This window comes from Nuphar pumila, chromosome 5, assembly GCF_984573655.1.
Source record: "Nuphar pumila chromosome 5, dmNupPumi1.hap1.1, whole genome shotgun sequence".
In the NCBI taxonomy this organism is placed as follows: Eukaryota; Viridiplantae; Streptophyta; class Magnoliopsida; order Nymphaeales; family Nymphaeaceae; genus Nuphar; species Nuphar pumila.
Genome location: NC_143253.1, coordinates 5519933 through 5592021, shown reverse-complemented (window position 1 = coordinate 5592021; position 72089 = coordinate 5519933). Strand labels below are relative to the sequence as shown.

At 37.1% G+C, this 72089-nt stretch overlaps 1 protein-coding gene and 1 pseudogene across 3 annotated transcripts; both read left to right on the top strand.

Moving 5' to 3' along the window:
* Positions 1 to 27003: 27003 nt before the first annotated feature.
* On the top strand, positions 27004 to 53428 carry LOC149836576 (uncharacterized). Of its 2 annotated transcripts, none has more exons than XM_090005443.1 (8): positions 27004 to 27595; positions 29526 to 29595; positions 30708 to 30973; positions 44653 to 44854; positions 45014 to 45139; positions 45340 to 45458; positions 45554 to 45672; positions 53125 to 53428. In XM_090005443.1, exons 1-8 carry the CDS (start codon positions 27197 to 27199, stop codon positions 53192 to 53194), a joined length of 1371 nt encoding a protein of 456 aa, XP_089861569.1. In that variant the 5' UTR covers positions 27004 to 27196; the 3' UTR covers positions 53195 to 53428. The 2 variants fall into 2 exon arrangements, with proteins under 2 accessions (XP_089861569.1, XP_089861570.1); XM_090005444.1 differs by having other exon boundaries at positions 45554 to 45704; positions 53125 to 53382.
* Positions 53429 to 63511: 10083 nt separating this feature from the next.
* On the top strand, positions 63512 to 71750 carry LOC149836575 (nucleobase-ascorbate transporter 2-like; annotated as a pseudogene). Its single transcript, XR_016431807.1, has 14 exons — positions 63512 to 63698; positions 64141 to 64238; positions 65326 to 65502; positions 65604 to 65704; positions 66032 to 66107; positions 66947 to 67006; positions 67311 to 67488; positions 67681 to 67777; positions 68876 to 68962; positions 69530 to 69588; positions 69701 to 69792; positions 69906 to 69983; positions 70124 to 70284; positions 71450 to 71750. The product of XR_016431807.1 is annotated as a nucleobase-ascorbate transporter 2-like (transcript).
* Positions 71751 to 72089: the final 339 nt, after the last annotated feature.

The following is a 72089-nucleotide window of genomic DNA, read 5'->3' as shown; positions in this document are numbered from 1 at the left end:
CAATTTCAAACCCTGTGTTTCCAAAATTGACATTTTTACCCCCAGGAGTCTAAATTTGGAAATATTTTCTCAAGAAAAATAATCTGGATTTCTTTCAAAATCAAATTTTCAAGTTTTACACTGGATTTGCTTCGCAATGAGCTATTGAACTTCAAAATCTGAGCTCGTTTCAAAAACTGCCAAAAATAGCTCGTTTTGTTGGAAGCATTTTCTCGAGAAAAACAATTTGGATTTCTTTCAAAATTACATTTTCAAATTCTACATTGGATTTGCTTTGCAACGGGGTATTGAACTTCAAAATCCGAGCTCGTTTCAAAAACTGCCAAAAATAGCTCGTTTCGTCTAAAAATTTTCTAAAAAGACTATTTTGCCCCTCTAATCGTCAAAATGAATTTCAAAATCAAAATTTGGACCCGCTCTGAGATGGCCCATTCATTTGCATTTCTATTTTATTTTAAAAAAAAAATGCTTCTTTTTATTTGTTTTTATTGATTTTTATTTATTAATTATTATTATTATTATTATTATTTTTAGAGAGGTGGGACCCACAAGGTGGTTGCCCAAACCTCCAGCCCCATTTCTTTCTTTCTTTCCTTTTCCTTTTTCCCTTTCTTTTTCCCTCCTTTTCTTTCTTTCCTTTCTTTTTCCCTTTTCTTTCTTTTTCTTTCTTTTCTTCTTCCTTCTTTCTTTCCTTCTTCCCTTCCTTCCTCCCTTCCTTTCCCTAGCCTCCAGCCATTCACGTATGGCTTTTCATAGAGGTCATTTGATATTATTAGAAACTTAGGTCTTAGTTGATTAAGACCTAAGTTAGCAAATACCAAAAAAAAGAAGAACGGTGGCCTCTCTCCCATCTCACGCCTCTCTCTCTCTCTCTCTCTCTCTCTCTCTCTTTTGGCTGCAGCTATCCTTGGCTGCAACTCCCAGCCATTGAAGCCACTTTGAAGCACCATCCTCACCACCTGCAGCAGCCTTCTAGCAGCCCACCTTGCTGCACCTTCAACTGCACCAAGGCAGCCACCACCTTCAACCACCACAGCTACTTTGAAGCAGTCTTCAGCATCATTGGCAGCTCCCTTCCAGCCTTCCTTCAGCCCATCTCAAGGACCTCCATCACAGCAACTTCTTCCAGCCAAGGCAGCAGCCACCGGAGTGGAGAACCAACCAGCAGCCACTCCTCTCACTCAGCACCTCCCTTGGCTGCTACAGCCACAACAACCTTCAACCCCTTGTAGCAGCTGCAGCCGCCACACAAGAGATCAACTACAGCCCTCCTTGAAGGCGCTGCCATCTCCTCCATCGGTTCCAAGGTCCTTGCTCCAGCCAACAGCCACCATCTTGAAGCTGCTGCCACCTCTTCAACCTTCTTCTCCATTAGCAATCAACACCATCCAAGGTAAAACCCTTGTCTTCAATCTTGGTTTTTGTTAAACTCAAAAGATGATCATGATATGATAAGGTCTTTCGTATGATATTTTCATGAATGTAATCTGAAAACATTTCAAAAAATTGGACTTAGGTGATTGAATATTTCATTTGTGGATCTATGAAGACGTAAGACAGATTATTCATGTTCATGATATGTGAGTCAAGGGACCCATTCAATGAATGGATCGGGATCCCACTCACCAATATCCAACATCAAAACTGATCATACCCCTGTCATTTATCATTTTATTTCCGTTATCATAGAGTTTTTATGTTGTATTTAAAAAAAAAAAATCACTTTCATAAGCATTTAATGTAGTTTTATTGATATTTAATTTAGGTTTGATTTATGCATTGAGTCCAATTATGATCTTATGTGTAATTTCCTATTAAAAAAATCAAAAAAATGCATATTAGTCTTAGTCATATGTCTTTGGTCTACTGCCGAAAATTTGATTCAATTCGGGTTTCGGAACCTATCTAAACTGATCAAACCCTACATCGGGTTTTCTGTCTTTTTGAACTTCCAGTTTCTTCTTTAGCAGACAAGAACCTCCGGCATCACCCTCATGGGAAATCCAAATCGTCTTCCAAAAATCACAGTAGATTCATGATTGAATCTACTAATGATCTGGAAATTTTGAGGTTTTTCCAGTCAGTTTTGATTTCTGTAAAAAAACGGATTTCTCAGACCCCTGGGAAAATATCGATTTTCTTTCGTCAGGGTATAGACAGACTTTAATGCACCAAGTCCATCCAATCTATAACCCTTATGCAAAAACTTTCAACACAAAAGTTGTTCATAACATAATTTCCTGTCATTTCTCAAAATTTGGGAATTTTTAAATCTGTTCCAGTATTTTTCCCGGATTTTCTATTTCTGTCTAACAGATTCCAATGTCCAGAAATCTCAGAGATTTAGGTCTCTGATAACAGTATGGCCTTTTCCAAACCGTAACCCGAATCCTAATAGTGTCAAAATATCAAATCTTCCTCTGTTTGTCAGGGACATTTTCCCACAATTTCAGCCATTTTTCCATCTGTCTGCCATTTTTACCACATTTTCTACCGAAACCTGTCTGTTTCCTTCATTTCCTAGAGTCGTCGGATTCCGATCCGACTTGCCGGAGTGGCACAGCTCCGACCATAGGTCAAAAACAGAAAGTGTAAAAGGAAAAAATCCTTGCCTTACTGTCATCTGTCATCCCATAAAATTTGGGAAATTTTTATGGAAGTTTGATATCCTAAATCCCCTTTAGAATCAATATTTTAGGCAAAAATCATGAAATTTAGGGTTTTTATTTGAATTTCCATATTTAAAAATAAAAAAAAATTAGATTTTAGAGCTCCATTCTATTTTTAGGGTTATTTTAGGTGTCCATGCCAAATTTGGTTTAATTCCAAGTTCATTTGCTCCATGTGTTAGTTTATCTTTAAATTCAGAAGCGAAAATCAAGCGAAAATCAGGTTAAATTCGATATTTTATGATATTTTCGCCATTTTAGGGTTTGTATCATGTACATAAGCATGTAGAATCATATTAGGGTTAATTTTAATCTCCTTTGCATTTCATATTTTTCAATTTTGCAAAATTTATTTCAGAAAACCCTGGTTTCAAGGCCATAGTCTTGTTATTGGGGGTATTTTGGTCATTTTGACCTAAATTTCGAAATTTAAATTTCTAATTCTCCAAAATTTCATGCATATCATCATACTTCATCATATTATGTTTGATTTATTTCATTTGATTTTCAAATTTCCAAAATTTACAAAAATTCTTTCAGAAAACCCTGATTTCAAGGTCATCAAGGGTATTTTGGTCATTTTGACCCCAATTTCGAATTTTCAAGTTTATTTTCGAAATTTATTCATTATTCATCATGTTTATATCAAAGGGGGTATGATTTTGGGTTTATATCTGAATAATATCTGATAATTTCCCATATTTTCGGATAAATTCAGAAAAACCTACATTTTTGTGCTAACCTTGTTTTCTAGTTTTGCAGGAACATTCAAGAAGAAGACTTAGATTTTATTTTTTATTTCAATTCAATGTAACATCAAATGTAATAATTTGGAATAAGAGTTACATTTCTGCTTAGAATAGGGTTGCATTGCATATAGTTAAATTTCTGCAAAATTTTAATATGTGATGTATGATTCATGCACATTATTTCAAATTCACTATGGTTTACACGAATGGCACGTGCACAAGCTCTTATGGAGTTTATAAACTCGGTGGGATTTGTATTTATGGCCATAGTCAGAATACGAAGAAAACCAAGATTTATGATCTTCGTATTAGCCACATTCAGCCTACACACTTAGGCTAACTTCAAAATGCACTGCATTTTTCAAAGTTTTAAAAGGATTTCCCAATTCCTCAATGAAATTCCCTTTTCAAATTCATATTCATTCATTCATATCATTCAAATTGCATTATTTCAAACTCATTTTCCAATTTCAATTTCAGAAAATTCAATTTTCTCAAGAATTTCCAAGTCTTTCTCAAGATCTGATTTTCTCAAAATCCTAAGTTTTCAAATGACATTTCAAAGCATTTCCCAAGTTCAAATCAAGATTTTCCTATGTTTTCAAATTCTCAAATTTCAAAATCCCAAGTTTTTAGAAATTTATTTTCTCATATTTTCCAGTTTTCTTGAGAATTCATTTTCCATTTCAAAAGTCATTTTCCAATGAATTTCTTGATTTTCTCAGAATTCTCAAATCTATTTTCTCAGAAAAGCAATTCCAAATTTCAAAATCGATTTTCTAAAGTTCAAATTTTCCTGAGAAATCACTTTCCAATGCAAATTTCTGATTTCCAATAAAATTCAATGATTTTCCTAGGAATTCCATTTTCAAGCATTTTCCAGTCCTTTTCTAAATGCATTTCAATTTTCCAAAGCAAACATCATATTTTCTCAAACTTGCATTATTTTCAAAATTCCATAGCACAAGCCTGATTCTCTGTGCATTCTAGGAAAAATAGAGCATAATTTAGATATTTGAGTCAAGTTAAAGCACGTAATTGATCCTTGGTTCAATTACCCCTGGTAAAGGCGCCAGGAACGGTTGAACCTCGTACCGACAGGCGGATCCCATTCCATGGAATTTTCCCGCAAATTTTCAAAACGGAGGCGAGTAAATTTTCAAAACAATTTTCAAAACTTTGGTCGAGTTTGACTCGCGCAAATTCGTTTCTCTCTCGCAAGGGAGGGGAACAATTTTGCGATGATAACAGTGAGATATTGTTTTGTTTGTTAATATCGATTTGTAATATATTATACTGAATTGTCGTATATCAATTTGTAAGATATTACATATTTTCTAGTGTCGATTTGTGAGATATTATTTTGTTTATTACTATCGATTTATAATATATTATTTTGAATTGTCGTATATTGATTTGTAAGATATTATGTGTTTTCTATTGTCCATTTGTGAGATATTATTTTGTTTGTTAATATCGATTTGTAATATATTATGTTGAACTGCCGTATATCGATTTGTAAGATATTATGTATTTTCTAGTGTCGATTTGTGAGATATTATTTTGTTTGTTAATATCGATTTGTAATATATTATGTTGAACTGCCGTATATCGATTTGTAAGATATTATGTATTTTCTAGTGTCGATTTGTGAGATATTATTTTGTTTGTTTCTATCGACTTATAATATATTTTGCTGAATTGCCGTATATTGATTTGTAAGATATTATGCTGAATTGTCGTATACCGATTTGTAATATATTATGCTGAATTATCGTATATCGATTTATAAGATATTATGTGTTTTCTAGTGTCAAATTGTGAGATATGGTTTTGTTTGTTGATATCGATTTGTAAGCTATTATGTTGAATCTTTGATATTGTGATTCATTCAATCGTTTCTTTGACTTGCTTAACTAATCGGTAGCCATTGTTATATGCATCTTGAATAAATCATAGTAAACGTATGCGCTAGCTAACACAAATTGATATTTTGCTCATGACATTGTTGAGCATATCAACTAGTTGCAGTGAAGATGATGTATCTTAATCAATGGGAAGTCATGAAGCAACGGACATTCGTACTATCGATGCACCTGAAAAATAGAATATGTGCACTAATGATGCACATGATAAGAAGGGTGCAAGCATTGGATTCACTCTTGACTTAAATATTCCAGTCGACGAAATGCAATTCGATAATGAGGTAGACAATCATGACAGTGCACTTGACAAAGGTGCAAGCACCTCAAGTCTACATGACAATACACTTGACTTTGTTCCCGTAGAGAGAATGTAGTTTAATAATGAAGAAGCTACATATAAATTTTACAATGATTATGCCTTAAAACTTGACTTCAGTGTTAGAAGGTATTCTTGGAAAAAAAATGCACAGGGTGTTGTGGTGAGAAAGGCATATGTTTGTTTTAAGCAAGGTTGAAAGAAGTCAAGTGGAAATCCAACAATGAGAAAGCCAGATTCAAGATGCGGCTGTCCAGCGAGAATGGTGTTAAGAAGACTTCCGGATAAAAAATATGCAGTTCGTACTTTAATCAATGATCATAACCATGAATTAGCCGCTCCATTTATGACTCCTATGTTAAGGTCACATCGTAAAGTAACTGAAGTGCGTGCTGCAATTGTTGAAATAGCTGATAGCGTTGGCATTGCACCAAGGAAGACATACAATTTATGCGCGCACGTAGATGGTAGTGGCGAGAATGTACCATCCATACCTATGGATCTAAGAAACCACTTAAGAAAGAAGAGGTCAGAAAACATGAAGAATGGAGGGATATGTTCTTTGGTTGATTACCTACAGAAAAAATCAAATATTGACACTGGTTTCTTTAGTACAATGCAACTGGATGAAGATGAGTATGCTGTGAATATGTTTTGGGCAGATTCAAAGTCAAGAGTGAATTATGAATGCTTCAATGATGTGCTTATTTTTTATACGACAGTGAAGATTAATACGGAATAGTGGTCATTTGCGTAGTTTGTCGGAGTGAACCATCACTCACGGAGTTGCATATTAGGCGGCGCTTTTTTGTATGACCAGACCGAAGAAACCTTTGAGTGGTTGTTCAGAGTATTTACACAGGCAATGAATGAGAAGCACCCTGGAGCTGTACTTACAGATGGTTATCATGCAATTGCGGCTGCATTGTCTTATGTATGGTCATATGCACATCATCACGTATGTTTGTGACATATCTTTCAAAATACAGGAAAGAACATATGATACATTTTTAATTAGAAGACAGGGTTTGATAAAAAGTTAAGACAGCGTGTGCTTCAGAGCATAGACGAGGTCACTTTTATGTCTGATTGAGAGCAAATGATTCAGATGTACAACCTTGAAGACTGTGTGTGGTTACAACATTTATATGCAGATAAAGAGAAGTAGGCATTGGCATATGGAAGACAATACTTTTGTGCAGGTATGAAAAACACACAAAGAGCTAAATCTATGCATGCCACGCTGAAAAAAAACTTGTATTCATGTTTAACAATATTTCACTTCATGAAACAATATGAATTATTCGTAGACGATCTTAGACAGAATAAGTTTGAACAAGATGTGAAATGCTTCAACACCCGTTTTGTAACTTTGAGCATCAAAATATAGACGCGACCTGCAGATCTGTATACACTAACTGTATTTGAATGGACTAAGAAGGAGGTTATACAGGTCATGAATTACAATATAGAAGGGCGTATGCAATATGAAAATATGCACAAATATCATGTTGTATGGGAGGGCGAAGAGCATCTAAAAAGGTAAGAAGTACATGTTATGTACAATGTTGACAACAAAACAATTGAATACACATGCAAAATATTTTAATTCAAAGGTATTTTATGTCGTCATGCATTAAAGACACTTAATCAAGAGAAGATATAAGAAATACCTGAGTCATATATAATGTGAAGATGGACGAGACAAGCAAAGATTGAACCGATGAATACAAATAATGTCAGTCCATCTAGTGTTGATGAGAAGTGCCACATAGCCTCCCGTTACCAACAACTATGTAGGTCACTTATGCATGTTGCAAATTTGACATCGAAAAGCGAAGAAGCCTATGTATGTATGAGAAAAGTGTTAAGAGAATTATTTGAAAAAGTGCAGTTAATTCACCATGAGTCTGTTGCAGCTTGTGAAGACCAATCAAAGAAAAGGGGATCGAACAACGTAGGTAAAAATCATGTTACGCCTGACCCTTGTGAGAAGTTGCACCGAAGCGTAAACATCGTCTTCGACAAGTAAGGAGTAAACGTTGTAGATTATGATAGAAGTATTCACCTAGCGAAGGGTATCAAAATAAAACTTGTCTCTGATCGCAGTCATCGGAGGACAAAAGGTGCACTGAAATTGGTTGGCAAGAAAATGTCTAAAAAACAACTAAGCCCTTTGCATGAACAAATATGTAATACAATATATTCCTTCCCATGTAAATTGTATTACGTGCAACCTATCAATATCTAACTTGTGTAATTTCCAACATGCAGAAATACCATATAAACGTGCACTACAATGTTGGAACCTGCAATCCACCCGATCTGTTTGAGTGAAACGATGACATGAGTTTGACAAGTCTTTTGATATGTAACAATTTTGGGAGAATGTTTGCATTTCTTGTTGAACTTACTGTAGTGTCTGATATTGTTTTGTTTCATGACAGGCTTAGTTCAATTAAAAAATGAGCAACGTAACACAGAAATTCTGTGTGGATTCTTTAGCTACAAAATAGTTGTAGCATTTAACTTTTATATCTTACAAATCGTTGTAATGTTTAGCATTCTATAATTCTTTGTTGTAGTTCTATAATTTTTTGTTGTAAATCGATAATTCTTTGTTGTAATTTTATAATTATTTATTGTAAATCGATAATTTTTTGTTGTAATTCTATAATTCTTTGTTGTAAATTGATAATTCTTTATTGTAATGTTATAATTCTTTGTTATAATTCTTTTTTGTAATTCTTCAATAGAAATCATACTACAAATATCATAAAAATCGACACTAAAAAATACATAATATCTTACAAATCGATATACAACAATTGAGCATAATATATTACAAATCGATACAAAAATTCAACATAATAGCTTACAAATCGATATTAATAAATGAAACCATATCTCACAAATTGATACTCGAAAACACATAATATCATACAATTCGATATACGACAATTCAACAAGATATATTATAAATCGATATACGGCAATTTAGCATAATATCCTACAAATCGATATACAGGTGCATTAGAATTGGTTTGCAAGAAAATATCTAAGAAACAATCAATCCCTAAGCAACCAAGCCCTTCGTATGAACAAGTATGTAATATAGTATATTGCTTCCCATGTAAATTATTTTATGTGCAACTTATCAATAACTAACTTGTGAGGTAAAAAAAAAGACGACAATGACAATGCATGTGAGGTATAGTAAAGTAGAACATGGTCTGCTCAATGCATTTGTTCATCTGTGTGTTTTTTAGTTTGTAGTGTATTGTCAACCTTTTCTATCTTTTGCTTTAGCTAATGTTCAGTTTGAGACAGAGGGAAGATGATGATTTTGAATACAAAGTGTCATTGACGCGATCACGGGTAAGAATTGAGGAACCTCCATCTTCTCCACCCCCTGTTTCACTGTTGTTTTATCGCGACACACCAACATCGTCGAAGAAACCCATGTTGAAGGAGCCAACCCCACCAAGAAGGTGGTTGCAATTGAAATTGGAGCCACCATCTTCCCCACTTCAGTCTTCTCCTCCAAGATTGTCGTACCATGAAGCCTCATTGTCGAAAAGACCCATGTTGGAGGAGCCTCCAAGAAGGCGGTCTGTGAGATTGCAATAGCCCCCACGTTCACCATCAATATCTCTTCTGTGCTTGCCATATCGATAATTCTTTGTTGCAAATCGATTATTACTTGTTGTAATTTTATAATTCTTTGTTGTAAATCGATAATTATTTGTTGTAATGTTACAATTCTTTGTTGTAATTCTACAACAGAAATCATACTACAAATATCATAAAAATCGACATTAGAAAACACATAATATCTTACAAATCGATATACAACAATTGAGCATAATATATTACAAATCGATACAGAAATTCAACATAATAGCTTACAAATCAATATCAACAAACAAAACCATATCTTATAAATCGATATTAGAAAACACATATTATCTTACAAATCGATATACAATAATTCAGTATAATATATTAAAAATCGATATTAAGCAATTCAACATAATGTCTTACAAATCGATATACGACAATTCAACATAATATATTACAAATTGATATTAACAACCAAAATAATATCTCACAAATCGATACTAGAAAACACATATTATCTTACAAATCGATATACGACAATTCAGCATAATATATTACAAATCGATATACATCAATTCAGCATAATATCCTACAAATTGATATACGACAATTCAGCAAAATATATTACAAATCAATATTAACAAACAAAACAATATCTCACAAAACAATACTAGAAAACACATAATATCTTATAATTCGTTATACAATAATTCACCATAATATTTTACAAATCGATATTAAGCAATTCAGCATAATATCTTACAAATTGATGTACGGAAATTCAACATAATATATTACAAATCGATATTAACAACCAAAACAATATCTCACAAATTGATACTGGAAAACACATATTATCTTACAAATCGATATACAATAATTGAGCATAATATATTACAAGTCAGTATACATTAATTCGACATAATATCCTACAAATCGATATACGACAATTCAACATAATATATTACAAATCGATATTAACAACAAAACAATATCTCACAAAATGACACTAGAAAACACATAATATCTTACAAATCGATATACGACAATTCAGCATAATATGTTACAAATCGATAATAACAAATAAAACAATATCTCACAAATCGACACAAGCAATTCAGCATAATATCCTATAAATCGATATACAACAATTCAACATAATATATTATAAATCGATATTAACAAACAAAACAATATCTCACAAAAATCAATATAATATCCTATAAATTATAAGATATATCGATTTGCAAGATATTTGTATTGTGATTTTGAAACATGTGCCTGCGGAACTTATGCATGTTGTGATTTGGGCACTTGAGGTGGCGATTTGTGTATTCAACACATGTGTGTCAGGTTCATAATTTTGGTTTATGGGTCAATGTAAATTTTGTACACAGTATTGCAAAATTTGTATACACAACCTACAAAATTTGTTACAAATGTCTATACACAAAAAAAATAGAAATTAAAAGTTGAACCGAAAATTGCTATCTCTCTCTCTCAGCAGTAGAACGTAACGCTCTTCATGTTATCCTTGAGAACAGGTAGATGTTTAAAAGGACTTTTTCTTACTCCTGGGGTCCTCACGTCCTTCGTAGCTTTCTAGGTAATCTTGCAGTATGGGTTTTTATATCTTCCTCAACTAGAAAATCTTTTAATTTTTCGCACAATTCTATGTGGAATCTAGGTATATCATTCAGAAAAAAAAAACTGAAAGTCAGACCAATATAAAAATGTAGTCACCAATAATATAGGATAATAAAACATGTTTAAGTGTACAACACACAATGGTGAATTCTGGTACTCGTCCATAGTATATTGCTTCAATATACTTCATTACAAAGATGTCACAATCAACGGCATTATTTTGTAAAGGAGCATCATCTGCGATGTCAAGCCTCCACGGGCCAATGTTGACACCCAACATGTCTCTAAAAAATCCAATCTATGGTTTATGCAAAAGCAAGTAAATTCTGGGTCACGGTACAAGATACAATAATCTTAAAGATAGAAACTTACCAAATGCACAATGTCATTGTCTACACCAATGTTATAGTCCAAGGAGTTGTATAACCATATTTTTTGTTTTTGTACATCCAACACGTATAAGACCTAATGCTTTTCTGATTGCCACAATGTAAGAATTAATATCTGCAAATCGATTATAAAATATATTAAAAATGGATATGAAAATGCGTACTGATACCATAAAAATTGATGTTAAGAATCAACATATAAATTGATATTAAGAATCAAACCATTATCTTAAATCAATATCAGGAATTGGCATAGAAATCAATATTAAGAATCAGAACAACATCTTAAATCGATATAAAAATTCCTATTGATAGCTTAAAAATATATATCAAGAATCAACATAGAAATCGATATTAAGAATCAAAACAATATCTTAAATCAATATTAAGAATCAACATAGAAATCGATACTAAGATTCAGAGCAATATCTTAAATCGATTTAGAATTTCGTATTGATATCTTAAAAATCGATATTAAGAATCAAAACAATATCCTAAATTGATATTAAGAATCAAAACATCTTAAATTGATATAGAAATTCGTATTGATATCCTAAAAATCGATATTTAGAATCAAAACAATATCTTAAGTTGATATTAAGAATCAAAACAATATCTTAAATCAATATTAAGAATCAACATAGAAATCAATATTAAGAATCAGAACATTATCTTAAATCGATATATTGATAACTTAAAAATAGATATTAAGAATCAGCATAGAAATTGATATTAAGAATCAAAACAATATCTTAAATAGATATTAACAATCTAAACAATATCTTAAAAATCGATATTTAGAATCAACATAGAAATTGATATTAAGAATCAAAACAATATCTTAAATCGATATGCAAATTCCTATTGATAGCTTAAAAATCGATATTAAGAATCAAAAAAAGATCTTAAATAAATTTAACATCTTACAAATCGATATGGTCACAAACCTTTTCACTTGAACAAAAGTCTGTCATTTGGTCATCATTACCCCAATATTGTAGCCTGTCTAGAAATCCAGCCGCGTATGGCATTCGACGGACAATACTCTGTTGAACGGAACAGTAATAATAGTAAGTTTAAAACATGAAGGTACATTAGTAAATCAAAAAAGAAAATAAACATATAAGATAACCTATATACCATAAAATAAGGGGTGACGATGCGAACCGACATGTTTGTTCTGTTGCTTTGAATATACATGACGAAATCGTGTATAGTCTGTTTATAATAAATATGCACTTGTTAATATACATACCCATGGCATACATAAATGTATAACCGATAGTGGTTTCATACGTACAAAATTATTGATAGTGTGTCCTTCTGCAAATTCATCTCGCATCCTGTCGATGTTCTCTTCAAGCACTTTGCTGAGTTTTCTGGCACCTTGTTTTGTAGATGTTGCACTGAAATTAGCTGAATATTCAATAAACGAACTGTAACATTATATTCAGTAAACGAACTGTAAACGACGTAAAAAATATCAAGCAGGTTATAGGAATCGAAGGTACCTTTTTTGTGGACGTTTGGAGATTAAAGAGAACGTCAATTTTTCTGTTCGTTGCTCACGAGCAGGTTATAGGAAAGACTCCTTTTCTTCTTTAAATGAAATGTCGCGTGTTCCATGGTCTTAAAGGAAACGTATTGTGTTCCTTGCAGAACACACTACTGAAGTTATGCGACACTTCATTCATTTATTCTTTACGTCGTTTCACCTTCCGCCAGTTTTTAAAAATCATGCAAAAAGAATATTAACAAATAAATAAATTATATTGTGCATTAATTAAAAGACGTCATTTTATTTGCTAGTATCATCGAAACGTCGTTAGTGCGTGTAAATGAATGACATGTCGCATAACATCAGTAGCGTGTCATATGACGTTTTCCTAAACTCTAAACTCTAAACCCTGAACCCTAAACTAATGTTATGCGACGTTCCTTGCACCTAAAAGAAACGATATAAATAATAAAACCTAAACCAGTGATCGCTTAACGATTGAACAAACCTAAGTACAAATCATGGTAACTTCATAATCGCTATACCTAGTAATCGCTATACAATATAAACTTAAAACTAGTAATCGCTATAGGATTTAGCAAACGTAAGTACAAATCGTGGTAACTTCATAATTGCTATACCTATTAATCACTATACTAAGTAATCGATATCACCGGAAACACTATAAGTACTAAACCCTGAACCGGTAATCGCTATATGATTTAGCAAAAGTAAGTACAAATCATGGTAACTTCATAGTCGCTATATTGAGTAATCGTTATTACAAGAATCACTATACATAATAAACTAAAAACTAGTAATCGCTATACGATTTAGCAAACGTAAGTACAAATTGTGGTAACTTCATAATCGCTATACCTATTAATCGCTAAACTAAGTAATCACTATCATTTGAAACACTATAAATAATAAACCCTAAACCAGTAATCGCTATACGATTTAGCAAACGTAAGTACAAACAATGATATCTTCATAATCGCTATACTGAGTAACCGACATATTAAGTAATCGCTATCACAGGAAACACTATAAGTAATAAACCCTAAACTAGTAATCGCTATACGATTTAGCAAACATAAGTATAAATTGTGATAACTTTATAATCACTATATATAGTAATCGCTATCACAGGAATCACAATACATAATAAACCCTAAGCCAGTAAGCGTTATACGTAAGTACAAATCATTAAAGATATATATATTTAAAAACCTAAGTTTATGTAGTCTTATCGATTTTTCAGTGGCACTTCTGTGTTACATTTATTAAGGAAAGAATTATATAATTACAACAAAGAATGATAGAATTATAACATAGAATTATTGGAATACACAAATCAATAATATATTTATTCATTGGCACTTGATGAATCAAATAAACATAAAAATCGTCTTTTTCTTGGACTTGGTGGAGTCTTTTTATTCGGTGGCCTCTTTATTTCCTTAATCTTGTTAAACCCAATGGTAATCATCTCAACCAGTGACCCAATTTGTCTACTCAAATTATACACGTCCTTCCGTAACTCCTTATTCTCACTCTCCAGCATTTCTAACCTTTGGTCGGACGATACCTTCTCCTTTGGGAGCTGTGTTTGCTCCTTATCGTGTACTGCAACAAAGATAATCGTAGTATCCACCAAATGGACACGATGGATGTTACGTCTATGCTGGAGGACGACATGCTTGATGATAAGAGTGAACTCACTTTCAGGTTGCTTCTCCTCAATCTGTCGATTTTCATGCTTGAGTTGCCAATATTGTTTAAAATAGTTGAGGTCATATTGTCGTTCTTTATAATCATATGGTATGACACAAACACCTCCTTTATTCTAGATATCCAATTGTTTCCTGAAGCATTTGTGCTAATTCACGTTCCTGGCCCCACCACTATTCATCTTCCTTTTTAATACCACAGGCGATTTTGGTATCGACTGTCCCAAGCCAACTTGTAGGAGTACTCGACTACCATGCTGCAACTCAGCTTCATATTTGATAAAGAGCCAAATATCGCAGACAAACAGTCTTGCAGCCTTAGCAACAACCTCGTCCTCCCCATCTCCATAAGGTCTCCACACAACCTGTACAATCGAGATTGTGGTTTAGATATAAACATAATTATTCATGCAAAATGCTGAATGCGATAACGATTTGTACTAAAGAAGACAAAATGGAGAATGCGATAATTACTTAAGAATGCTAAACATTACGACGACTTACGCTAATGAAAGTTAGATGCAAATGCAATAACAATTTATACTAAGGAATACAAAATTCTAAAGCGATGATTACTTAAGAATGCTAAACATTACAACGATTTACGCTAATAAAAGTTAGATGCAAATGTGATAACGATTTTTACTAAGGAAGACAAAATGCTGAATGCGATGATTACTTAAGAATGCTAAACATTACAACAATTTACGCTAATGAAAGTCAGATGCACATGTGATAACAATTTATACTAAGGAATACAAAATCCCAAAGCGATGATTACTTAAGAATGCTAAACATTATAACGATTTACGCTAATGAAAGTTAGATGCAAATGCAATAACAATTTATAATAAGGAAGACAACATCCTAAAGCGATGATTACTTAAGAATGCTAAACATTATAATGATTTACGCTAATAAAAGTTAGATGCTAAGGAGATAATAATTTGTACTAAGAAAGATAAAATCCTAAAGCGATGATTACTTAATAATGCTAAATATTACAATGATTTCAAACCATTTACCTCATTTAATTGCAGCCCATCTAAAATGAACTGAGCATTTTCTTCCTTGACATTTATTGAAGCCCACTAGCCGATCTTGAGAAAACCATAAACTGCAGGGCCACACTAAGGACGCAAGGCGACAATATGCTCCCACATTCAGGCCTACAAAAATAATATATTAGTAAGACAACAACCTTCAATGAGCTTAGTCCACAAGCACTAAATATGTAATAAACAAATACCTAAACAAATGGACAAAAGCCCCCGACGATTTTCATACCCTTAATTGCACGGTCAAGTTGATGTACAAGTATGCGAGCATAGCAGCACCCCATGCCCAATTGTCGACTTCATCTAAGTCTTCCAGGAACTGCAACCACAAGTAACTTATTCTTGAACCAGAACAATCAGAAAATAAAGTAAGTCCAAAAAAATAAAGAAGGAAGCCGCGCAACTCTTGGTCAGCTACTTCAGATGCATATGCAGCGGACCAACCTTCTCATTTATTACAGAAAAAATAAACTTTCATCGATGAGAAATTGCTTCCACCAGAAATACACACATCATTCCTCCATCGATATTTCTAGAAGGGCCGTGCAATTGTCCCTTAGGTTATAGTTTGAATCCCGTGTTAGGACAACACTTCGATGACACTTAAGACCCGTAATCCGTGCTACATGTTTTAGGGTCATGGTGATCTCAAAACCCTCAAACTAGAACATGTTTATCTTATGGTTCCACTTATTGACCAGATGGGTCATGGTGTTTCAACAATTTTCAAAATAATGTTGGTCCATAAGGCCGCCGAAGTGCATCTTTCGTAATCGGTCCTTCTGATATTCACTCAGCTTTCTGAACCACGACAGAACTACAGGCCACTGACACCGCCCTTTCAGCTTTTCACCTGCTGCTTTGCTTCTCTTTTGACTTGCCTGTAACACAAAATATCAAATCACAGTTAATCGCTATATATACAGAGTAATCACATTAATCGCTATACAAAGTAATCACATTAATCGCTATTGCAGTAATCTCTATACAAAGTAATCGCTATACATAATAATCGCTATACATAGTAATCGCTATACAGAGTAATCACTATTCATAGTAATCATTATTCATAGTAATCGCTATACATAATAATACCTACAACAGTACATTGTGACATACAATAGTGATTAACGTACCTTGGTCACACTTTTTTCCTCTTCATCCCCTCTCTTCCTCTGCTTTTGTACTTCTTTCTTCCTTCCGGTATGAACAACCATCGTCGGCTTTTTCCTTTTCCTTTCCTTTTTTTCCTCCTACTTCTTTCTTTTCTTTTCCTTCTCTTCCTCGTCCTGCTTCTTCCTTTCTCTTTCCTTCTCTTTCTTATCCTCATTTTCCTTCCTTTGTCTTTCCTTCTCTTCCTCGTCCTCCTTCTCTTTCCTTTGCCTTTCCTTCTTCTTCTTTCTTTGTCTTTCCTTCTCTTCCTCGTCCTCCTTCCCTTTTCTTTGCCTTTCCTTTTCTTCTTCATCCTGAATCTGCTTTCTTTGCCTTTCCTCTTCCTTCTTCTTCAATTGTCTTTGCTTATCTTCCTCTTCCTTCTTCTTTTTCAACTTTCTTTGCTTTTCTTCCTCCTTCTTCTTCAATTGCCTTCGCTTCTCTTCCTCCTTCTCCTTATTCTTCCTTTGCTTTTCCTTCTCATCCTCATCCTCCTTCTTTTGCCTTCGCTTTTCTTCCTCCTCCTTATTCTTCCTTTGCTTTTCCCTCTCCTCCTCCTCCTCCTTTTGCCTTTGCTTCTCTTCCTCCTTCTCCTTATTCTTCCTTTGTGTTTCCCTCTCCTCCTCCTTTTGCCTTCGCTTCTCTTTCTCCTTCTTCTTATTCTTTCTTTGCTTTTCCCTCACCTTCTCCTCCTCCTCCTCCTTCTGATTTTGCTTCTCTTCCTCCTTTTTTTTATTATTCCTTTGCTTTCTCATATCCTCCACCTCCTCCTTCTTTTGCCTTGGTTTCCTTTGCTTTTTTTCATTATCCTCCTCCTTCCTTTCATTTTGCTTCTCTTTGTCATCCTTCTTCTTTTTCATCTGTACTTCTTCCTCATCATTCTTCATTGGATTATCGTCTTCAATATCTGATAGATTAGGCTTCGCTCTATACTTTACCAACAATTGCTCCCTTTCTTTATCATTCTCAATCTTCATTATTCTATTGTATGCTTTTAATTGCTCATACAAAGCATATTGTTCAACAATTCCGTCAAGAGATTTCTCCGCTAACGATGAAGCATTTCTTCTCTTAGGAATGTAACCCATTAGTAACCTACACAACACAAAAACTTATCAAGACGACAAAGGGTGCTCTAGCTAAAGAAGATGAAGCGTTAGATTTTTTGTGGAACATTTAGAAGGAAATATTGCGAAGAGCTCCTTTTATAGCCGAGGAGTTTAATGCTTATGGGACCCGTCAAAGATTTTTTGTCGGCTCACATTTTATAATAAAAGATTTTATAATGACGTCGTTGTCGGTCACAAAGATTTGCCTTTGTTACAAAAATATTGCCATAATATAACACAATTCGATGATCAAATATCATACAAATCAATATAAAAATTACTGTTGATAGCTTATAAATCGATATACAAAATCAGGATAGAAATCAATATTTAGAATAAAAAAATATCTTAAATCAATATTAAGAATCAAAACAATATCTTAAATCGATATGGAAATTTCTATTGATATCTTAAAAATCAATATTTAGAATCAAAACAATGTCTTAAATTGATATTAAGAATCAAAACAATATCTTAAATTGATATTAAGAATCAACATAGAAATCAATATTAAAATTGAGAACAATATCTTAAATCAATTTGAAAATTCGTTTTGATATCTTAAAAATCGATATTTAAAATCAAAACAATATCTTAAATCGATATTAAGAATCAAAACAACATCTTAAATCGATATGAAAATTCTTATTGATATCTTAAAAATTGATATTTATAATCAAAACAATATCTTAAATTGATATTAAGAATCAAAACAATATCTTAAATCGATATTAAGAATTATCATAGAAATCAATATTAAGATTCAGAACAATATCTTAAATCGATTTGAAATTTCGTATTGATATATTTAAAATTGATATTTAAAATCAGAACAATATCTTAAATCGATATTAAGAATCAAAACAACATCTTAAATTGATATGAAAATTCCTATTGATATCTTAACAATCAATATTTAGAATAAAAAAAATATCTTAAATCGATATTAAGAATCAAAACAATATCTTAAATCCATATTAAGAATCATTATAGAAATTGATATTAAGATTCAAAACAATATCTTAAATCGATTTGAAAATTTGTATTGATATCTTAAAAATCAATATTTAGAATCAAAACAATATCTTAATTCAATATTAATAATCCAAACAATATCTTAAGGGTTTAGGGTTTAGGGTTAGGGTTTTTAGGGTTTAAGGTTTAGGGTTTAGGGTTTAGGGTTTAGGGTTTAGGGTTTGGGGTTTGGGGTTTAGGGTTTAGGGTTTAGGGTTTTAGGGTTTAGGGTTTAGGGTTTAGGGTTTAGGGTTTAGGGTTTAGATTTAGGTTTATGGTTTAGAGTTTAGGGTTAAAGGGTTTACGGTTAAAGGGTTTAGGTTTAGGTTTAGGGTTTAGGGTTTAGGTTTTAGGGTTTAGGGTGTAGCATTTAGGGTTTAGGGTTTGGTGTTTAGTAATATATTATGGGTTTAGGGTTAGGTTTAGTAAGATATTAAGGGTTTAGGGTTTAGAGTATAGGTTTAGGTATAGTAATATATTATGGGATATATGTACCGATTTGTAAAATATTAAGTGCGAGAGAGGTGACCATTTGCGTGTTCAAATCATTGCTCATTTAGCAATTTCAATAGAAATCACTTCAAAGCTTCGTACCTGTAATTAAATAGTTGTCACGTGAATCGCTATCGTCAACAAGTATACATAGCTATTTTATCAAACGTATAAATCATTCCTGCTTTAAACGTACAAATCGATGTAGAAATCACACCCTTCATAAGTACATATTGTTGTAACATTTGAGATTCAACAGTAAACGTTGTTCCACATCCCGCTTGTTGTCAAAAATCGATATGCCTTGTGAGACCTAAATTTTGGTTGACGATTTATGCGATTTACGCAATGACGTATATATCGGCTACAACAGTTTGCCTTTGTATAGAAAATATTGGAATAGTATAACGCAAATCCTGATTTGTAAGCTATTATGTTGATTTTTCGTATCAATTTGTAATATATTATGTGACATATATATCAATTTGTAACATATTTTGTGTTTGCTAGTGTCGATTTGTAAGATATTTGTATTATGATATTGAAATATGTGCCTGCGGCATTTACATTATTATGCGATTGCGGTGGCGATTTGCGTATTCAAATCGTTGTTCATTTAGCGATTAAAATTGAAATCGCTTCACAACATCGTAGCTGTCATTAAATCGTTGTCACATGAATCACTATCGTCAACACACATATAGGATAAGTCATTTATTTAATTGGCACGATAAATAACAACTCAATGCATAGTATAGTGTGATGCAACTAACGATCATGACAGATAACATGAAGAATGATGTTCATGTAGATTCAATTTTGCATGGTCGGCAGGAAGAAATCCTTTTGCCTCATAAGTGCGCATAGTTTTCATTCTCCTCCTCCTTCTTCCTTTGCTTTTCCTTCTCTTCGTCATCCTTCTTCTTCATCATCATCCTTAGTTCTTCCTCATTTTTCTTTATTTGCTTTTCATCTTCAATATCTAATGGATCAGGCTCTACATAATAAATATCCAACAATTTGTTCCAGTCTTTTTCATGGTCAATGCTCATTATATTTTGGTACTTTACATAACCTTCATATATATCGAATTGGCAAATGATTTCTCCAAGAGTCATCCCCTCCAACGATGAAGGCATTCGTGTCTTACGAATTATAGTCATTGCTAACCTCCATAACACATAAATTTAGCAGCAAATCGTTGTAGAAATCGGACCCTTCATAAGTACATATTGTTGTAAATCATAAATCGCTACTGCATTAAATGTATAAATCATTACTGCTTTAAATGTATAAATCATGAATCAGCTAAATCGCTACTGCTTTAAACGTATAAATCGTTGCTGCATCAAACAAATCGCTATTGCATTAAATATATAAATCATTGTTAAATTTAAACTTACAAATCGTTGTAGAAATTTAGCCTTCATAATTACATATCGTTGTAATGTTTGACCTTCATAAGAACAAATCGTGCTAACTATTTTTTGATGCCCAGAAGGTGGATAGGTACAAATCGATTTATTTCAGTATGAAAATAAGTGTTATTTAGCATGAATAGTATAACCAGTAATAAGATTTAACATTCAGATTTACATAATGAAAATTGATTTGTTTACATAACGAAACCTTACACAAAACTCACCGAAAGGACACAAGTTTTGATAATCCGACAGTGGAGGAGAAACACCTAGAAAGTAGATGCAACCGATGGTGGCAACGGTGCTCCGACGGTAGTAGACGACAAAAAGGAGTGCTTCAATGACAGCAAACGATGACAAAGGGTGATCCTGCGACAGCAAACGACGTCAAAGGCTGCGTCGTCAAAGGAAGCTCCTATTACAACAAATGGTGCATCGTCAAAGGGTGAGGCAAAACGTTTAGGGCGACATATTGCGATGAGCTCCTGTTAAAGCAGAATCATTTACTCTTTAGGGCGAAAACGATGATGATTTTAACTCTTTCTCTCTTCTGACGGGAGGACATTTTTGTCCTTTACTCGAAACATCGTTTCATGGCGTTAATGGCGGGAAAGGGTACTTAAGTCTTTGCAAACAAATCGGACTCCGATGCTAAGTGATGCCAACATAGACGGGGAAACAAGCCCCACGTGCTTACATACGTGGCGCTCATTCAGACCCGAGAACACGCACCTGCATGTTCCGGGGGGGAATATATAACCTCCTTCACAAGATTGGGCAAAAAGGCATGCGTGGAGATAAGGCCAAGTTCATTCGCTCTAGCTTGTTTTTTGTTTTTGTACTCAAAGAAATCGCCGAAGGTGCATAGGCCTAACTGTGTTGGCTCAACCTATCGTACTTACGGCCTTTGTTCATGTTGACGTAAAACTCTGAGAGCTTACTCATCGACCCCAAGAAGTCGCCAAACTTAGGGCTTATGCAGGGAGGTGATGCCCATGAGATTTGAACCTCTATTGCCGCCTACGCCTCATCCAACTAGGTCAAAAGTCTTTGTTGTGGTTTTTGGCAAACTAAGGATATTTTGGGTTCAATCACATGAGATTCACTTCCTAGTACGCTTTAGAAGGTGAATCTCATTTGAGCGTTAAAAGCAATAAAACATAAGTTAATCGTATTTTAGAATATAGCCTAAGGTGTTCCCGTTAATCAACCCAAGCTCTAAGTTAATCGTAGAATCTGGGAGGGCGGACATCGTGAAGAGAACTCTGCAGTTTATTAACGGTGAGGACAATGCTAAATATATTCCTCAGCAAGTAAGGTCTTTTTTGTATAGATTTGATGGAATTATTGTACTGAAATCTAAATATAACTCTTAACTACATTGCACTAAACTAGTAGTTAAAGGGGGGATTCACAAATCTTGGAAGGATCGTCCCCCAGATTGGTTATCCCGCAGGGGTGATGTATAATTCTTAATGGTTAATTGCTATATTTCTCAATTGATATCTGGTAGGGGTCTGCCTAACCCCAGCTTGCCTATCACGATATTTTATAAAATTTTCTCACATTTTTTAACATAAAAAACTTGCCAAAATAAATATATACATCTGGGTTGTCAGTGTTCCAGCCCACCATGTTACATAAATGACCTACCTAAGATCCCCATGTACTACCATAGTAACGGTCCCTCCACCCTCCCTCTCTCTCTCTAAATCTTGAAGCTTATAAAGAATTGTTGTTTTCTCTCTCTATCTCTCTTTGTTGCTTTCACTCACTTACTCTCTTTGAGACTACGCGCTCTGTTGTGATTGTGCACCCTGGTGCGAGGTACTTGTGTTGCTTCCTTGACTCGGATTAAGGAACCTAGTTGGAATCACCAGGTGCCACATGATGCTTCCAAATAAACCCCTGACAGTCAATGTATCATGGTGTATCCAAACCAGCCCAAATAACTAGTTGTCAGGTTTGGATTGTGGTTCGCATCTGGTCAATAAAATGAAATCCCAAACATTAATTTAAGGAGCATTTTTGCAACAAAATACATATAAAATACTCGAGTCAAGTCAAGTTGAATATCTGGCAAATATCATAACCCAAACCTGACCCACATGGAAGGGCAGAGACAGTAATCTGAACTAGGGTGTGCATAAATTCTAAGACTGGGAAAGAACATGAACAACTTACCATTTGGCTCGGCTCGGCTCGCCTCGACTAAAAAATTGAGCATAGCGAGCTAAGCTATTAGCTAGCTCATTTATGTAAATGAGCTGAACACGAACATGGCAAGCTTGATTGGCTTGACTCGTATAGGTCATTTTACATATTACATATTTATATATACTTTTATATTATATATTATATACATAAAATGCATATTATATATGTTGTGTACATAGTTTAAACATATATATATATTATCAAGCTTTAAAAATGCTTAAAAACATTTTTTGTAGAAATCGAGTCAGCTCATGATTGACTCACAAAGATCAGGGGTATAGCCTTAACGAGCCAAGCTCAATCTAAGTTTGTCTCGCTTACCAGCCTAGCTAACACCTCCATTGAGAGGATTTTTGGGTTGAGAGAGAGAGAGAGAGAGAGAGAGAGAGAGAGAGAGAGAGAGAGAGAGAGAGAGAGAGAGAGAGAAGATGTGGATGGACACTACCACCTTGGTCCTTCCTTCATTGGGGTCAGGGTGGGCACTGCCCATCCTTGACCTGAACCCCTCATTAGGATGAATGTGGCTCCACCACTGCCCACATATTACTCAGGTTGGCATTTTTTATGCCCAAGCCCAAGTATTCGGGTGAGTACCCAGTACAGTCCCATCTCATTGTCAATCCTATTAGAGATATAAAAGATATAAAGAAAAGGAACACAAACATTAAACAATGTGCAAACTACGAAATAACTGATGTTTTGATCATAATATGCTTATATAATTGTAAATATCACGATATTTTCATCAAAATTGTAATATGGCAATATATTGGCGGTTTAAATTGACAACTAAGATATCCTTTTCTTTTTCTGTGATGTTCTGAAAATATAGCTAACCCAACCTAAGGTGACCGCATTGTATTTTGTATGTACAAGAATATCATGAATACCTCATAAATAATGCGGTCCGACTTGGAATTCCATTTTCTCATTCGGACATAACTCGAACCAAGTACTTGATATTTGGGCAGGCTTGGGTGCATTTTGAGAGCCCTAAGTGGGTGGCACTTCAAATCTTCAATGTCACTCAACAAATGGTTCAAGTTGGCTTGGAAAATGTTGTTAAACACATATTCAGCAGAGTGGTTGCACATCAAAGTTTATTTTTCCACAGAGCTAGGTGGGGTTAGGCAGACCTTACCAGTTATATAACTATACCCTATGGGATTCGAACTTGCAACGTCCCAATACAAGGTGACGTGCACTAGTTGCTCCTGCCAGACAAGGGGAGCCCCCCCCCCCCCCCCCCTTGGTAGTTACACACATAGTGACAAAAGTTAAAAACGGCAAAATATCGGCAGTCAAAAACTTAGGGAGATTTTGATTTTTTTATAAATCTTGCATTTTCAGCAAAATCTTGGCAATAAAAAATAAATTAAAACATATAAAAAATAAATTGTATAAAAAATACAAATAAAATACATTTGAAAATAAAAATATCGGGGGTTTTCATGATAAATATCTGTTAAAAATGTAAATCTCGCGATATTTGTCATGGTTTGAAAATCTCGCAAGAAATTGCCGTTTTAAACTTTGAAGCAATTTTTTGTGATATTATCGTGAGATTTTTTATAAATCTCACGATACTTGTCAGAGAGGTTACACGTAAAGTTGGCAAGATGTCACAAGTTCTAAACCTACAGGTGTAAGTCTTTTGCTACAAAGCTGAAGCTGGGGTTAGTAGACGAGGGCAGTCTTAGATTTTATACTAATAAAATTCATGAACGATACAAATTTTCTCCATTTATCCACAAAAAAAGGTGGTCGAAGCCCACAAGGGCTATGCTCATTTGAAAGGGGTGACTTGTCAATGTCACCAAGTTGTCTGAACATCACAAGTTCGAAACCCATAGGTGGTGTTGCTGGGTGTACTCTCTCGGTGGGCAGGGGGACCTCAAGGGTTTTATAAACCAGATGCCAGCCAATGTGCAAATGGTGATGAGGTTAAATCCTTGTTTGTTGATGAGGGAACTAAATGTGCTTGTAAGAGTGGACAACCCCAATTTTTTTTCTTGAAAGGCAAGCTGGGGTTAGGCAGACCCCTACCAGTTATACAAAGATACCATTGAGATTCGAACTTGCAAAGTCCCAACACAAGGTGATGTGCACTAGCTTCTCCTACCAGACAAGCGGAGCCTCCGATGGCATTCAACCCCATATCTATATTACGGTTGGCAACTTGGCGAGATCTTTTTAATTATCGGTACGAGCACAATCAAATAAGACTTGGCTCTGGCCCTATGACTGCACAATGAATTGCTCGAGCTCAGCTTGAGCAAAGCTCGGTGCAGGCTTGACATTTGCACAACGAATCGAGCCCAAGCCTAAATGTAGGGTCGATTGTTTAAACTAGTCGAGCACAAGCAGTGTAAGAGCTAGGAATATATCTTAGGCGTCTGCCCAACCTCAGCTTGCTTGTGAAAAAAAAAACAAAAAAACAAAGGAATATATCTTCATGAGATTCGAACCCAAGATCCCATCAATTACGATTGACCTGTTAGATCCTCACGAGTCATCAGCCATCTCAAGAAGAGGTCGAAAACAAATCTAGTGATTCTTAGCAACATTTAAGAGTCAAAGAAGGGAACAAAGTGCAATGTCTCTGCACCCACATCACAAATATATGGTTATGACTCGACACGTAAACTCAAATTGACACAGTTTTTTAATTTTAATCAATAAGGAACATTTTTAATGTTATAATATATATCAAATAATTTAATTACAATGTTATTAAAGCTATTAAAATAATATTAAAAACGTTAAAACAATGCCTATACATGTTAGAGTTGTGTCATAACGTGAGCACTCATGATACGCCCTCTAAATAGCGTGTCACTGTGACATAAGCCTGCGCAAAAAAAGAAACATCATATTTTACAAACTGCAGGTAAATGGGACCCATATTCGGTATAAATCTTCCCATATGAATCTGAATCCGATCAAACTATGTGAATCCAGGTCAGTTCAAAACAAATATCAGAATATGGTCTAGTTGGATCAGCGTTGAAATCAAGGTAAACAAATACCATCGATTAGGATCAAAATCTGAGTTCAATTCAATCCATTTAATCTTCTCCACATGGAACACCTACCCGATGCCACAGGGGCTCAGGTCATAACTTGCCACGGGGATCTATCATTCGATTCTGGATTCAGAACCGGACCTACTTTTTCGAAGCTCCAAATTATGGCTGTCCACGTATGGGTGGGTACCCGACCCATCAGGGTGTATTCTAACTAGGGGTGTCAACGAGTCGGGTCGGTTCAGACCCAGGTAGAATCCGACTTGGACTCAATTTTTGGGTATGATATCAGGTTCGGACCCGAGTTTAATTAGGTCCATTATAAGAGAAACATACCCAGACCCATAGAACTACGTGAATTAGACCCAAAGCATACCCAATAAAATAATATTTTTTTATCATTTTTACATTGAAAATTTGCAGGTCTTAATTGAAACTCAGGTTGGGCCCGAGACTGATATAAAATTTCACAAACTATACTCTGATTCATGTATTAATCCGACCTTCGGATCTGGACCTGGGTCTTAATCAAGTCTTCTTATTTATCACTGTACCCAGACCATATAAGGTTTGGTCCGAATGGGGTACGGGTAAACCCGACCCATTGACACCCCTCATTCTAACCAGCGCAAATAACAAAGTGTTAGGTTAAGGCTTTGCGGGTCGTGAAAATTGAAATCTCAAACCCGAATTCATATAATTTCATAAGTTTACTTTTAAAATCATAAGCCAAACCCAGTCCTCATATTGCTCGGGTCGAGTTTTGGTCGACCCAAATATTATTGGAGTTGGCATTTTTTATGCTCATACTTGGGAATTTGAGTTTGAGTACGATCGGTACTCGGTACAAACCCGACCCGTTGATAGTCCTACTCCAATATAATATCGGGTCGACGTTGATTCGAACTACATCCGACCCGTTTGCATCCCTACAATACAGGAAACACCGCCTTCGGCCTTCACTCCCACACTCTCCCGCTGGAATTCTCCGCCAAATCATCTCCCTCCAAATTCCTCATTGCATCCAAACACCTTCATCCACCGATCTTCTTCTGAAATCCATTTCCTCTCCTTCTTATCTTCCTTGCCAGGAACTTCGGCGGAGGGGAATTCCGAGTTCCGTGTCCCCTGAAAAACCCTAATTCATCTATCGTTCAGCGATGGAGAGGAAGGAGGCTGAAGGCATCGCTCTCCTCTCCATGTATAACGATGAGGACATGGATGTCGATGATGATGATGATGACGATGATCATGGTGGTGGTGGTGCCAATGACGACGGTGGCGTCGACGATGACGACGGCGATGATGGTAAGAACGGCGACGATCTCGACGGCGGCGATCTTCGGAGCGTCGATCGCAGCGACGATTGCTTTCAGTCCGGAATGCCTGGAGACGGTTTGCCCCTCGAGAGCCCTTCTCCGTCGCCGCTGTTGACGATGATGCCAACTCCCCTGCCTGCGACGGCGGCTCCGGATTCGGATGGAAGGAGGACGAATAGCTCTGGGTTGGCGATCGTTGACTACGCTCACGATGAGAATGCGTTGTCTCCTGAAGAGGAGGTAATGCGCTGCCTTCCTTTGTTGAAATCGTGGTAGTGAAACATCTTTGTTATTCATGAGCGTTAGGGTTTCGGTTTTCATGGTTTTTTGGGGGTTTAGTTGAAAAATTAGTGTTTGGGAATGGCTTTTCTCTCTTTGTTGATATTATCATCATCTTATGCGTTGCTGTTGGGAATCGATTAGAATTAGGGTTTCCTTAAAGAATTTGATGGTTGTATTGGGGCTTATGGAACAATTTGGACTGCTTATGATTTTCGTGAAATGTTTTGTTGTTATTGTTCTGTTAATATGGTCATTGTCGAAGTTAACTGATCAGTGGAGGTGTAGATTTGTTAATGATGTTCATTAAGTTTTTGGTGAATAGTCTTTGATGTGGATCGGCATTATAATTGTATGATTAGAGTTTATCTGGTTATGGTTCAGATGAATGTGAAATCTATTTGTTAAATTGTATATTGGTCTCAGTGATAGGGCTCTGTGAGCAATGCCTTTTTTTTGAATTATAACTGCTTATCTGATTAATTGTTGATACCAAGATAAAATGTATAAATAATCCGCAGTTTTTTTTTTGGGGTCTTGACGTTCTTTTTCATGTTATAGATTTGTCTGTTGGAAGCTTCGGGATGTAGAGCTCTAAGTCTTAAAACTTCTGTTAGTTTTGCTACTTCTGTTCCCTCTTAGATATGTTCTTTGTGACGGAACATGGTTTCGTTCAGTTATGGATCTAAAGTTTTCATAAGGCTTCAAGGGCAAGGAAGTAATGGCATACTATAAAGTTTTTCGTAGTATCAACAAATTGTATATAGGATAAACAAATTCATTTACCTGATAAAAGGAATAGTAAGAGATCAATCGAGCAACTCTAGTACAAGCTGATTGTGAGTGGGAGGGCAGAACTATCTAATAGATTGTACTGAGTTGAATTCAACTCTTGGATGTAGATTACACTAATCTATGTAGGTTCCACTAATTCCATACATGAATTGTATTGTAGATGGGCCTTCTTTCTGCATGAGAAAAACACTGAAATGACTGCCTGCAACATTATCGGGATTCTATCAACTAAAAGTTAAATTACCAAACCAACGGGGGCTCCGCTTGTCTGGTAGAAACAGCTAGTGCACATCACCTTGTGTTGGGACATTGCAGGTTCAAAACCCAATGGTATAGTTGTGTAACTGGTAGGGATCTGCCTAACCCCAGCTTGCCTTAAAAAAAAGTTAAATTACCAAAGTATAACACAAAACCTATGGCCAGGAAGTTATGTGTTTCTAAGACCCATCAGATAATGCTATGAAATCCGTGCCTATATGTTTTCACTTATTGCTATTATGAACCTGAAAAGTTGCTTGCATTGATTTGGTGATGTTCCCTTCTAATAAAGGTTGTGATTCTTTAAGTTAAAATATTTCCTCTAAATACATAGCACTGTCACCGATATTGGCGATATTTTGAAAATATCACGAGAAATACCGATATTTTAAGGTAGCCGATATTAAGGGTAATATCTCGTGATATTTTCAAAATATCGTCAAAAGACAAAATATCACTATAATATCACAATAATATAATGATATTTTTGGTGAAAAACTCTTTTTTTATTTTAAGTTTGCATTTCCTATTTTCTGTTTCTTTTATATTTCAAAACCTTTAAAATATGTTTTTATATTTTTGGAAGAAAAATAATGAAAAACTTATTATTTTCTTAGCTTTTTTGTTGTTATTTATATTTTTTCAAAATTTTAAACTCCCGAGATATTCTCGAGATTTATCAACTTTTGAAAATCTCTTTGAGAAATACCCTCGTCGAGAAATTACCTTTAACGATACAGGGGACTATGATACATAGTATCATTTTGGTTCAGTTAGTGTTTTGTTTTGATTGTTGGTCCCTCAATTAACTGCTCAGCTTTTTCCCCTTGAATCACAGGAGGGTGAGATATTAAGTACAGGTCGAGTTGTGATTGGGACAGAGCTTCAAGTTCTTCAACATGCCAATGGTTTGTTCTCTCAACTTTCTTAGTCTCTGATGCTAATTTTGGGTTTATTTTTGCGAATGTCACTTTGTTGTTGTGTGATATATATGTTTATGCTAATCATTGACGTGAAAAAATTGAATAATGTTTCTATATTATTGGTTATCCAGATATGCATGAGAATTAATGTTATGTCTTTTGCTTTGTTGCGTTCATTTGTACAAGGGCATATTTTTGCAATTGAAAATGACCCTGCTTTGTAATAAATATGGCACCTCTAGATGTCCAGAACTATATTAAGAAAAAGTAGGAAGAGAAAAGAACAGGGGTTGCTGCTGAACCGATTCCCAATGGGGAAATCATGGGATATGTTACTCTATTTATAAAACACAGCATTACAAGCTTCTTTACATAAGAGTCCTTTCCTTATACAATAAGGAAACAATAAAGAAAAAATGTAAAATAAGAAAAAATACAAAATAGGAAAGTAACACACACATAACGTCTGATGGAAGTGATGCTTTAGAGATGGGAATTGGTATTGAAATAACTGTTTAAAGTTAACATTCATCACCTTTGTGCTGTCCTGTTTGGAAATGATGTTTTTTTTGTTTCTGCACCAAAAGAGTTCTTTTCAATTTTTATCCCTTTTCAAGAGCTTGGATTATTATAATGCAAAAGCAGATCAGGTCGGCAGTGCAGTGCTTTTGATACTGTTCATTGTTGGATTACTACAATACAAGAGCAGATCAGGTTGTGGTGCAGTGCATTGGGTGCCATTTATCTTCTCAATCAACATGCCACAAACCCTATGATCAGGATGCTCCTTCAGTTCCTGATCTCTGGTTCTGTTCATGCCTCAACTAAATGGCATTGCAGGTCCATAGTATGAGCAACCAGGAAGGGTCATTATTCAAGGGTTTTGGATGTTGTCCATTGTGAGGATGAAGGGCTTCCAAACTGGGACTGAGGCTTGATCTTCTTACAATAATAGTACATGCTCTAACACTTAACATTTAGAGGTACTGTTTGATTATAGGCTTGCTTTGTAACTTGAACCACACTATTTGTTCATTTTTCTTGATGGCTTGTATGGGGAAACTTCTTTTCCCTGATTTTGTTTCATGGTTTTGCAGGTTCATCCCAGTATTGGGCACCTCCTGGGTCTGTGAGGATACTGGCACCAAGAATGGCTGAAACTGCAGAGTCAGTCTCACAAACCGAAGAACCGAAGTCTGATGTTGATTCTAACCTGAAATCCAGTACTGCCAGAGAACCTGAAGCAGATCAAAATGCCGAGGTTGCTGGAATGCCTGTAGAAGAAGCAACAAAAGAGAACATTGATCCATTGGAAAAATTTCTTCCTCCACCACCTACAAGCAAGTGCTCAGCAGAACTGCAGGTAAGTAGACGATTGGTGAAATCATTTATGTCAATAATAAAACTTATGCTGCTGGTGCATCTGAACTCTACAGTAAGGCAACTATGTATTTATTTATGAATTGAGCATATAACATAGAGGGCAATATTTATCTGACCATTTTATACATTTATTTCTATGATCATTATGAGCTTGTGGTGCTATATGCCACAGCATTATGGGTGGTTGAAGGCACATAGGGATTTGTTAGAGGCAGCTAAATCTCTTCTCTTGGTACTAATGCATCTAGAATGTTAAGGTCATAAATCAATTCTCTGCCTATTTGATTAGTAAGATGCTATGAACCCTCTTAAAGGAAAATCTTTGCTTCCAGCATTATCTTCTAGATCCCTGCTTTTTAAGATTATCCTAAAGTGTTTGCATATGTCCTACGTTTATATGCACGGGTCTTAATCATCAAAAACTTTTTTCTAGAATTAATAACTGTGTATTTCTAGAAAAAAGATGAAGAAAAGTGTTTCTCTCAAGTACATTAGTATAATTAAAGATATGTATGAAGGAGTAGTAACCAATGTCCGCACTTGTGGAGGGGTGACAACCAATTTTCCTATAACAGTTGGGTTACATCAAGGATCTACTTTAAGCCCTTTCCTATTTGCTATAGTGATGGATGAGCTTACGAGATCAATTTAAGAAAATGTGCCATGGTGTATGTTGTTTGCTGATGATATTGTTTTGATTGATGAGTCTAGAGCTGGGGTTAATGCTAAGTTAGAATTATGGAGACAGACATTGAAAGCAAGAGGTTTTAAGTTGAGTAAGAGTAAGACAGAATACATGGAATGTTGGTTTAGTAAGCAACGAAGTAGTGATGGGAGTGTAGTGAAGCTTGGTGAGCAAGAAATACCGGTGGATGATTGTTTCAAATATTTGGGATCTATCATTCAAAATTATGGAGAAATTGATGGAGATGTAAATCATAGGATAAAGGTTGGGTGGATGAAATGGAAGAGTGCAACTGGAGTGTTGTGCGATCGTAGAATGCCATTGCGGTTGAAGGGAAAGTTTTATAGGACCACTATTAGGCCCACTTTACTATATGGTACGGAATGTTGTGCTGCCAAGAGACATCATATTCAAAAAATGAGTGTAGCTGAGATGGATGTATGGAAATACAATAAAAGATAAGATTCAGAACGAGGAGATACGTAAGAAGGTAGGCGTTGCACCCATTGAAAATAAGATGAGAGAGAATCGTTTACGGTGGTTTGGACATATTCGGCGATGGCCTAATGATGCTCCGGTTAGAAGGATGGAGAAATGGGAAAATATATTAGTTAAAAGAGGTCGGGGTAGGCCTAGGAAGACATGGATGGAGGTGATAGGAAAGGATATGAATGCTTTGAACCTCACCGAGGACATGGCATTGGATAGAAATGATTGGAGGAAAAGGATTCATGTGGAAGACCCAGAATGATTTTCTTTTTTGGTTCATATCGCTGACCCCAATTGTTTTGGGATGAAGGCGTAGTTGTTGTTGTTGTTGTAATAACTGTGTATTTCATGATCCTCTAGCCATTAGATGTGTATTTTTTGTTTGTTTGCTATATTCATATGCATGGGCATCTTCCAATGGGTTGAAAGGGATGTAGGTGAGCTGCACTGGTTATGAAGCATGGATTTTCATGTTATTTTCTAAATCAAACTTGGCCACTGGTAATGTCATTAGGACTGTGCTTGTTGAGAAACTAATATGTATTTTTATTCTTTTTGTGCTATCCTTCTTTGTGTAGATGTCATTATTTATAAGGGTATTTCTGTACTTTTGCTGTAACAAATGTAGAGTCAACATATTTTGTCTTTTAGTGAGATAGGGAGATCGGCCAATATGTTGTTGTTGTAACTCCTCATTGTTTGAGCTAATGAAGTTCATATGTTTTCTCTCCTATTATCTTCTTTTTGTGTATGCCTTAATTTTGCCTTAATTCTTGAATCTCAATATGGTATCAGAGCCATAATGCATCAAGAAGGAAACTAGGGTTTGTTTCTGTAAGGGAGACTTCATTCTGAGGTTCAGAGTCTGCATTGATTGGCATGCCAGGAGGGTGCTGACATCAGCATCGGCTGTACAGACAGTCAAGTTTCAGGCATTTAAAGGAGCAGTAGGCAGATCTCGATTTTAGATGATTTGTGGATAAAAATCAACTTCATCAGAGGTATACTTGATTTGATATGGATTTTCTTCTGATTTTTCAAAAAGGAGCATGAACAATACCCAAATTTGAGTTTTCTTCTCAATCTGTAGGTATCGGTAGGTGTTTGAGATTCTTGTTTGAGGCTTTCAGGTCGTTTTTGACCTAGAAACATTGTTGTGGTGCTGTGGTGGCCTTATCTCTCGATTTGAGAGAGATTTATCTTGGTTTTGGGGGGTTACTAGCTGGCGGTAACCTGTATTTTGAAGCTCTTTTATCTCAATCTCTCTGTTTTGGCCTAGACTCACTGTGCAACAGTGTTGAGTCATAGTTATTTGGTGTGCAAGTGATTTTGTGAAGTTTTTTGGGAGTTCTTAGGGATTCTCATGTTGACGTTGGCTCTCTTTATGTGTATCGGGTTCATCAACTCCAGTGTTGCTTTGGGTTTTACTGGGATTCTTGTTACTGTGATGACTGAAGTGAGATTTTTGTGCATCTGATTCATGTTTGCTGTTTTGGTTGGACCTCTTGTGTTACTTTGCTCATTGAATCTAATTCACTACATTGGTTGCATTGAGCTCTTTTGGTAAGGCAGCGATAGTGTGAATTCGTGAATCTCGTTGGAGTTATTTCTCACTTGCGTGCAATATATTTGGAGTTGTGGGTGTTGCACATTGTTTGGCTTCTTGGGTTGGAAGTGATTTGTTGTTTTTGTGTGCAGGAACTCTGAATTTTGTAGTTTGGGGGCTTGCTGAATGATGGAGAAGAAGGATTCTATTCATATTATTGCCATAAAGATTGATGGGACCACTTATTCTTACTGGGCTGAATATGTAAAAACTGTTGTGAAGGGGCTTGGATGGGTTCAAGAGAAAGCCAAAAAGTGATTATGAGGACTATGGGACTGCCTTTGAGGAATGGGGCATAGATAATGCCATGAGTAAATCCTGGCTGTTGAATTTGGTGGAGCAAAACATTGCTCTAAATATTGTGAAATTCGAAGAAGCTAAAGAGGCACGGGATTACTTGAGGCAAATCTATGATCTGTCTAATTGGGCTCGTAGGTACCAGTTGGCTCAGGATTTCAAGAACTTGAAGCAAGAGGGGGAGTCAATTCCGATCTTCTTTACGAAGTTTCAACAGTTGTGGGATGCCCTTACTCCTATGATTCCGAATGTGAAATGATCGAAATGCAAGAAGTGTGGTGAATGTTGAAGCTAAAGATCAACCGCAGGTTATAGACCTTCTGATGGCTCTATACTTACTGAGTTTGATAGTGTGCTTAATGGTATTTTTTATAGAGTCTCTCTCCCCAGTCTTGTTCCGACCTTGGCTGAGCTAATGGCAGAAGAAACCAAGAACAAAACACTTGGTGGAAAATCCTCTGAAGAGATTGCTCTGGTTGTGTCCAGGCAGCAAGGGGGAAGAAGTGGGGATATAGGTGGTTTTAGATCTAGAGGTTTCAGGTTTGATATGAGCTCTGTCAGATATTGTAAAGAGCTTGGACACATGAAGAATAATTGTCCAACTCTTAAGAAGAAGAAGACGGGAGCTTTTGTGGCTTCCTCCAGTGAAGCTGCGGTGAAGCCTAAAGAGGTGCAAGCATGAAGGTTTTTTACATACTTTCACAGGAACCTAACAATCTCCCACTTTGACAATAACCTTCACTCTTTTTTACATGAATAAAGACCCTACGCACTCCTGTGCTTTACAAGTTGCTCAAATGGTACGTCCACATCAGCAATCATCAGTTTCATGTATGGAAACTCTTTAGCTATCTCGCCGCGGAACCAAAATGACCATGGAATAAAGGGCGATACCCGCTAGAGCTATGGCTTGCAGGCTCCCTCTCGAGATGGAATTCATGAAGTGGATGGGCGGGGAAGTGACTTTGCTACTATGTAAATGGATCAGAAAAGCAAAGAAGGAGCTTTCGATCTTTCTTGGTATGGTCTACTTGACGAGTATCCCTGGAGAGAGCTGACCCAACAACGACATAGGAAAGATGCAATCCAGTAATTTGTGTAAAAGAAAGATGATCAGGCAGGTGGCCTAGCCATCCCCACCTACCTTGAGTATCACTTCAAATGCCCTATAAAGTGGCTAGACCAATGCTCCTGAGTGCATCCAGAGAGATCTAGCAATTCTTAGCCCAGTCAATCGTTGTCCCCCATTCTTCTACATTGTCTTCCTCCTTTGATACTGCCTTCCCAGGTATCCTTGATAGTCCTACTGATTGGCTAATTGATTCAGGGGCCTCATGTCACATGATGGCTCATGAATCCATTCTAGCCAATTGCTATCCCTATAGTGACTCTATACTCACTGCAGATGGCTCTTCTAGACCTATCTCTTAGATTCAAGGGGAGAATATGTTAGTGGTATTGTTTGAGAATTTGTTGCAAGAGAAAGGCATTATGCATAAAAATTGAGCCCTTATACACCTGAACAAAATGTGGTGTAGCAGAAAGTTAGAACAAATGTATCCTTGAAACTATCAGATCTCTCATGTTTATTAGTTATGTACCTAAAGTCTATTGGGCAGATGCTGATTGTATGGTGGTTTATCAGATCAATCGAATGCCATCTGGAGTGTTAAAAGGTATATCTCCCTATCAGAAATTGTATGATGTAGCACCCAACTATAATATGTTGAAGGTGTTTGGTTATACATGTTTTGTATTGTTGCATGAAAGATGTAGGGATAAGTTATCTCCTCATGTTGTGAAATATTATTTTCTAGGGTTTTGAGAAGGACAAAGGGGATATAAATGCTATGATTTTGTCAATAAGAAAATTTGGGTTTCCAAACATACGGAGCATATGCCTTACTTTGAACACAATAAGAGACAATAAGTGAACGAGATATGTCTTTTTTGATGCCTTATGCTGAGAAAGAAAGGGAAAGTGAGGTTATTCATATTCAAAGAGATGCTTGAGTACCATTGGATAGATTTGATCCAACATATGAGAGGAGGCAAAGAAGTGGTGACTATACCTTTTTTTGGAAAGAGTAGATTATGAAGAAATTGAACCATTAGAGGTCAATTCTGATTCCCTCCCAGCTGATTATGTTGACACAATTCAAATTGCCTCTCCTCCTACTATTTAGGTTTGTCGTAGTTGTGTTTCTAATCCTCCCACTCGCTTTTGTTTCCTACGTGTCTTTCTCTCCAAAACACTGTGCATTTCTTGATAAAGAACAATAGATGAAAGAGTAGAGTGCTATAGAAATAATGAAGGCTTGGGAGCTTGTAAAACTATCATTTGGGAAAAATGTAGTGGAATGCAAATGGGTGTACAAAATCAAAACCAAAGCAGATAGTTCAATTGAATGGTATAAAGTTAGATTAATAGCCAAGGGATGTAGTCAGAAACATGGTATTGATTTTGCAGACATTTGCTCCTATGGCATATATGACATCTATCAGGACTTTGCTTGTTGATGCTCTTAAGTCTTAGAGTTTGTATCAGTTAGATGTGAAAAATGCTTTCTTAAATGTTGACATAGAATAGGAGGTTATATGGATCTTCCACAAGGATATTGTAATTTTCAAGGAAGAGTATGTAAGCTAAAGAGAGCATTGTATGGTCTCAAACAAGTTCCAAGGGCATGGTTCAAGAAATTCAATTCAGCAATCAAATCATTGGGATTTGATAAGAGTTATCATGATCAAACATTGTTTGTGTCTTCTTCAAGACAAGGTAAGTGTATACTTCTCCTGAATGTGGATGATATAATTGTTACAAGAGATTGAAGACACAAAAAGGAAATCGGCCAATGTATTTGAGATGAAGGATTTGAGAATCCTAAAGTATTTCTTGGGTCTTGAGGCAGCATACTCAAGACGGGTAATCTATTTGGCTCGCATAAGTATGCTATTGAATTGGTGTCAAAAGCAAGGCTTGCTAAGGATACGAGGGTGGATTTTCATATGGAGGCCAATGTCAAACTAAGAGCATTAGATGGGGAAGAGTTAGATGATCTTGTTTTATAGAGACAATTGGTTGGGAGTATGATATACCTACCATAATCTGGGCAGATATTTTCTATGATATTCATGTAGTCAGCCAGTTCATGAGTGCACCAAGTTCAGTGCATTTTGCTTCGGTATTATGGATAATCAGGTATATTAGAGATACTATGAGCTATGAAATATTTTTTTCATCTTCTACCACTTGTGAGCTTAAAGCCTATTGTGATGCTGATTTTTGGGGGCTCTACCAGAGCTATCTACATTGGGTTCCTATGTGTTTCTTGGGAGTTTATTGATTTCATGGAAGAACAAGAAACAACAGAGAGTGGCTCTTTCTATAGCTGAGGTAGAGTATATGGCTTATTCGGATTAGATGGTTATTGAGAGATCTTGGTGTCCTTATTCATGAGAAACCCCTCTTCATTGTGATAATATGAGTGCAATTCATATTGCCAAGGATCTAGACTTTCATGAAAGAACAAAACATATTAAGATTGATTGTCACTTCACAAGGCGAGCTTATGAAGACACGATTATTTCTCTTATGCATGTAGTGTCCAAGGAACAAATTGCAGATGTGTTCACAAAAAGTCTTCCACTATGTTACTTTAGAACATTTCTCTCCAAACTTGGAATGATTCCTTTGGCATCATCTCAAGCTTGAGGGGGAGTGTTGAGAAAGTAATATGTATTTTACTCTTCTTTTTGTACTACCCTTCTTTGTATATATATCATTATTTATAAGGGTATTTTTGTACTTTTGCTGTAACAAGATGTAGAGGCAACATATTTTGTCTTTTAGTGAGATAGGGAGGTCGTCCAATATATTGTTGTAACTCATTGTTTGAGCTAATGAAGTTCATTTGTTTTCTCTCCTATTCTTTTCTTTTGTATTTGCCCCTATGTCACATGGGTGCGGGTGCAGGTGCGGGTGCGGTTGCGGGGATTCGGCACTTCCAAAAAACCCGGGTGCGGGGGTGCGGCAGGGGCAAAAATATAAAAAAAATTATATATATATATATATATATATATAATTTTGAAGTTTTAACAATTTAACATTTAACAATAAACATTGTCATAAACTCATAATATGATTCATCATGCATGCAGTATATCAACCTAAATATCAAATTATCAATCAAATAAGTAAAGCAATTACATAAATCGACCTAAATATCAATCAAATAAGTATTGCATAAAAGAACTAAATTACATACCAAAGTATATCCTGATGAAGTAATGGATGCTAATAATTTTCTTCTTCATCATCAAATGCATCATTAGAAGGAATACTGGGCTCAGCTAAATCCATGTTTGTTACGTTGAATTCATGTTCTCCCTCGAAGTCACACTCTTCTGGGTTTACATCCCAAAATTTGAATGTTCCTTGTCTGCATTATAAACCCAATTTGAAAATGATAAATACAATACAAGTATATTTAAATGAAAACTAAGAAATAATCAAATAACTAAGAGAGCAAATTAGTACCTGTATTCATCATTGCTTCGCGAAAGTAATCGAAGATTTGAATGAACATATACTAAATCCTCTGCACGCTTGCTGGTGAGTTTATTTCTCTTCATGTTGTGGATTTGAGAATATGTGCTCCAATTTCTTTCACAACAAGATGAACTAGCAGACTGCGATAGCAATTTTAATGCAAGACGTTGCAGAAGAGGTGTTTCTGATCCAAATGTTGACCACCATGTGATAGGATCTATATTATCTTCTTCTCTCGCGAATAATGTCAGTGCATATAATCTCGAAGATGAAAATTTTCCAAACTCTTGTGTGACTTGATGTAGAAGATATGCTTCTGGAAAAAGTCTTGTCATACACATATTTCTATGTCTTGATAGCTCTGGGTCTAAATTTGGAGGGACACGACCAATACCACCAACCCGCCACTTATTTGCATAATATTTTGGATTAAGAGAATGTGCCATGCAATGCAAATGAGTGTTGCTCTTATCCCATCTTCTGACTAAAATTGAATGAATATGATTAAAAAAATCTGAATCATCCAATGCAGGATTTTTTTCTTCATGCATGAAAACTATAGCTTGTATTTTTTCAATCATATTATCTCACATTTCATAAACTCTGTGAAGCATGGGCTCATCCTTATCAACTTCTCTTAACATTTCCCAAATAGGTTGCATAAATTGAAGGAAGTATACCAATCTGTCCCAAAACTCATCATCAAGAATGAATTTTTTAATTTTTTGAGCCTTCATATCATCATCAACACGATAGAATGTCCAATTTTCATCAGTCACCATGTTAATCAAAGCATTCTTCACTCTTTTAATCCTCTTCATCATCACAATGATGGACGCAAAACGTGTTTCAACGACCTTCAACAATTTCAAATCAGAATGCCTATTAAATATAGCATTAGCACGATGGTGGTTAACAACAAAATTCCTAATGCTTTTGACATTTCTTTCTAAATCTTCAATCCATGAACATAAAGCATATGCTTGTGAATTTTCTTCTTCTTTGGGGTTGCATATGCTCTTTAGGGCTAGATTTAAGCTGTGTGCTACACAGGGAGTCCAAAAAATATGAGGGTACTCACTCTCCAAACTCAACGCTGCACTTTTACAAACCGGAGCGTTGTCTGTAATGATTTGTACCACTTTCTGATCACCCACTTCTTTTATCACTTCTATAAACAATCCCTTCAAATACTCTGCATTTTTATATTCCCCATATGCATCAACTGCTTTCAAAAATATTGGGCCACTAAGCGAACAAGCAATGAAATTGATTAATGGACGCCTTTGAATATCTGTCCATCCATCAGACACAATGGAAACTCCATTTTGCTCCCATGAATATTTTTTAATTTCTAGCAACCTCTCCACGTTTGCCCTCTCTTCTGCAAGAAGTGTGGTTCATATTTTTTTTGAACTTGGAGGCACATAACCACTCAAATTACAATTTGCCAAGGATGTTACTAAATCCTTCCAATAAGGATTTCTAGCCGCATTAAATGAGAGTGAACCAGAATAAAAATACCTCCCAACTTTTCTATCCAATTCTTCTCTTCCATATGTATTGAATGCTGCTTGTATCTTTCCTCTACCTCCTAGATTGACTTTTCTTTTTTTTTAGCATCTTCTTGGTGGCTTGCAAATGGCACACTGACTGCAGAAGAATCGACCATTGCCTTTCTCTTCTCATATTCTTCTTGTATTTTCTTGTATTGCCTTCGCATTGCCTCATCAACTTTTCTGCAAGCTGAAATGCCATGTCCTGGTATCTTCAACAAATGAGCTTTCACTCTTGTGTAAGACCCAACAAAATCTCTTTCGCAGAGCTTGCATCGAAATCTTTTGTTTCCACCACCTCCTTCTCTAGTTTTTGCAAGTTTATCTACATGTATCCATAGTGGCCCCATATCATCAATCCCACTGCAACTATCAGCAAAACTAGCAGCAGAACTCACATATTGGGATGAGGATGACGCAAGTCCTTTCCCTTTATCCGTCATTTTTATCCTGAAAACACAAAAAAAAAAATACATTACAATTTTCAAATCAATTCGAAAACACAGGGAGAAGGGGGGGCTCAGCCTCTCCCCTACCAACCCAACAAGAGAGCGAGAGCGAGGGGGGCTCGGCCCCTCCCCTGTCGACCCCCCCCCCCCCCCAAAAAAAAAAAAAAACAGATGGGGGAGGGGCCCCCTGTCGACCCAAAAAAAAAAAAACAGATGGGGCTCGGCCCCTCCCCTGTCGACCCAAAGAAAAAAACAAACAGATGGGGGAGGGGCTCAGCCCCTCCCCTGTCGACCCAAAGAAAAAAATAGATGGGGGAGGGGCTTGGCCCCTCCCCTGTCGACCCAAAGAAAAAAACATATGGGGGAGGGGCTCGGCCCCTCCCCTGTCGACCCAAAAAAAAAACAGATGGGGGAGGGGCTCGGCCCCTCCCCTGTTGACCCAAAGAAAAAAAAACAGATGGGGGAGGGGCTCGACCCCTCCCCTGTCGACCCAAAAACGAAAAACATAAAGGGGAGGGGCTCGGCCCCTCCCCTGTCGACCCAAAAAAGAAAAACATAAAGGGGAGGGGCTCGGCCCCTCCCCTGTCGACCCAAAAAAGAAAAACATAAAGGGGAGGGGCTCGACCCCTCCCCTGTCGACCCAAAAAAGAAAAACATAAATGGGAGGGGCTCGGCCCCTCCCCTGTCGACCCAAAAAAAGAGCTAGATGGGGGAGGGGCTCGGCCCCTCCTGTGCCGAAAAACGAGGGAGCAGGGGAGGCTCATCCCCTCCCCTGCAGACCCAACAAGAGACCGAGAGAGGGGGAGGGGTGCTCGGCCCCTCCCCAGCCGACCCAAGAAGCGAGTGAGAGACATACCTGCGAAAGGAGAGGAGGAGCTGAGAGGATGAGCCGAGAGGAGGAGCCTGGGAGGCGGAGCTGGGGCGGCGATGGGAGAGCTCGAGCTCAGGGGGAGAGAGAGGAGAGATAGGGCAAATTTTTTTTTTGCCCTAATCCTCCTCCTTTTCATCGGGGGGAATTTTTTTTTCGCCCAAAATTGTGGACAAAAATGACCCTAGGTGTGTTGACCGCACCCAGGGTCGTGTTGACCGCACCCGGTGCCGCACCCGCACGCGATCCCGCGTCGCGTCGCGTCGACGCGGGTGCGGCATCTGTTTTGCCGAGTCCCTGTGACAGATTTGCCCTAATTTTGCCCTAATTCTTGAATCTCAATAGTGCTCAATTCATGGAAAATGCCTCTTGGTAGAGGAATTTGTTTTTATAACAAGACAGGATTTGGGAATAGAAGAATCTTGTATGTCCAAGGAATCTAAGTGAAAAAGAAGTATTTCTTTGCACTATAACTGCCAAAGGGATAAATTCTTTCAGGGAGTTGATTATTAAGGAAGAAACTTATTCCATTGAATGTGATACTACTGCGTTCAGGATCTATATTTTCGTCAATTCCTCTGCTTAATGGTTTTAAGCATGTAGATTGATACTATTAGTCTTTATTGCATATACTATGAGCATTCTAGTCTTCTTGACCTTATTGTATGTGGCTTTTAGTTTATTCTTTGTGAGTGTGTCTGTCGTCAAAATACATGGTATAATGATGTGGCACATAATCCACCTTTATTCATGCTTCTGTTTGCTCTGATCAATTTCCAATTGAGGGGGTGGATTCTTAATCTTCTTCCACGGTTTGAGTTGTTTTATGTTGATCTGCATCATGCAAAGATTTTGTTGCACAACCTTTTGTGAAATAATTTTTTGGGGGCTTATGGCACTTCTTTTTCATACCTAATTTTTTGCTTGCTCTTTTCTTGTTACCGTCTAGTTTCTTTCCTTTCCTTTCCTTTTAATATGAATGTCAATCCCGTCATTTACTGTTCTTTTGCTACATCCTTTTCCTTTACTGTTCTTCTCAAAGTCTCTGGATCAAGCACCATAATACACACCTTCCATCATGATAATTGAATTAAGACAGAATACATGGAATGTCGGTTTAGTAAGCAACGAAGTAGTGATGGGAGTGTAGTGAAGCTTGGTGAGCAAGAAATACCGGTGGATGATTGTTTAAAATATTTGGGATCTATCATTCAAAAGTATGGAGAAATTGATGGAGATGTAAATCATAGGATAAAGGTTGGGTGGATGAAATGGAAGAGTGCAACTGGAGTGTTGTGCGATCGTAGAATGTCATTGCGGTTGAAGGGAAAGTTTTATAGGACCACTATTAGGCCCGCTTTACTATATGGTACGGAATGTTTGGCTGCCAAGAGACATCATATTCAAAAAATGAGTGTAGCTGAGATGCGGATGCTTAAATGGATGTGTGGAAATACAATAAAATATAAGATTCAGAACGAGGAGATACGTAAGAAGGTAGGTGTTGCACTCATTGAAAATAAGATGCGAGAGAATCGTTTACGGTGGTTTGGACATATTCGGCGAAGGCCTAATGATGCTCCAGTTAGAAGGTTGGAGAAATGGGAAAATATATTCGTTAAAAGAGGTCGGGGTAGGCCTAGGAAGACTTGGATGAAGATGATAGGAAATGATATGAATGCTTTGAACCTCACCGAGGACATGGCATTGGATAGAAATGATTGGAGGAAAAGGATTCATGTGGAAGACCCAAAATGAATTTCTTTTTTGGTTCATATCGCTGACCCCAATTGTTTTGGGATGAAGGCGTAGTTGTTGTTGTTGTTGAGTCTGAGTGGACTTTTTCCTGTGTACTTGTCAATATTGTTCTTTATATCTTATTTATCTATTTTATGGAAACAGTTTCTATATCTCCTGTTCTATCCTCATTCTTCCATCATGAATTTGGATGAGTCCCTGTTTGTTAGAATTCTCCCTCTTATGCATCCCCTCACACATTTTGAAATACTGTTGGTACCCTGTTGATTGTTGAGCAATGAGCATGTTGGTCTTGTGACCTGCCCTTTAATTTTATCTTGTTGCTTTTGCTATTGTTGTTATGATCTTTCTTTATTATCACAGTTATGTACTAGGCTTGTATTTGCTCAGTTCTGCTAATGGATTGCACTATTTATGATTGCATTGGGTTATTTGGTTGCTTGGGCTTGAATGATATATATTTTCTCTTCTAATATACCATCTTATTTGTCTATATCAAGATCAATTAGACTAATGGCACTGACACTTTGGTGATATTACAGCTCCTTGGTGGTATTATTTGACTTATTTCACTTTCACTGAAGTATTACTGTTAAGTGCTATTGAGAAGAATGGCATGTCTTCCTCATTGACAGTCAGCCTGTTTGCATGTTAAATCTGAGTAGGAATAGACAAAGTCCTGTGTGACAATTCTTTTCTGTTAATTGCTACCATAGTCACCTCCTGTATTGTTCAGGGTATTTTCTTACCAAGGGTTTTTCTTGGAGATATTTTCAAAAGGTGGGTTTTCTTGAGAAAATATTGAAAATTTTTAAAATTAAAATATATAAATAATAATAAGAAGGGAAAATATTAAGTTTTTTGCAAAAATATAAAGAAACAAGTTTTAAAAATCTTAAATGAAAAAAAATAAAAACTGAGCTTAAAATTTATAAAAAAGAATTTTTAAAAAGCTTCAACCTTGCGGCAAGAGACACCACCCGTGGGTTTCAACTTGGTGACATTCTTAAGTCGCTCCTACCGGATGAGTGGAGCTCTTGTGGGCACCAAACTTCAATGAAACTCTAGTCCCATGGAAATGAAAGAGAGAAAATCACAATCAAGCAATAGGATAAAACAGCAATATTTTTCACTTTATACAAGTTGCAATCATAGTCACTGATATCGCCACTGTTTTGAAAATATTGCAATATTATCACCATCCCCAGTGGGCAGGGGGAACCTCAAGGGTTTTCCCAACAGGAGACCAGCCAATGTGGGGTCGGTGATGGGGGGGGGGGTCTCCTTGGATTATCCATAAAAGGTTTTCTGCATGGCAATCTTACTTTTATTTTATTGTTTCACTGGAATCTGCTGTTTGTTACTCATGCCGTAACATAGTAAAAACTGTTTTCTGCAGGCTAAAATTGTTAAGTTTCTTGGTCTCATGAATAGTGGGCGAAGCTTCAATGAAGAATTGTGCAATTCAAAGGGTTACAAGAACCCTGATTTTTTGCAGCATGCAGTAAGGTATCAAGAAATAGATCAGCTTGGAACCTGCTTCAGCAAAGATGTGTTTGACCCTTATGGGTATGACAAAAGCGACTTTTATGATGAAATAGGTTACCAACGGTTCCTTTAGCTCACTGGATTTTTTTTATAAAATCTGTTTGTATAATTCATATCTATTATTGTGCTATTTGTGTTGTGAGAGATGTAGCTCTTTACAATTTTATGGATGATATCTGAATTTGGGATTTTTCATGTGTTCATTGTAAAAGAGGCTGAAATGAAGCGTGAGATGGAAAGGAAAGAACACGTGAAAAAGAAGAGTCAGAAGATTGAGTTAGCTCAGGGCTGCCTGCTACCTACACCAGCAGTATCAGCACCAAAGGCACAGGTAACAGGTAAGGGAATGATGGCATGATAACTAGGATCTCAGTCTTTGGATGGTTTTGATGGCCCGTTGGTGGCTGTTGCACCTATAATATTTTGTGCCATTTTATATACTATGACTTTTGAGGATTTTGAGGTTATGTTTCATGGTGTTAGTTACATCGATTTTCAAGTGCCTATTGCTTATCATCTGTCATCATCTTGCCTTTAGTGCCCTTCCTAAGTGCTTCATCTGCTGCTGTAAGTTTGTCCTCATTCCATCCAGCTCCTACCACTGGTGATGCATTGCCAAAGGATGTGAGACAGAACAAAAAATCAAAATGGGACAAGGTTTTTATGGTTTATATACCTGTCATTTTTTATTCATTGTCTATGCTATGCTATGAATGGATCATTGCTGATGAATGTTCTTTTCTGTTTTTCAGGTGGATGGTGATAGAAACATTCCCTTGCCTGCTGGAGGTCCAGATCCTGTATCTGCAGTTGGTGCACATGCTGCATTGCTGTCTGCTGCAAATGCTGGTGCTGGATATACGGCTTTTGCGTAGGTTATCTGTTTCTCTGTCTAGTTTTTAGGTACAAGCTTCTGCTTAAATTAGACCAACTCCCAAAATGAGCTTGATACGGTTCCATTCTTTTGAATGATGATTAGTTTCCATTGGTTAACTGTGTCCAATAATGCTGTCATTATCAGTAGCAAAGTCATAAATGCCATACTTGGTAGCTGTAGAGCTAGACTCCATGTTTTTACTTATTAGATATCAAACTAGAGTGCAAGCATTTCATAACAGTATAGGTTAATTTCTTATAATTTTAAATACGCACAATAAATTCCAAAAAGAAACTTGAGATGCTTTCTAAAATTTTAAATGAGGATAATATTTTAAAGTGAATTGAAAGTCGGGTTCATCTCTCTCTCTCTCTCTCGTTGTATTCTTGGCTTTTGATTGGATATATGGTTTAAATAACAAAAGAAAAGCTTACTTTTTTGTTGTGTGGTAGCAACAAATGAGCTGTCATTTCTGCTGCTCAGCTATTCCTATGCCCATGAACCACACACACACACACACACGTGTGTTCACAGGTAAAGGAAATAGAGTACCAGACCCTTCTCTCTCTCTCTCTCTCTCTCTCCCTAAAACGAACTGGAGGATGGAGACGTGTGAGGGGGAGAAGGCCTTTTCGGGTGATCACCCGAACACAGGGCACCCTCACAGGGATCAAGCCAATGTGGCTGGGTCCTTGCAGCATGCCCACTGTCAACGGACATGGTCAGAAGTGGTAGGTGTGAAGGATACTTCGGTGCAGATGCCTTTACCAGAGGAACTTCCAAAGTTGAGGGTGTTATGGGAGAAGAATGCATTGGACATACAGAGTTATGTAGGCATGACGAAATCTTGGAACCGGATGCTGATTGCAGGATTTGCTGGAGGAGAGCGTCAAAAGAGAATGGAGTTTGAATTCATATTCTCAGACCTGCAACAAATGTGGTCAGGATTCAAAGACATCCAATTCACATGGGTAAACTGTAAGGATGCAAAAAGTCTTCAATCAAGAACCTGTGGATAATCACAAAATTGTTCTTTAAGGAACACACTCACAAATCCCTCAAAGGGCACACACACAATATAAAAAATATATTTTATTAAATGAAACAAGTGTGCAAAAATATATATAACAAGGGGGTACATCCCTATTTATACAAAATAGCGAGAAGAGAGCTAAACGAGAGAGAGAGAGAACAATAAATGAGAGAGGGACCTCCTAACAACTAGAATTCTAGCCATTGGGAGCAAGTCAAACCAGTTTGACTTGGTCCCAAATATCTATACAACAACAACAACAACTACGCCTTCATCCCAAAACAATTGGGGTCTGCGATATGAACCAACAAAGAAAATCATTCTGGGTCTTCCACATGAATCCTTCTCCTCCAATCATTTCTATCCAATGCCATGTCCTCGGTGAGGTTCAAAGCATTCATATCCTTTCCTATCATCTCCATCCATGTCTTCCTAGGCCTACCCCGACCTCTTTTAACTAATATATTTTCCTATTTCTCCATCCTTCTAACTGGAGCATCATTAGACCTTTGTCGAATATGTCCAAACCACCGTAAACGATTCTCTCTCATCTTATTTTCAATGGGTGCAACGCCTACCTTCTTACTTATATCCTCGTTTCGAATCTTATCTTTTATTGTATTTCCACACATCCATCTAAGCTTACACATCTCAGCTACACTCATTTTTTTGAATATGATGTCTCTTGGCAGCCAAACATTCCGTACCATATAGTAAAGCGGGCCTAATAGTGGTCCTATAAAACTTTCCCTTCAACCGCAATGACATTCTACGATCGCACAACACTCCAGTTGCACTCTTCCATTTCATCCACCCAACCTTTATCCTATGATTTACATCTCCATCAATTTCTCCATACTTTTGAATGATAGATCCCAAATATTTTAAACAATCATCCACCGGTATTTCTTGCTCACCAAGCTTCACTACACTCCCATCACTACTTCGTTGCTTACTAAACCGACATTCCATGTATTCTGTCTTACTCTTACTCAACTTAAAACCTCTTGCTTCCAATGTCTGTCTCCGTAATTCTAACTTAGCATTAACCCCAACTCTAGACTCATCAATCAAAACAATATCATCATCAAACAACATACACCACGTCATATTTTCTTAAATTGATCTCGTAAGCTCATCCATCACTATAGCAAATAGGAAAGGGCTTAAAGCAGATCCTTGATGTAACCCAACCGTTATAGGAAAATTGGTTGTCACCCCTCCACAAGTGCGGACATTGGTTACTGCTCCTTCATAAATATCCTTAATCATACTAATGTACTTGAGAGAAACACCTTTCTTCATCATTGTCCACCAGAGAACGTACCTAGGTACTCTATCACATGCCTTCGCCAAATCAATAAAAACTATATGCAAATCTTTGTTCTTCTCTCTATTTCTCTCAATAAGTTGTCTAAGAAGATGTATAGCTTTCATAGTTGATCTTCCAGGCATAAAACCAAATTGATTCTCCGATATCATGACAACCTTCCTCAACCTAGACTCAATCACCCTCTCCCAAAGTTTCATAGTATGACTTATGAGTTTTATACCACGATAGTTTGTGCAATCTTGTATATCACCCTTATTCTTATATATAGGCACCAACTTACTCTTCCTCCACTCATTAGGCATCTTATTTGTCCGCCAAATCTTGTTAAAAAATTTGTCAACCATTCTAAACCTTTTTCTCCCAAGCATTTCCAAGCCTCGATAGGTATACCATCTGGGCCAACTGCCCTTCTTGATTTCATTTTCTTCAAAGCCTCTGCAATTTCTTTCTTTTGAATCTTGCGCATGAAATCACGATTCATCTCATGAAAAGGAATTAATAAGTTTCCAAGATCTTGAGCATGACTTCCATTAAATAACTTATCAAAATAATCTTTCCATCTCTCCTTAATCTCCTCATCTTTGACTAAAACCCTTTGTGTTTCATCTTTGATACATCTAACTATACCTAGATCCCTCGATTTCCTATCTCTCATCTTTGCAAGCCTATAAATATCCTTCTCGCCCTCTTTGGTATCCAAATTGTCATAAACCTCCTTATATACCTTATTCTTCGCGTTTCGAACTACTTTTTTAGCTTCCTTCTTTGCTATCATATACTTCTCCAAATTCTCATTATCACGACTCTTACTTAAATTTCTATAACACTCTCTTTTAACCTTAATAGCTAATTTGACATCCTCGTTCCACCATGATGTATCCTTACCTAGTGGTGCACCGCCTTTAGACTCACCCAATACCTCCTTAGCCACCTTTCTCATGCCACCCGCTATCTTATTCCACATTGATTCTGAATCCTTCTCGAGACACCAATCAGCTTCCTTAACTACCTTTTCTAAAAACATTCCTTGTTTAGCTCCTTTCAGTGCCCGCCACTTAATTCTAGGATCTATCCTATGTCTATCCCTTTTGCAGCATTGTCTAATTCTAAGATCTAAAATTAAGACTCTATATTGTGTAGCTACACTTTCTCCCGGTATAACCTTACAATCGATGCAACAACTCCTATCTCTCTTTCTAAGTAGGAAAAAATCTATCTGACTCGTATTAACCCCACTTTTAAATGTTACTAGGTGAAACTCCCTCTTCCTAAACCAAGTGTTTGCTAAGATCATATCATAGGACAAACCAAAATCTAAAATCCTTTCTCCACTTTCGTTTCTTTCTCCTATACCATAGCCTCCATGGATACTCTCAAATCCATCCCTACTAATGCCTACATGTCCATTAAGGTCCCAAATATCTATATATATTATATGTATATGTATAAATATATATACATATATAATATTACAATATAAATATGTACAATTTAACACTCCTAAAACTTACAACATGATCGAAAGTTTGTTTAAAAGGAAGTAAAACCTATAAGCAAAGAGAGGTTCTTTGAAGATATTCCTTTCAAATATAATGGCAGTCCATGTCGATGTGCTTTGTTCTTTCGTGAAAATTATTGTTGTTGGCAATGTAGATAGCACTCTAGTTTTTGCAACACATTTTGAAGCTCCTAGAATCTTAATTCTCATATCAACTAACAATCTTCTCAGTCACACCACCTCCATTCTGGTAGTAACCATGACCTAGTACTCGACTTCAGTTGAAGAGAGAGAAAGACCTTGTACACGAGATCAACGATTTACTTAAGAAAACACAAAAAATTGCGGTTGAGTGCCTATTATTGGGATCCATCTTAAATTTAATGCAGACGAGAAAAACATAAACAAGCCTCTATAAATAAATTTTTTGAGATATCTAATAATACACAAGACAACTCCCATGTGAACAAACGTGAGAGCATGCATAAACTGACTAGTTGTATGTACAATGTGGGTTATATCAGGTCTAGTAATTGTCAAGTAAGAAAGAGCTTCAATAAACTGTATATAAAGAGTTGGATCAACTAGAGGTTCCCCATCATCAATTTTTATTTTGATATTTGTTATTTCTGGAGTGTGAACCTTCTTGTCATTTGATATACCAGACCTGAGAACACTATCAGAGGCAAACTTAGAATGAGATAATAAATACTCTTTAGAAGAATAAGCAATTTCTATTCCTAGAAAATATCGTAGAAAACCCAAATCAGTCATTTCAAAACTAGTTTTAAAAATATTTTTAATATGTTGAACTTCCTGTTTGTCTCCTTCAGTGATTATCATATCATCAACACTATGTCACATAGGTGCGGGTGCGGGTACATGTACGGGTGCAGATGCGGCACTTTAAAAAAACTTGGGTGCATGGTTGCAGGGAGGATATATATATATATATATATATATATGGACCTGATTAGGGTTAATTGAATATACTTTTGGATAGAAATGGACCTCAGGGTGGTTGATTTCACCTAACACAAAGGAAGTTGTGTCCAAGTGTCGCACTCACCTGGGTGCAGGTGCGACGCGGGTGCGGTGCCCTGTTAGAAGAGTCCGTGTGACATATCATCAACATAGAGAAGAAGAATGATAATACCTACCTTCATCATAATTCTTAACAAACAAAGTTGTGTCAGTCACTGCGAGTGCGACGCAGGTGTGGTGCCCTATTAGAAGAGTTCATGTGACATATCATCAACATAGAGAAGCATAATGACAATACCTACCTACATCATAATTCTTAACAAACAAAGTTGTGTCAGTCACACAGTATCTAAAGTCAATATCAAGCATAACATTGCTAAATCTATCATACGAAGCTTTGAGAGCTTGTTTCAAACCATACAAATGCCTTATGCAGGCAAAGACCCTTCCCATGAGTTATACCCATATTGGAGGCACTTTCATTTGCACTTTTTCCATAAGATTGCCATTTTAAAAAGCATTTTTAACAACCATTTAATATATAAACCAATTTTTAATTGAAACAACTGCAATGAGGATTCTAATTATAGTCATGCGGGTAACATGTGCAAAGGTTTCTTCGTAATCTATGCCATATTTTCGTGCATATCCTTTGACAACTAACCTAACTTTGTATCTCTCAAGGGTCCTATCACTCTTCATTTTTATCTTATATACCCACCTAGAACTTATGGGTTTCTTTTCCTTTAGAAGATCTTGAACAAACCAAGTTTGAGCCTTTTTTAATGCACCTAGTTTTACCCTTATGACTTTAATCCATTCGGAGTATTCTTTGGCTTGAACATAAGATGAGGGTTTTACATATTAGTGAATTAAGTCCATACATGCTTGATATTTAGACGGAAAAGAGTAGTATGATACAAATTTTGATGGAGACTTTGAAACTCTGGATGATTTCCTAGTTTACTGTTCTTTTTCATCTAAATTAGAGATGTTTTCAAGTGCATATGGATGTTTTGGATGTCCCCGTCTAGAGTATATACAAGTTTGATCATCTAGGTCCCTCTTAAAAAAATTGTGTTGCATTACGTGGAAAAAAAAATTACAAGGCAGTTTTTTCTTTGCGATGAATGATTACAAATTTATAAGGCAGTTGTTACATGCATAATGTCTATATTTGTCATAAGAGCTATTGCTGCAAGTACATACTGGTCTTTCTTCAATTAAGTTGTAGGATGTTCATCACTGGCTTCAAGAGATTAATACTCCAAAAAATTGAAACGTGATTTTACAAAGGTCAAACTAGGAGCTCAGGCTTTTTAGAGTGTTTGAATAAACTCAAAGTAGTCATTGATTGATTGGCACCTGGCAACTACAGATAGTCCTCCGAGTGGTGTTCTCCTGATGCACACTCTATCACGACTAGAATGAGTATATGAAACGTTTGTGACTATTAGTCCTCTTACTGATGATCTCATGCTGCACACTTTAGTAGGAGTATCATCACGGGATGTTTGTGACTATGGTAACAGGTTGCAGCCCATGTCTTGGTTTTGAGGTGCTGTGCTAGCTTGAGTATGAAGTGAGGTCTAATTTGGCCTTAGATCAACATATAAAGGAGACACCTGCTGCTCCTGATAGGAAGAGATCGAGGTTTGAAAACTATGGATCTTTTTCTGGTCCAATTGTTTAGTCATGTTTTTATAGATCATGAAGAATTCTGCTTAGACCTCCCTCTGTTTCATAGCATTTGGAACTAATTTTCTGTAATTTATAGCATAAACCAAATCATTTAGCAATATAGTACAAGTCCTTCAGCAATGAGTGCTTTAACACACCCAACGTTTTCAACAATTCACACCATTTGCATTGATTAATCAACCTCAGTTCCGGAGCCTAATCAATTTCAAATCCCCCATCCAACTCAGACACAAAGCCAAGATCCTGAACTATTATTAGAAAGTGTGGTATATAAATTTGGGAGTAGAGAAACTATGTTAGGCAATTTGAGTAAAATATTAATTGCTGTCTTAATCAAAGTTTAGGAAACATTATTAGTGGGTGATGGTACCCACCATAGATTTGTGCATAGTGGGAGGTGATTGATCACATCGCCGAGGCATACACAAATGTCAGCTGACGACGGGCATCAGCTGACCATGGAACTTTTTTTAAGATTCTTCAGCATGAGGTGCGTAATACAAATTATTGTAATAGCTGTGGACAGAAAGTGGTCTCTAAATTTTGTATCACATTGCCTGTTGGCAGACAGGATATGATTTTTGAGCCTTTATTCTTAAATGTATGAAATTTGTGTATTGGGTTGACATTTGGGTTCAATTCCTTCACCTTATTCTACCTTTTTCATCATTTGTGTTTGCCTGAAGAACTATATGAAACTGGATATGATTTGCAAAGGGCTCTGGTCCAATTTTCTTGTTACTAAAACAAAGTTGAGCGTGGAACGGGTTTCTAATGCACTGATCTACGTTTTTGTGCTACCATTGAAGACATTAGTAGTGTAATTAATAGCCGAGAGTAGCTTAGACTATCAGCTTGGTTGCAACCAGCCTTCTTAATTGGTTACGTTTAGTGCAGGCAACAGAAAAGAAAAGAAGCTGCAGAGAAAAGATCAAGTGAGAAAGGTGGAAAAGAGACAGGGAAGTAGCTTTAGTTCTCTAAGGTGGTGACTGGTGAGGAATAATTTCAGTGCAAGAGGTACCTTTCGTACCTGCTCATATTCTCATGTCAGAATGCTAAGGTCACGCCTTTACTTTTTCTCATCTTTATTTGTAACGTATGTACCTTGACCTTAACACAAAAAGGATGAGTATATCATAGTATATGTTCAATTTACAGGCAGTTTCATACAAAGAGAAGACAAAATTTCTCCTTTTCTTCACCTAATGCTGTCATCGTTGTCCCCTTCTCTCATATTTTTCACTTATTTGATTAATTTATTTCTTGTTTTTTGGTACAAGACCTGGGAAAATTAAAAAAAGCTTGAAACTCTAAAGAAATTATAAAAAATTCTCTCTCTCTCTCTCTCTCCCTGTGGTTGGCATGTGGGACCCGGTCCATATCTGATAGCCAACCCGCACACCTTGCCTTTAAAGGCCGCCCACAATAAATGATGGAAGATAATCACATCTTTTATTTATTAATATTTGTGCTTACTACTTTTTATATTTGAAACGTCAAGGTATGCTTGATTCCCCCGATCCTAACCTTAGCCTTAAAGGATTCCTTCAAATTCAGACCCCACCTAATCTCCCGCAGACTCACCTCGCTTTTCCTTGATCCTTCCTCTTTCTCATCTCAAGAGGATTGTATCCATGAATCAATCATATATGAGAGAGCATTTTCTTTTCGAAATTCTTCATATATCGTAGGATACACACACACACTAAAAGGGTAGGTGCCTGACCACTTTTGAGCCTGAACAAAACGGATGCCCGCTGAACGTCCATCACGCGCATATGGATGCTCAGCACGCTTTTGCATCAAAAACAACTTTTCCCTCCGACCTTGTGCTTCAAAAGCGCCACTAAAGGTCATTTTTTTTACGCTGGGGACGTGCGCTGAGCGTCACAAAGGTCATTTTTGACGCTGGGCACGCTCTGAGTGTCACGTTCAGCACGTGTCCATTTCGGTCAGGCTCATTGGATTTTTTCGAAATTCATATATCTTGGGATATTTTAGATGGTTTTTGGGGTTTGTGGCAGACAAAACAGTGGAAAACTCTCCGTGAGGGAATCGTCCACAGCTGCTTTTTATAAAAGGGAAGAAAGCAAAAGATAAAAACTTGGTTCTCACTTTCTCAATCATCTTTTTTTTTGTTCAAAGGCCAGGCAGACCCTACCAGTTATACAATAGTGCCATTGGGTTTTGAACCTGCAACGTCCCAACACATGGTGACGTGCACTAGCTGCCACTACCAGACAAGCTGAGCCCCCCGTTGATACATTCTCAATCATCTTGTAGGATGTTGATTGCGTGATTGCTTTGCACCTGTGAGGGGCAAATGTTACGTGTGTTTTCCTGAATAGCCAAGTGGAGGGGATGGGCCTCTTAGGATTCGAACCTGTTAACAGTAGTATGACCTATCCAGCCATCTCATTCAACCCCAATGGTTTGTACTCTTTCCAGTTTTATCACTTGCGAGAATGTTAAACAGAAATCAAACCATTAGCCAAGTGCTGCCATATGCTGCATAACTTGGTTCATGGTTTGAGATCAGATTAAAAGATGAAACATTTGGGGTGGGTATGGCTTGATTTCAGAATATGATGTGTGGTCTCCAAATGTTTACCACCTAAAATTGATGAAATAGTTAACCTTAAAGCATCTATTATACAACCAGGTATATGCAAAGTCAATGTGTTGGTCCTACATTGTCCCCACATAATTTTCCTAGAGCAGCAGAAACATGAAAAATGTTTTTTTTTTTTATGACGAGGAACCCTTGCTGAAGAACCACCCTGTCTTGGCCCACCTCTTAAAGCTACGGTGTGCTAGCATGGTTTGATCCGGCACCTTCATCTCAGCACCCTTACAACCACCCCCACTGGCCCATGTGGGCGATCCCCATGGCGGTAGAAACACAGAAAATGCTGTACTAGTGTTCCGCAGAGAGGCACTCTTTAACGAGGATTCCTCTGATGCTGCTCATCCATGTGATGAATGGGCAACAAGCAACCGTTCATTCTTGATGCCCTTGATTTCAATCATTTAGTGCATCTGAACAAATGTGGGACCAACCTGGGACACAAGCAATACAATTATGGTGTTGCCGATGAGTTAGAGGTACCCCTGAGCTGATCCCACTCTTGTCCACGGGTCATCCTTATTGAGAATTTGATGAATCATAGGCTGCCCTTTGGATAAAGTCATTTCAAGGTTTAATTAGTCCACCAAAAAGGAGGCCCGAGTGGGCAATGGATAGACGGTGGAAAAATTGGAAGTTGCAGCTTGTGTTAAACGTGTGTGTGCAATTTTTATCAGCAGGGTGGAAAAACACAGATGGTGGATGTGTAAAGCTTTCATATTTAAAATATTCCTTATCATCTAATGTGACACTTATTGAGCTTATACGTTTGCACAGTCCGCTTTGGACTCGTTGGTGTAAATCTCATTTTTTGATTTTTGACCTGCTGAGCCAGTGGCGGAGCCAGAAGTTTTTCCTTGGGTGGGCAGACTTCGGGTCTCGGAGACAATGCAATGGTCTTGAAGGACGATTCATTTATTCGGACCAGTGGCGGAGCCAAAAAAATTTCGCTGGAGGAACAGTCATTCGTGGAGAGATAAAACTTAAATAAGCCTTTGAATTAAAATAACAATTGTTACAAACACAAACAACTAAATTTATGAACATAATAAGATAAAACCTTAAATTGTACTTTTAAACTAAAAAAAAAATTGTTCACTTAAGAAATACAAACAACTAAATTCATGAAAATTTTACAATTGGCATCTTCTATTTTTCATATTTTAAAAGCAATTCATAATTGCATCATCACTGATAGTGATGGTATCAAATGTCTCCTTCTCTATGTAAGTAACCAATCCATAAAAAATTCGCCTAAAGAGGAAAACCAAACACTACACATTTGTGAAAATATACAGAAGCAATGAATCAATCAATTAGAAAGACAAGTCAAAAAATTTTAGCAATCAAGGAACAAATACCTGGCCAGAAAATATTTTGCATGGTTGTGCATAAAATAATTTTTACAGTCACCATGCAGAATTCAGTAGATGATTAAAAACCAGACAGGTAAAACAATAAACTAAGGATAATTAAAAACCACAAAGATTCGAGTAGAAGGAACAAAAAATATGACAGAGAGAGACTCGCCTAATTGCAATCTCAAAACAGAGAAACAATATTTTACTAATTTAATGAAAAAGACGGGGAAAGTACTTTCAAATGACATATGGGGTTTCCACGGCGTGTTCCTTAGAGGGGAGAGAAAATTAAGACTCGTGGTCCTAGAAATCCCACATATATCCTCATTTACCATTTTTGAGGGGAAAGAGAAAAGCAGCTGATTTTTCCCAAAAGAATTGAAAAAAACAAGAACAAAGAAAAAGAGGAAACTGAACTAGGTTTTCCGGTGTATACAGGGTTAATTTACAGCTGAAATACCGAGTTACAGAAAATACCACAAAGTTCACAAGAAGCACAAAATTGCGATCACAAACGAAATTAAAAAAATAAAAATAGAAACAGCAGGTTTCAAGGGCGGGCAAAATCAGGAAAGCAAATTTAACAAAATTTAAAGCGAGATATTCCGACCTCGTTCCATTCGAAACCACGGTCAGTTGCAAACAAGGAAAAGGAATCAAGAAAAGAAGAAAAAATCGCAATTCCACGAGTTCCGCTTCCATTTCATACAATCGAACAAAAAAAAAAAAAAACATCATAGCAACAGCAACCAATCGAACAAGCAAACTGTTGAAGCAGCATCAAAATAGCAAATTGACGACAACATCTGAGGCTTTCCGAACCCTCTCTTAACGCAACGTCCCACGAGACGCAGGAAAACAAATAAATACCTCTAAATTAGAAAAAAACAGTAACATTTCATGAAGTTCGTCGAGAAAGAACATAGAACGGAATAAAAAAGAAAAGAAAAACAAAGATAAGCATGGATCTAGTGTTTTCTATCTCCCTACAACTAAGTTTCTCATCCTGAAACCGCATATACTCACAGAAAACCGATTTTTGCATTAAGAACAAACATCCGCAATCTCACCTCCCAGTAAGAGGCGCCCTTGTTGTACCAATCCCTCTTCATGGCGGGGTTGTTCTCTCCGATCTCCTCGCTCCACATCTCCCTCGCGCTCCTGAACTCCCGGTCGTCAGAATCCGACCCGCCGACGTCCATCGATCGCTGGGTGCAGTGGCGGAGCCAGGGTTGGGCATGGCTGGGCGTCGTGTTGGCAGTCGTCCTCGGTAGGTCTTTCGGTCGGCGACATGGGCGACATCGTCGACATGGGTCGTCTGATGCTTTGCGGTTGCTTAGAAACCGAAGGCTTCGGTTTCTCAGAAACCGCAAACAGGGTTATCGTGTTTGCCGATCGACAAGAAAAGCAAGAGAGAGGGGGTAGGGACTAGGGAGGTTACCTGAGGTGACGGTCGGCTGCTAGCGATGGTCGCCGAAGATTGGCGAAGGTCCGACTGATTGCGACACCGGTGCCTCGCGTCGTCGGAGATTGCAGCAGAGAGGGAGAAGCTCGGAGGGGGGCACCGCCACCGCGAGTTCATCGAAGGGAGGCCGGCGGCACTGCAGAGCACAGGGGTTGCCGCCTTGCCTGTGATAGAAGGGGAACACCGGAACGGAGGGAAAACTGGCGAGGGTTTTACCCCTCGCCCCTTTTGGCAGGCTCTAGACTCATCGAGAGCCCGGGTCCCGATCGACTCGGTTTCACGAGCCCCGATTCGACTCGGTTTCCCGAGTCATGAGTCGACTCGGTTTCAAATTTTAGGGTGGGCGGCCGCCCACCCATGCCCACCCCTGGCTCCGCCATTGTGCTAAGGTATCGTCGTTTTTACCAACAGGGGTTCCGCGTGGTTGGTAGGAGTTGTCAGTGCACGTCTCCTTATGGTGGTATGTAATAACTGGTGGGGGTCTGCTAACCCCAGCTTGCCCGATTATTAGTTATATGGGGGGGGGGTCCGGATCATTGACATCTCTATCGTGAGGTAAACCTGGGGTGGGATCACCCACACCCAAGGCCTTATAGAGCCCCCCAATTAAAGGCATTCACACACCTGCTGGGGAGTAGAGACTGGAATGAAGGGGCCAACAGCTTCTCCCCAAGCCTTGGTTCCAATGTTATCAGTATCGGTGCGTATTTGCAGAAAATCGATACGCTTTACCCTGAATTAGCTATTTTTTAAATAAATGTAAAAAATACTAAATAATAATAATAATTTTTATTTCAATAGTTTTAACACGATGTTTTATTTTTTAGTTTTTCTAACCGATACAGAACGATTCACTTGAGTATCGGTACCGGTCAATACAGCTAAATCGGTGATACTGACAACATTGCTTGGTTCAACTGTGTAGTACACGCATGTGGCTGATAGTGGATTCTCAAGGGTACTGTCTTGCAGGATTTAAAGGGACGAACGGGTAATAGGTTCAATCAAGGATGATAGGTCTTTAACGATGTTTCACAGTGGTGTCTCATGTTGTACGTATTCTCATTTTTCCTGGCCAAACCAGTTGGTCATACGGTCAGTTTAGGACAGCGAGGCACCTCTAATAGTAATCCATCAGAGCTGCCTAATGGTACGGTTCACTGCCCTCTCAAATATTACAACTGTGTTTGGGAGACTGTTCATCCACAAGATGACAGAGACACCTCTGTACTTAGACGCTTTCTCAACTTAAACCTATAAAGTATGAGAAGTGAACATATTAGGTTTCATTTCTGGTTCTTCCCCGTAATTTTGAAGTGTTTTGTGATAGATCTGAACCGTTAGAACATGCTAGATTTAGTGGAAATTGAATCTTGGATCATATTTTTTTAAAGAAGGCATATATATATATATATATATATATATATAGAGAGAGAGAGAGAGAGAGAGAGAGAGAGAGAGAGAGAGAAGCAGTCAATTGAATTGATTTGAAAGACAATAAAAAGTGATGATAATTTTGCAAATACTTTTTCAAGGCAAAGTTACAAAAATACCCTTAGTTACTTTCTAAAATGCGTATGATTTTTTTTCTTTATGTCTACAAAACACGTCATTTTCGATGCAATGGTGCATAACAATTGGTTCGAGTATATGCTGCAGAAAGAAATGGAGCGTTATTATTGTAGCATTTGTATGTGCGAAAACAATGCTATATTTTTTAATTGAGCTTGCTCAGGCTTCGCTTCACTTGCTGCAAGCGTGAGCTTGAGTTCGATACGTGGTTAAGGGGGTGGATGGGGCAGTCGGGATCAGGTGCCATATGATGGCACCAAAATTTGTGCTTTACGCACCTGATAACCCTCTTTATTGGGGATACGGCCTGTCAGTTGTGGGCCCAAGACCTGAAAGGAAGGCTACCAGGTGCGTAAGGCACAATTTTTTGTGCCATGTCACCTGATCCCGACTCTTGGGTGGGGGTAGGGGTGTCAGTGGGCATGATCTACGTGGACCTAACCTGAACCAAACCCTATAGAGTCTAAGTATAGTGATAAATAAGAAGATCTCAATAAGATCCGGGTTTGGATCTGAAGGTTCGATTAATACATGGACCTGAGTATAGTTTGTAATTTTTTATACCGGACCGGATCGGAGTTCTGATTAAGACTCACAATTTTTCAATGTAAAAAAAAAAAAATTGTTTTACCGGGTTTGGTTCATGTAGTTTTTATAGGGTTTGAGTATTATTTTTCTTATAGTGAACCCGATTAGACCCGAGCCCGAGTCTGACCCAATATCATACCCAAAAATCTGCTCCAAGTCTGTTTTCACATGGGTCCTAACCAATCCCGACACCCCTAGGTGGGGATGATGATTGGGGTTTGGGCAATTTTCACGCAAAACAAGGATGTGGTTCTGCTTTCAATGAAAAAGAGAAGATGGAGATTCTCAATCTTTACCTTTAATCTTTTCAGGTTCAGCTGAGTCTGCTCACTCAGCTGCACCAATATCTTTTCACCAAATGACGAGAATGCCCCACACCAAGCAAAAATGCTGATTCAGCATATCTTTTGCCTTCTATAAGTAAAATGAAAAAAAAATACTGAAAAATGGGAGGCGTTTATCTTGAATATTTGGCTCTTGTTACTGGGGTTAGGCGACAAGTTCTAGCAATTTATTGAAAATGTAGGTGTTTATCTTAAATATTTTAAAAGCCAAGGGGGTTAAAAAATAAAAACTAAATTTGAGACACATTAACCTGTCATTTAGTCAATAATCACTGGTCTCGATTCCCCTGGAAGCAGATCAGGTGATGCTGAACTTGAGCGTTTTTGCTAATGCCGACATCGTGGCCATCCGATTTGCATTTTAAAAAGCTCAACAGTCAACAAAACCACGTGGCATTCATCCAAAATGCAAACAGACGGCCAGGATGTCGGCATGAGCAAAAACGCTCATGTTCAACATGACCTGATCGGCTTCCCAACTTAGCTCTCTGTCTGGGTAAGGATGGCAGTGGACCGGGCCGAGGGCGGGTAGTCTTTCATTAACTTCTATTATGTTCTTATTTTTTTGGTTGATTATTTTAGTATGCTTAATTTTGATATTTTAATGGAATTAATTAAATTTTCAATTCAACTTTTAATTTCACTTATAAATTAGTGTTAATTTTTTGGGCATTTTAATTTTTATTGAAGGTGAATGCTTCAATAAAACCTTATAGATTTTAATTAAATATAATTTTTTCTATGCATTAAATCTGATGGAACTCTAATAAAATCTCATTTTATATTAAATTGCTATCCAAACATGTTTAGGAATTAGATGTTAAAAGCGGTTTGGTTGAGAACCCGCGTTAGAGGGAGTTGCAAGGAGTCGGAGAGAGCAGAATTCAAGGAAAATGCATTTGAGAAGTGTTGTGGATTCTTTCTTTTGTTTGAAAGCATAAACAACTCCTTCAAAAATTTAGGCTCGTAACTACTGTTGATTCCTCATCATGTTTGGGAACCCGTAGCATAGTATTTGGGCTAGGCATTTGGGCTGGGCAAGGGGACTATAAATTAGGCCTTAGCTCTCGTGTATGTATATATATTTTCTATAATATATATGCACATTATATATTATGTATGCATATATATTATGCATACATATATATTATGAGTATATACATATATAATATGTATGCATATATATTATATATGTATATATATACATATATTATATATGTATATATATACATATATTATCTATACATATATATATATATATTATATTATGTATGTATAAATATTATGTATAAAACTCCCTTGAAAACAATTTCCATTGAAATCCAGTATTTGTACTTTTTTTAACTCCTTCCAAATCTCTCCAAATGACTTCTACCAAACAGAGCCTAAAGTGTTTTGCCAACACCACAACTCCGAAGCAGAGAGGATGAGAGCACTGGCGGCAACCGTAACACGCCTCCAATTCAAGGCTCCCAAACACAGCCTTAATTGGGTTGCCATCTAGTTGAACATGGCAAACGGACTCATTGCTGCGCTCTTTTCTTTAAAGAAGAGACTCAAGATGGCTCATGATAATACTATATCCAAGTTTTCCCACCTTGTCCAAGTAGGCCAAGTTGCCTTTAGTTGCAAGGCCATTGGATAAACTACAAGATCCTATATCAATATAAAATGCACTAAATTTTATATATGGATGGTGATATCTATTGATACAATGCCAATTGTGGCCTATGTCACACGGACACCCCTAAAAGGATACGAGACGCACCATTTTTAGGTAGTTTTTCCTCACATGCTTATAAACCGACACACCATATGACTTAGATTATGCTAGTCTCATTGAGCAACTGAATTGCCATGTAGACAAGAATTGCTGAACTCACAGGTGGCATCCGTTAGGGATCTACCTTGATCCGTTTCTCAATTTTTTTTTGATCGATCAGATCCATTTATTTGAGTTTGAACTTGTTGCATTGGTCTAGCTTGTTTGAGAACAGATCTGTATTGGATTGATCCGTATTTGCTTTTGTATTTACTTTGGTTTGTATTGGATTAGATCCACATTGAACCCTATCTGCTCATGGGCTATATAAGGGGGACTTAGCCTCATAACTAAGCATCTTGAAAGTTTTTTTTTTGAAACTCCCTTCTTTGAGATAAGTTTTCTTTATTTTCTTTTCACGTTTTTTGAGAAAACAATCGAGATTGAAGATATCCTTTTGATTAAACGAATTGCCTTCGATCATCGAAAACGTGTTTCTCCCTTCGATCATAGCATCCTAAGAGTCTTGTAATTCATGTGTTTATCAACGAGGGCCCAAGCCCTTTACAAATTTTGAGAAACCCTTTAAAGCACTGATCCCAAGATGCCCTAACAACATCCCTTGCTGCAAGGTCAAAACTGGGTGTACTCCTAGGTGTGCAGTGGGAACTCTAGGATTTTACCAACTGGAGGCACATCAATGCCCGCTGTGTGCAATGAAGTTTTTTGCCTTGGACTACAACAACAACAACTACTACGCCTTCATTCAAAAACAATTGGGGTCGGCGATATGAACCAAAAAAGAAAATTATTATGGGTCTTCCACATGAATCCTTCTCCTCCAATCATTTCTATCCAATGCCATGTTCTCGGTGAGATTCAAAGCATTCATATCCTTTCCTATCATCTACATCCAAGTCTTCTTAGGCCTACCCCGACCTCTTTTAACTAATATATTTTCCCATTTCTTCATCCTTCTAATTGGCGCATCATTAGGCCTTCGCCGAATATGTCCAAACCACAGTAAAGTTTTTTGCCTTGGACTATAAAAAAAAAAAAGTTGCTAAACCTGCATTCCTGTCAATTTTGCATTGAAAGCCTTAGCGTCATTATGAATAAGCATGGTTAATAACCATGCGGCTAACACCAAGTCGAGATTATTGAAACATCTTATGGGGAGGAATTTGCAAGCCAGTTTTGGCAAACATTCAAGCATAGACCGCAGTATTTCTTTCACGATTTAATTGCCTCACATTTTTATTATTGTCTGGAGCCACCACTGTCAATTTTAGGGGCACTTGTGTCCATTCTAATTCCTCCATTCAAAATAGGAAAAGGTGAAAAATGTTATATTGACCAGCAAAATGTGAGTGTGTTCCTCAAATTTGCGTCTCTGTCTTTTCTTTAGTCATTCCTCGTGAATCCACTCACTTTTGCACCCCTTCCCTTTTTCTCCTATTCCATCTTTTACCCTTCTTCAATAATTCCTTGTTGCCTTCCTTTTTCTTCCTACTTGTTTTGCTCTGCTTTTGTTTCTATATGATTGTGGTGTGGGAGGTTTGCTTTTGGTCGATGCAAATTCTGTATATTCCTACTGCCAGTATCAATCTTCCTGCTTAGCTGTTTCTGCACACCGGTGTTGAGTTTCCGGCCACTCTTTCAATGGATGCTCCAAAATTAGAAGAGATAATTCATGCTCCTATGGAGCAATTACAAGGCCTTGAGTACTGCATTGATTCAAACCCAAGTTGGGGTAAGCCAATTTTTTCTTCTTTATATCAAAATTCTGATTTACCACCACCACCACCACCTCCACCATCATGTTCTAAACTTCAAAAGCTTTGAGTGTTGTATCAGAGGACCATGCTTGATATAATCATTTTTCCTCTCTCTCTCTCTCTCCATAATCAGCAATCATAAATTCATAATTGTGATGACTTTCACATATTGGTTCGTGGTCTACTGTCTGTACAGGCAGTAAATTGGGTTGTTTCAGTCCTCACACTTAATACCACCACCATCATCACTATCTTCCAACATCATCATAGTTTTTAGCTGTAAATTTTTTACCATTCTGTATAGTCAACTCACGTTGGGTATTCCAATTTTACTGTTTTTTCGCTACTTTCACCACATCACCTCTTTGAAGAAGACTAAGCAGAAATAACTAACATGGGTGATGGATTTTGTGACAGGGGAGGCGATTGCTTTGGGCTTCCAACATTATATTTTGGCGTTGGGGGCAACCGTGATGATCCCATCTCTTTTGGTTCCTTTGATGGGTGGAACTGATGTAATTCATCTTTGGCTCTTCCATTCTGCAACTTTTGCAGTAGTTTCGATATCCACATGATATAACAGCACTCCCCATATATCATTATTTTAGATGTTTGATTTATTGCTTAAAACTCAACTTCTTCTTTTCTCACGCTTGGAAATATGAAAGAAGCGTCTATCCTCGTTCCAGTAAGCTATCTTCAGCATCGTGAAATCCAGCAGAGGTTTAAAAAATACTAAAAAATTTGGCACTGCAAAATGGTTCACCTCCCATTTATAAAATAAAAAAATATACCGGTTTTCTGTTGCTCTCTCAACAGTTTCATTTCAATTCGTGGTTTAGATTTCCTCTTCCAAATTTTATATGCCATTCATGCATGTGAATATCATACCAATTTTTTCACATTTTCTGAACCTAAAGGCAATGTGCCATTAGTAGAAGATGCAAAGGCACTTTCTGCGATCGCTCCCCCCTCCTCTTTTGCACCTTTATCCCAGTTTTCTAGCCAATTGATGGTGAAAATTACTCTTCTAAATTGCTAAATGCACTGAAAATCCGCTTTTTGTTTCCAATTTAATCACGCAGACAAGAAAATGGTACTTTTTGTTTTCTGTTTTTAGTCTCCCCCTCTTTCTTCACTGAGCTGAGACCAGACAAGGTCACAACTTGCCACAAAAATAACATTTACAAAAAATATCTACTAGATGGTAGATATTATGTTTTATTAGTCCTTTGATTTTTGTAATTGTTGGAGGTGCTTTTGTGAATGTGATAATCATGCTCGAGTATTTTAAGAATGCACAGAGAATTTTATGACAGCTATGGAAAAAAAAAATGCACTTACCTTGATTTGCCTAGTTGATGAAAAGCACAGATAACCAGGGGATTCTTAGCAAAATATCCTCCTTTTCCTGTTACAGTCTGTATAATATGGATTGATTCCATGAATTTGTTCTCTATAATGGAACGTATGTACATGTATCTTACTAAGTAACAACTGCTACTCCCTGTTTCACTTATAATAAAACCTTGAGTAATTTCATCATGCTTCAAACAATTTACTATGGCTCTGATCTTCATCTATATATTACATGGAAAACAGGATGACAAGGTGAGAGTAGTACAGACATTGCTGTTTGTGACTGGTGTCAACACACTGCTCCAGACCCTGTTTGGCACCCGATTGCCCACAGTGGTTGGGGGCTCCCATGCTTTTATAGTCCCAATCATCTCCATCATTCATGACTCTTCCTTGATGCAAATCTATGACAGCCATGAGGTTAAGGGTCTTTCTTTCTGACATCAAGGCCACCTTTCACAAATTCTAAAATGTTAAGGGCTCACTGTTCCCAATAAATGATTGTTTTCTCTTTTTTGCAGAGATTTCTGCAAACCATGAGAGCCACCCAAGGAGCTCTTATTGTGTCATCGAGCTTGCAGATAATTTTCGGCTACAGCCAATTATGGGGACTCTTTACCAGGTGAAAGAAGCATCGCCAATAGGGATCCAAACGGGTTGGGTTTCGGATCCTAAAATATATTGGGGGAGTCGGTTGGTTTGGATAGGATCCAGGACAGCCAAATTTTGCAAATTCTTCAACCTGGATTTGATCCTAAAATATATTGGGGGTGTGCGGGTGCCTTTAACTGGTGGGCTTTCTAAGGGCTTGCATGCCGGTGACCCCCACCTGGGGGTTTACTTCGCAAGGGGGCGGGCCCATTAAGCGACCCGATTCTCGGCAAGGGTTCCTGGTCATCAAAAACTAATAATGTGATGCTGTTTCTGTCATTTTTTTTTTATAAAACAGGTTCTTTAGTCCTCTCAGCATAGTTCCTGTGGTCTCCCTTGTGGGCTTTGGTCTGTTTACTAGAGGCTTCCCAGTGGTATGTTCATGCTAAATTAAGAATAGAATGGCTAATGATATATTCCATGCATAACATGCATAATAAGAGTAAATATTGGCTACTATTGGAGGTACCATACTATTGTGTTTTTTTTTAATAAATCAGACCTTACGTACACTTGCGTTCTACATGGTTTGCTTAGTATGAACTTAGTTTTAGATAATGTACAAATTGTATTTTTACAACAAAAGAACATGATTTATTGTTCAACCCTCTTATAAACAAGCCATGCTAAACACTACATTTAATTGTTCAAATTAAGTTGATACTGCTTGCACCTGTGATTTCCAGCAATATAGGTCAAGTTCAATAATAACAAATATTTTTTTTATTTTAAAGCTGGTGCACTTGATTATGGCTATACTTAATTGAAAATATGTTGCAAGCTTTATCTAATCATTCTGAACCCACTTGTTCAAAATAGTTCATTTATTAGGTCACATTAAATCTATCTTTTTGACATAAAAGTATGATCTTTTTGTTCATTATAAAATTTTGATTCATTTTGAATACTCGATTTTAAAACCCATAGAAGTCCCTCTTATACAGTACAATATGATCATTCAAAGTTTCAAACACAATTTTGGCTAAATAAACCATGCAAATCATATCCATCAGACTTGATAAAAAAAACATGAAATTATTAAGAAAGACAGTTTTTATACTATATGGTATAGTTTCAAAGTCCTATAAAATGACAAATGATACCCCTTCAAATTAACTACAAGGGTGTATTAGGTAACCTTCTTGTGCAGTTGAGGCAGTTTGGTCATTTTCAATTTCTTCAGTTTTTTTTTCTCTTTTTGAAAAAATTTCAGGTTGGAAAGTGCGTGGAAATCGGCGTTCCCATGCTTATTGCTTTCATAGCATTTTCTCAGGTAATTATTTTTTGTTGAATTCTTACGTAAATTTTGGCCAACAAAGCAAGATAGCAAGTAAACAAATTATTCCTAAGAAGTATCAAAGTTGCCATTGTGCCCTTTATTTGCAAGAAATGACCAAATTATCCTTAAAAAGTATCAAGGGATGATATGTAATATGTTCATCAATCATCACTCCTCGTATAGGCTCTTGGTGCAAGATCTCTTTGCCAAATGACAACCATATCCAAGAACTACTAGACTTTCTAAACCACTCATAAGAGTGGGCTTAAAATTTCCATTTTTGTCATTGATTCTGCAGTACATGAAGCACTTTCATGCTAGGAGGTTCCCGAGCGCTTCACGCTTCTGATATCGGTGGCGGTCGTCTGGGCTTACGCACACATCTTGACAGCAGGTGGCGCCTACAAGCACCGGCCGGAGAGGACCCAAGTGAACTGCCGGACGGACCAAGCCAATCTTATTTCCTCCGCTCCTTGGTAAATCTCCAAGAATAGCGTGGGTATTTCTGTCATTGACTAAGGTGTTGTTGTCATTTTGTTTATTGACATGGGCAAGTGTTTCTTTGGCTAAAAGGGTATTTTTGTCATTTATCCTACAAGATTTAAGGTCTTTTTTGTCCCTGGCGAAAGCTTTTTATTTTCTAAACTATACTTTTTGTCGTTTTCCAGGATAAAGATCCCGTACCCGCTTCAGTGGGGCCCACCAACCTTTGAAGCCAGCCACTGTTTTGGGATGATGGCTGCCGTGTTGGTGTCACTTGTGGAGGTAAACAAACCCTCTTGGCCTTTCTAATCCTGACCGTCCACGACTCGATCGAGAGGTACAGATTCTACTGCTGCCACCCATTGGATTTGGATCGGATCCTAGCTGGTCCTGCTAACCATCAGCTGGTTTTTGGACATAAGTTGCATATAATTGTGATGCATTCCAGATCCAATCAGTTTTTGAATTTGGTTCATTTTGGATCCGAATTCATACTAATGTGGACACTATGGCCACTAATCTCTAGCGGATGAGTTACACAATTCACAACAAATAACCTAATCAGATCTAAAGATTCAACGCCATAGGAGTTTAGAATCTTATCCAGCTTGAAATTTCCTATAATTTTTAGGAAATTTAAAAATCCTGAAAATTTTGGATTTTCAGTGGCTTGTGCTCGCTCCCATACTTGAGAAAACCAAAATTTGAAGTTTCATGGATTGTCATACCTCTATTGGATTCATCCTATCTTCGTCGGTTTCCCTTCTCTTCTTGTAAAGCTGGTGGTCGATATCTCATCGCCCTAAGAATTAATAAAATATAATTTACTCTTTTCTTATTTTTTTTTTACTGCTAATGACTGGTTGAGAAAAATGGGTTATTTACAAAATCATACCTATAATGCATTTTTATAATTCGAATTTATACCCAGAAAATTTGGTAATTCAAACTCATACCTTATTTGTATTTAATGGTTAGCGAAAATCATACCTGTGGTTAATTCTTCAGTTGGCAGGCTGGCAGTTTAATATTTTCACCCAAATTCTTGATTTTAACTTCATTAAAAAAAAGGTGGACTACACCCTTTATAATAAATAAAGATCTTTCCCTCTTTCTCTCATTTCATTAATTTCCTTTTGTTTTTTTATTCCACTTTTCAATTCTCATTTGATTGCCCCCAAAGGGGTTTGGCTTCATGCAAACCAAAGCGTGGTGACTTTCTTAAGGGCAGGGGGTAAGCCAATGGAGTTTTATATTAAGGGCAGAGCTAGCGTGGCTAGGTCTCTGATCTTGGGGTGGTTTCTCGGTGTAAATTAATATAAAAAAAAAAAATCTCATTTGATCTGTAATTTTATACTAAGTATTTGCTTATTTATGCAGTCAAGTGCAGCATACAAAGCAGCATCTCGGCTTGCAAGTGCCACACCACCTCCCGCACACGTCCTAAGTCGCGGCATAGGCTGGCAGGTGATACAACGTTTTACATCTTTCGTCCACACCACCAACTTGTTATTCATATTTATGTCACAAGGACACGGACATGAACTGCGTGTGTGACTCGTGTGAGTTCAAGATTGCGAATTTGCAATTTTTTTTTGAAAAATAAGACAGAAGAAATGGATTTTTTGCTATATAATCGATTACATTATGTAGTATTTTAATATATATATATATAAATAAAGTCATTAAAAATGGTATTTAAAACTTCAAACTCCTCTCCCTCTACTCCCAACGCAATGACTAATTATTAAGAAATAATAAAATATTACTTATACATGTCGTGGGCATGTCCCGCGTCGTGTTGTGTCGCGTGTCTTCAAACACAAGGCCAAAGATGAAGTGTCCCTGTGACAGAGATCATATTAAGCTTTCGTTTTATTGAGTTTCTCTGGCTTTTGTAGTTAGGAAAACCGATTTTTTTTTAGAACTGGGCTAGAGGGAAAATGAGCTCAAATTTTGCTGCAATATTCTGTGACCTATGGATGTGGTGCAAGACACTTGCCATTTAACTTGATAGAACTTGTGCAAAAACAGGGAATTGGAATTTTACTTGATGGGTTATTTGGAGCAGGGACTGGTTCTACTGTCTCTGTGTAAGAAATTTTTTTCTGCTTTTTTCACTTTTTTTTAATCGTTAAGTACTACTTTTCAGATACCATCCTTTGAAATCTCTTTCTCCATTGCCTCATAATTTTCTTTTCACAGAGAAAATGTTGGATTACTGGGAATAACTAGGGTCGGCAGCCGTAGAGTGATCCAAATTTCAGCTGGCTTTATGATATTTTTCTCAATATTAGGTGAGAAACTTTAAAAAGTATGCATAGTTAAGTGAAAAACTAACTATTGCTCATGGCGTTTTTTGATGGTCGATGTTCTAACTTGACTCTTTATCCTTCTTCCTCTTAATCAGGAAAGTTTGGTGCTCTTTTTGCCTCCATACCGTTCACCATCTTCGCTGCTGTCTACTGTGTTTTATTTGGACTTGTTGGTACGCTGCCAATATCTCTTAACCATGTTTTTTATCGCACTTAGTGGTCATATCATAGTTGCAAAGTTTTCATGAATATTGGTTTGTGGTTCTCAACAGTCATCCTGATTATGTCATCTGTTGTTTTGTTGGTCTTTCAGCATCAGTGGGTCTCTCGTTCCTGCAATTCACAAGCATGAATTCGATGAGAAACCTTTTCATTACTGGTGTTTCCCTCTTCCTTGGCCTCTCTGTTGCTCAGTATTTCTTCGAATACACTGCTACAACCCAGCATGGTCCTGCTCACACCAAGGCTGGATGGGTAAGTCTATAAGAATACTACATAAAGTAAAAAAGATATAGGGATGCTTAGATGACTTATAGAGTTTCTGGCCACAATCGATGCTTCTTTAGGTAGGTGAGAAGTACGTTTTATAAAAACTTGCTTTAGAAGCGTGATACTCTTTGCTTCTGAAACTTCATGAGAATCTCGATTCCATGGAGCCACGTTGAAGCCAGGGTGGGCTAGGGTGGATATGTGCCCACCCTGACCCAAAATTTTTTCCTATAGAGTAGGCACAAATGCACCTATACTTCGGGGCAGTGCCCACCTAAATATAGGTACACTTGTGCCCACCTTAGTTTAGATTCTTGTCTCTGCCCTGGCTTCTTCTTTGCTTTTCACACGCATTGTGCATGCTTCCTGTATATTTTTTTCATGTTTTTTTTTCATTTTTTCATATGTTTTCTCTCACGCTTCTATTCACTTTCCATATGCTTTATCTAATTTGCTAATCATTATTGTATAATTCTTTTTACTAAAAAATCATGAAATATAAGAATAATCAATTTTATTTTATGTGCTGATTTGCTTTTTATTCGATTCCAATTCAGTTTTCATATTGCTTTTTTTTATTAGAGTTAATTTCACTTTCAAATTGATACTTCGCTTCTCGCTTTATATAAATTTTAAAATGCATTGCTTATCGCTTCCGCTTCCCGTATCATTTCCCACTTCGGCTTCTTAGTCTGATAACCTTGGTTCTTGCCACATTGGTGTTTTAATGCCTCGGTCCTAAATCCAATCCCCGGAATTTGAGATCCCTAGACTTGAAAATGGGCCAAAGATTCATGTATTTCAAGGTCAGACCAGGTGATATATATGCCTTCATCTTTGTATAGACATCAGCAACTTTTGGTTGTTTCCACTGTTTGCACAATGAGGGGCTGTGATGAAAGCTACAGAAAAAAAAATACAAAAAAATTATATTTTGGCATATCACCAGACCACGTGTATTTCATTTTAGATATGATTTAAAACATGAGGATATGTCCGGGGGCAGAGTCCTAGCCTCGTAGTTTTACGCTGCTTGGCACGATGACAGGTTGAGCCTGCGCAACCAGATCTTTGTGCCTTGGATCTGGGTGTGGCCCCGTGCTACATTAGATCGACATATAATTAATGACCATCAGATCCGTTACTGCAGTTCAATGACTTCATTAACACGACATTTTCTTCGGGGCCAATGGTTGCGTTGATCGTCGCCGTATTTCTTGATAACACACTGGAGTACAAAGATACAGCTAGAGATAGAGGAATGCCATGGTGGATCAAGTTCAGGACGTTCGAAGGGGACAGCAGAAATAAGGAATTCTACACATTGCCATTCAATCTCAATCGGTTTTTCCCTCCTTCATAGATCTTAATCTTTTCATCAAGGAAATCAGAACAAAATAGTTTAAAATAGGCACTGTTCAATGCCATTAGTTATGTATCTTGTAACGTGGGGAGGAGTTTGTATTATGTATATCTGAGCTAGTTTCCATTCTTTGTGTGATATTAGTTTCTAGTACAAATTATCACTATCAGTTTTGTATGTATATTCAGAATCACCAATGGTAGGTGTTCCTTTCCACTGATACCAATTTCAGATTCATTTCCACAGCATTTGGAAAAGAATTAAATGTTGCGTTGCTGCATGGTGTTCATGCAACAGCCATCTATCTTGTCATTTCTTGAGATAGGTGTGGTGTCCATCGGGAGAAATGTTGAGATGGATGGTAAGCAGCAGCAGAGTTGCACAGGTGCACCAGAAAAAACATGTTTTCTTGTAGTGTTTGGAAAAA

Bases quoted from the DNA above. Each gene is read 5' to 3' on its own strand.
- LOC149836576 (XM_090005443.1), top strand. From the start codon at position 27,197: ATGGAGAGGAAGGAGGCTGAAGGCATCGCTCTCCTCTCCATGTATAAC. The intron at 45,140-45,339 runs GTAAGGGAATGA...TCTTGCCTTTAG, and splicing joins ACCAAAGGCACAGGTAACAG to TGCCCTTCCTAAGTGCTTCA. The intron at 45,673-53,124 runs GTAGGTTATCTG...CGTTTAGTGCAG, and splicing joins GCTGGATATACGGCTTTTGC to GCAACAGAAAAGAAAAGAAG.